At 38.3% G+C, this 72,089-nt stretch overlaps 5 protein-coding genes and 1 pseudogene across 8 annotated transcripts in view; all 6 read left to right on the plus strand.

The window, feature by feature from the left end:
• The window catches only part of ZNF699 (zinc finger protein 699), a 13,449-nt gene extending 11,978 nt beyond the window's left edge, over nucleotides 1-1,471 (plus strand). For all 4 annotated transcript variants that reach the window (XM_005611964.4, XM_070274156.1, XM_005611962.4 and 1 more), the window contains one exon: nucleotides 1-1,471. This exon is cut by the window's left edge. The gene's annotated coding sequence lies outside the window, so the exon portion shown is untranslated.
• Nucleotides 1,472-16,482: 15,011 nt separating this feature from the next.
• On the plus strand, nucleotides 16,483-17,412 carry OR7E220 (olfactory receptor family 7 subfamily E member 220). The gene has a single exon (NM_001391689.1). It carries the CDS (start codon nucleotides 16,483-16,485, stop codon nucleotides 17,410-17,412), a length of 930 nt encoding a protein of 309 aa, NP_001378618.1.
• A 7,218-nt stretch (nucleotides 17,413-24,630) lies between these two features.
• OR7E229 (olfactory receptor family 7 subfamily E member 229) lies at nucleotides 24,631-25,617 on the plus strand. The gene has a single exon (XM_023646243.2). The coding sequence runs from the start codon at nucleotides 24,730-24,732 to the stop codon at nucleotides 25,615-25,617; it is 888 nt and encodes a 295-aa protein (XP_023502011.2). The 5' UTR covers nucleotides 24,631-24,729.
• Nucleotides 25,618-35,623: 10,006 nt separating this feature from the next.
• OR7E225 (olfactory receptor family 7 subfamily E member 225) lies at nucleotides 35,624-37,769 on the plus strand (the record flags this gene model as incomplete). The annotated part of the gene is made up of 1 exon (XM_014741520.3): nucleotides 35,624-37,769. A coding segment is annotated over one exon (945 nt), but the record flags the coding sequence as incomplete, so codon positions are not given.
• On the plus strand, nucleotides 50,813-51,766 carry OR7E232P (olfactory receptor family 7 subfamily E member 232, pseudogene; annotated as a pseudogene).
• On the plus strand, nucleotides 63,272-64,201 carry OR7E224 (olfactory receptor family 7 subfamily E member 224). The gene has a single exon (NM_001391121.1). It carries the CDS (start codon nucleotides 63,272-63,274, stop codon nucleotides 64,199-64,201), a length of 930 nt encoding a protein of 309 aa, NP_001378050.1.
• The last annotated feature ends 7,888 nt before the right edge of the window (nucleotides 64,202-72,089 follow it).

A 72,089-nucleotide genomic window follows, 5' to 3' on the forward strand; every position in this document is an offset into this window, starting at 1 on the left:
ATGTGCTTATTGGCTGTTTGGATATCTTTAATGAGGGCACCTGTTAAGCATTTTACCCATTTTTGGTTCCTTTTTCATTTGAAGGATTTCCTTCTGGTTACTTGTCTTTTATTGTATGTATGTGTTTCTCTATATCTAATTACATACACATATGTATGTATAAACTCTGTGTTATATATTATATATACATAAATTATAATACGTATATTATATATACATATACTGCAGATAACTTTTCTCAATCTCTGGCTTATCTTTTCATTTTTGTAAGCTATAAAGGGAATTTGTTGGTTTGATTTCTGAAAACTTCTTAGGTATGACTAGTTTCAAGCATGTTTAGATCCTCTGGCTAAAAAGATGTTTTCTGGATGAGTTCTGTCTCCATGTCTTGGTTGTGCATGTTCTTGTATTAGTTATTCTTGGTGGCAGGCTAACTCTCTTTATAGTGGCCCCAGAAGATCCAGGCTGCTTTCTTTCCAGGTTGAGGTCTCAGGGAGAAGAGAGTGACTGCCTTTTTGAACAATTCCAATATGATTGTTAGAATTGAATTTGATTGGCTCACTTGCCAACCATTATCCAATCACTCTGGCCAGAAGAATGTAATCCGCTGACTTGTTTAGGACTGGCTCCCATGCTCATCTGGAAACCACAGTAGAGTCTGCACCAACTGAATCATAAGAGTTCTGACAGTTGTCATGTATATGGAGAGGTGGGGAGGAGGCAGCAGTGTGCAGAGGAGATCTAGAAATAGAAGTAGTAGTACTGTGAACTAGCACATTGTGCTTATGCTGGGCTTAGCATTGGGAGGGAACTGTGAAGTCTGGGAACTCAGCCAGGACTAAGTAGTTTTATAGGTCCTTTCAGAAAGGTTAGATGTCATCTGTTAACATGTCTTTGGATCGCTAAAGATGGCTTCTCAGTGTTTATGTTGCTGTCTAGTGTTTTTGGAAATCTGGTAACAAGAGCCTTCTGTTTCCTTCTTCAAAATTGTCTTGCCTTTTCCATTCCCCATTTGTTTCTATATTAATTTTAAAATCTCCGTATCAGTTTTCACAGATAAATCTTCTGGGACTATGCTTGGAATTTAATTAACTTCATAAAGTAATCTGAATAAAATTTAACATCTTTACAATATTGAGTCTTTCAATTGATGAACATAATGTAATATGTCCATTTACCTAGGTCATCTTTAATTTCTCTTAACAGTGTTTTGTAGTTTTAATTGTAGAGGTCTTGAATACCTTTGTTTAGTTTATTTCTAGATATGTGGTATATTTTGCTTTATAAATATTTACTTTTTCAATTTTTTGGGCTAGCACATAGAATTGCAATTGATTTTATGCATTGATCTTTTATCCAGTGATGTTTTTAAATCCAATTATTTATTCAAATAGTTTACAGATAATTTTGGATTTTCTGTGTATACAATCCTGTCAATACCAATAAAAGAAAGTCTTACTTGATTTCTAAACTTAATCTTTTATTTTTCTTGCCTCATTGCTTTACATTGATGAATAGAAATGATGAAAATGAACATTTTTGCCTTGTTCCTGTCTTACGGGAAAGTGTTCCATATTTCACCGTTAAGTATAATAATAGCTGTAAGTTTGTTATAGATAAGCTTTATCAAATGAAAGGAATTCCATTTTAGTCCCAGATTGCCAAGATTTTTTAAAATCCTGAATGGATACTGAATTTTATGCAGTGCCTTTTCTGCGTGTATCAGGTTCTTAAAAAAATCCTTTAGTCTGTTAATATGGTGAGTTACTATATTCCTTGATTTTTAAATGGTGAAACAATATCTATTCCTGGAATAAACCACACCTGACATAGTATGTATTAGCTTATTAGCTTTTTAATTTGGTAGATTCAATATGCTACTTTAGAAAGATTATTTCTGGGCCTGGCCCCATGGCCTAGTGGTTCAAGTTCCATGTGCTCTGCTTCAGTGGCCTGGGTTTGTGGCTTCAGCTCCCAGGTGCAGACCTACTCTGCTTGTCAGTGTTGTTATGGAGGCATCCCACATACAAAAAGTAGAGAAAGATTGGCCTGGATGTTAGCTCAGGCCTAATCTTCCTTAAGGAAAAAAAAGAGGATTGGCAACAGATATTAGCTTAGGAGGAATCTTACTAAAAAAATAAAAATAATAAAGTTATTTCTGTGTCTGTGTTAATGAGAGGTTTGTCTTGTAATTTCTTTTATTTTAATATGCTCGTCTAAGTCTTCTGTCAGGTTTATGCTGCCTCATAAAAGGAGTTGGAAATTGTTCTGAAAGACTATATAAAGTTTGAACTATCTATTCCTTATATGTTTGGAATAATTCACCAGTGCATCTGTCTTTGGGTTTTCTTCACACAATGCTTTTGCAACATAGTTTCACTGGTGAATTATACCAAACATATAAATAGATTTAAAAAAGTCTTCAAATTTTCTAGTTGTTCTTGTGTTAGTTTTGCTAAATTGTATCTGTCCATTCCATAATTTGGAATTTGTTGGCATAAAGTTGTTCATAATATCCTCTAATTTCTTATTAATGTCTGAAAGCTGTAATTATATCCACTTTTTCGTTCCTGATATTGGTAATTTATGTGTTCTCTTTTTCTTCATCATGGTAGGAATTTAGATACATTAATTTTTTTGAAGAACCAGCTTTCAATTTATTTTATTCTGCTTTCTCATTCTTTAATTTCTAGTCTTATCCCCTTTTATTATATTTAGGTTTAATGTCCTCTTCTTTTTCTGGCTATTTGAGATAGACACTTGTATCAGTGCCTGTCTTCTACTATGTCCAGTCTGCTTATGAACCCATCCAATCAGAACTTTCTACTTTTTTTTTTTTTTTTTACTTTTTTTCCTTTTTCTTCCCAAAGCCCCCGGTACATAGTTGTATATTTTAGTTGTGGGTCCTTCTAGTTGTGGCATGTGGGATGCCACCTCATCGTGGCTTGATGAGCAGTGCCATGTCCATGCCCAGGATTCGAACCAACGAAACACCGGGCTGCCTGCAGCGGAGCATGCGAACTTGACCACTTGGTCATGGGGCCGGCCCCAGAACTTTCTACTCTTAATTATAAGTAGCAATGCCTTTGAGATATGTGCAGAAAAACCCCTTTTACGTGCCTGTTATCTTCAGGTCATGTGGTTTCCTTGGTAGAATGGAAAGAAAACTGGATTGGGAATCGAGACCCGATTTCTAGTCTTCACTTTTCAACTCATTACCTCTGTGATCTTAGAAAAGTCATTTAGGGGCCAGCCTGGTGGCACAGCGGTTAAGTTCGCACATTCTGCTTCAGTGGCCCGGGGTTCACCGGTTCAGATCTTGGGTGTGGACATGGCACCGCTTGGCAAGCCGTGCTGTGGTAGGCATTCCACATATAAAGTAGAGGAAGATGGGCATGGATGTTAGCTCAGGGCCAGTCTTCCTCAGCAAAAAGAGGAAGATTGACAGCAGATGTTAGCTCAGGGCTAATCTTCCCCCTCCCCCCCCCCAAAAAAAAGTCATTTAAGCTTTCTGGTCCTTCATTTTGCCGGGGGAAGGCTGTGTTTAAACTCTTTATTATGAAATAATAGATTCAGTCTAGGCTGTGAAAAAATATGTACAAGAAAGTCCCATGTATCCACCCAGTTTCCCCCATTGGGAATCTACAGAGCTTATTCAGATTTCACCAATTTTAAATGTGTGTGTTTTTCTTTGCAGTTTTAGCACATGTAGATTAATGGAATCGCTACCACAATCAAGATACAGAACTGTTGCATCACCAGAAGAGAACTCTCTTAGGCTGCATCTTTGTATTCACCCTCAAACCTCTCCATCATTAGCCCTGAAAATCACTATCTGTTCTCCATCTCTGTAGTTTTATTTCAAGAATGTTATATAAGTAGAATCATACAGTATGTAACCTTCTGAGAGATTTTTTTTTTCACTCAGCATAATATCCTTAAGATCCATCCAAACTGTTGCATGTAGCTGTGTTCTTTTTTATTGCTAAGATGTGAGCAGTAGGTTCTTTGGAAATGCTCTTCATCAAATTAAGTTCCCCTCTTCCTAGTTTGCTGAGATTTATAAAAGTCATGACTAAGTTTGGGATTTTGTCAGATGCTTTTTCTGCATCAATTGATAGATCATAGCCTGTTCATGTGGAGGATTACATTGGTTTTCAAATAATGAACCAGCCTTGCATGTCTGGAATACATCTCCAGTTGTGTAATTCCTTTTATACATCACTGGATTCAATTTACTAATATTTTGTTGAGGATTTTTGTGTCTAAGTTCATGAGAGATACTGGTCTGTAATTTTCTTTTTTGTACTGTCTTTGGCTGGTTTTGAAATTAGGGTAATACTGCCTTTGCAAAGTGAGTTGGAAAGTGTTCCCTCCTGTTGTCTGGAAGAGATTATGTAAAACCGGTGCTAATTCTTTTTTATATATTTGGTAAAATTTTTCAGTGAAACCATCTAGGGCTGGAGATTTCCTTTGGGGAAGTTTTAAAATTACTAATTCAATGTCTTTAATGGTTACAGGACTATTCAGATTATCTGTTTCGTCATTGTTGAGTTTTGGTAGTTTGTGGTTTTTGAGTAATTGGTCCATTCTTTTTTTTTTTTTTCTGCTTTATCTCCCCACATCCCCCCTGGTATATAGTTGTATATCTTAGCCGCAGGCCTCTCTAGTTGTGGCATATGGGACGCCACCTCAACGTGGCCTGACGAGCGGTGCCATGTCTGTGCCCAGGATCCGAACCAGCGAAACCCTGGGCCGCCACAGTGGAGGGCTCGAACTTAACCACTTGGCCACGGGGCCGGCCCCGGTCCATTCTTTTTTTTAAGTAGTCAAATTTATGAGTGTAATGTTATTCCTGGTATTCTCTTATTAACCATTTAATGACTGCAAGATCTGTACTGATATCTACCACTTGTTTCATTCCTGATATTGGTATTTTCTGTCTTCTTATCTTTGTCAGTCTTGGTAGGGCTTTATTAATTGATTTATTGTTGAGTTTTTCAAAGAGCCAGGTTTCTCTTCCATTGAGTTTCTCTATTTTCCTATTTTCAATTTTATAGATTTCTGTTCTTATATTTGTTATTTCCTTCTTTCTGCTAGCTTTGGGATTTTTGCTTTTCCTTTTCTAGTTTTTTTAAGACAGGAACTTGGAATATTGATTTGAGATCTCCTTTTCTAATGAGAACATTTAGTGCTAGGTTGCATCCCACATATTTTGATATGTTACAATTTTATTTTCACTTAATTCGATGTATTTTAAAAATTTCCTTTCAGACTTCCTTGTTGACTCATGAATTATTTAGAATGTTTGGACATTGTCCTGTTTTTCTGTTATTGATTTCTACTTAGATTCCATTATGGACAGGCAGCATATTTGTGATTCCAACTCATTTTAAAAACAACAAAAAAATCTAGAGGCAAGAATAGGAGGATATAAACAGAATACATTAGGAACTTTGAAAATTAAAAATGGTTATTGAAATAAAAAAATGAAAGTTTTTTTTTCTTTTTAAACTCCAGAGTTATGAGATTGAAGAGGAAATTATTAATTTGAAGACAGATATACAAAGATATAAAGCATGATAGAGCAGTTATGAGACCTGTAGGATAGATCAAGAGGTGCAATAGAGCGTGTCTAATGGCTTCCCAGAAGAAATAAGGATGAGATGGCATAGAAACATTATTTCAAGAGTAATGTCCAAGAATTTTCTGTCATTGAAGAAAGACACCAATTCTTAGATAGAAATATGAGTGTCAAGCAGAAAGGAAAACACCAATGAAGTGCCTTCTACATCCAGGTGCTCTACTAAGTGCTGAGGATACAGGAGGGAACAAATCAAAGAAAAATCACTGCCCACGTGGAATTTACATTCTAGTGAAAGCAGTAGTCAATAGGTAAAACAAAAGCTTTAAGGAAAAGTATACTAGGGAGGGGAGTAGAGAAGACTTGAGAGGCTACAATTTTAAATTGAGTGATTCAGAAATTGAGAAATGGAGATTTGAACTAAATCCTGATGGATGTGAGAAAGGGAACCAGGTAGATATTGTGGAATACAGGTACAGGTAGAGCAAGCAGCAGGGGCAAACGGCTCGAGGCGGGATGTCCCTGGTGTGCTCCAAGAGTTGTGACATTGGAATATTTTGTGGAAATTATGCATACAAAACTTTAAGAACCAAAGGCCACCTGTGACACTGCCCAAACCTTCAGATAAATTATCTGTTCCTCAAAACTTTGGATGTATTAGATTGAGTAAAACTTGATAGCAGTGGTTCTGAGTCGCTAATACTTTGAGACTCTGATGAGGCATATGGACCAGAAGGTCCATAATGCATAACGCAGGCACACATAATTGTGACTATATTTTGTGAAGGTTCTCAAAGCTCCTGTAATTCCATACCTGGAATCCAATTTGAGAGACTGAATGCAGAGGTGAGAGGCTTGTGATACATGTAGGCTGCCTCTGGACAAGATAAAGGACTCTAATTTATTAGGCCAGTGTGCACAGCAGTGGTTTTCAACCAGGGGCAGTTTAACTCTCCAGGTGACATTTGGCAATGTCTGGAGACATTTTTGGATGTCACAACTGGTGGGGCTGGGGCTGCTGGCATCTAGTGGGTAGAGACTAGGAATGCTGCAATGCACAGGATAGCCCCCATAACCAAGAACTAACTGGCCCAAAATGTCGGTAGAGCTCAGGTTGAGAAAGCCTGGTGTACAGCTAATCTACCTTTCCATGGCAGCTTCCATCTCTACTGAGGTTCGCTATCTGAGTGTTTCCAAGGAAACGCTGAGCCATAATTTGATGGAATGTCTTAATTTTCATCACCCAGGGGACAGCAAGAGTACTAGGTGTCTAGTGATTAAAGGATCTATATGTTAGCCTCCAATTTTTGAATGCTCAAATGTGACCCCTCCGTTAATCCTTTCTCTTGCTCCTTTAGTGGTTTCCTCTCATGGTCTAAGTAACGTGGCTTTCACTACCACATTGTAGAAGATTAATGGCCCCATTTCTTCATTCTTTGTGTAGTCATGTCCTTTGTCATGTGACTTGTTTTGGCCAATGGAAAGTTAGCTAGCAAAATGTGACTAGAGGCTTAAAACACGCTGGTACAGCTGGGCTTGCTAGCTTTAGCACCTGTGGCATTACCACAGCATCTAAGAGCAGCCTAATAGCCCAGTTGAGCCCAGTGCAGATCAGCCAACCCATAGATTTGTGAGCTCAACAAAAACTTGATGTTTTGCCTCTGGGATTTTTGTAGTCATTTGTTGTGCAGCATATTGTAGTAATAGCTAATTTGTACACACATGTAGGCTATCGAGTCTCACATTTAAATCTCTGGTTCAGACCTCTCCTCTGAACTCCAAACATACATTTGGATGTCTAATAGGCATCTTAAAGATAACATGCCGTTGGGGTCAGCCCCGAGGCCGAGTGGTTAAGTTCGCACTCCACTTTGGAGGCCCAGGGTTTCTCGGGTTCGGATCCGGGTGCAGTCATGGCACTGCTCATTGAGGCAGGGTCCAACATAGCACAACCAGAGGCAAGAATAAGAAGAAGGAGAAGGGGGGGGAGGGGGAAGGGGGAGAGGGAGAGGATTGGTAACAGCTGTTAGCTCAGGTGTCTATCTTTAAAAAAAAATAACATAGAACTCTAATAAGATAGAACTCCTCTCTAGCAAGCTACTTTATCAAACCTCTTCCACCCTTATAAATGACACCCTGATCTTCTCAGTAACTAAAAGTCAAAGTTATGACTTGTTTTGGATTCCTTCCTTTTAAGTGACTGACACTTCATAATGAGTCAAACATTTGTTGAATGAATACATTTACCTGTACTTTCTGCTACTAGAATACATAGGGCACAATGTTGTGATCAGATCTGTTTTGCAATTCATCATATACACTAGTTAAGTCTTGTGAAATATGATAAAACTTCTAATGTCTGCACTTCCTCTGTGAAGCCAGATTATCCAGAGAGAAGCTTCTAAATTAGTTGCTTTCCTCTTACCTTCTTCAATTATAAAATATATTTTAAGGCTAATATATAAAAAATAGGTGTTAAAAATAGACAAGGAACAAGAAAGTTTTTGTTTTTAGTCCATGGCAGATATATTATCAACACTGGCCATAAATTAAGTCGAAGCCATTCAGTACTATGAGAGATGAGTATAGGAAGTGCTACTGGTGTGGCTGGGGAGGGACCACATCCCTTCTGTGGGATCAGAAACACTTCCTTCACTGTCCCACGTTTTTGGACTGTGGAAGTGTTTAGAAGGCCTAGATTTGTTTCAGAGAGGGCTTTGAAGAGAAGGGGCTCACTTGGTTTTATGAGGGGAGAAGAGGTAAAAGAAAATAATATTTAACATTTGTGAGTTTTACTCTGTCATTTACTATGTTAAGTATTAACTTCTATATAATAACTTATCACAAAAACCGTATGAGGCAGATACGATGAACATAACATGCATGGTGAAATGGAAGTATAAATGAGCTCAAACTGCTCAGGGTTACATAGTTAGTATATAGTGGGACTATGCCTGAATCCAGAACCCATGCTTTCTATGACTACACTATACTGCTTCCAGAGACCAAAGAATTCTGAGGAACCAGTTAGGGCAGGCAGGCTGGGGTGCGGTTGGACAGGGAACTACTAGGGTCAGCTGGGGGTGAGAACAGCATTCTGGTGTAAGCCTCACTTGGCATCTTTTAGGCAGGGACCAGATGTCTTTTAAACCATCCACATCGTATGGACTCCCTATATTATGGAAGGAGTGTGGTTACAATGGAATGCGAGAATGCAATCAATAAAGTATGAGAGACCAAGATTGCTGTATCTGAGTGAAAACTTATGGCACGTTGTTAGCATTGTGTAAATATTAATTGTGTGCTTCAATTGAAATAGCTAAAGTTTATTGAGCTATTAGTCTGTGTCAGGCACTATTTGAAGCACTTTATAGCTGTAATGCATTTACTCTTCACAAAAAAACTTTGAGATAGATGCTGTCATGATCCACATTTTATAGATGGGGAAAACGCGGCAGAGAAACTGGATCTTGCCCAAGGTCACACAGCTAATAAGTATCTAAATCTGCCCAGCTTCAGAATTCACACCAAAAACCACATGTAATTACGCAAAAGAGTAATTTGTAGAAATAGTATTTTATCTGTTGCACAGCAGCAAATGCTGAAATTCTTTGGCTACATTTTCTAACTCAGAGTACACTTGAATAGTAATTTGTAATAGTTAACATTTGTTAAACATTTACCATGTGCCACACACTCACAAATTGCCTATTTTCTTTATACAAAATTTATGCTTTAAAAATTAATTGCAAATTTTATTTTTATGGATTAATTGCTTCCAATTTCAAGATGAATATCTTCCTGCAGTAAACCTCTCATTTTTGTTGTCTTTCTACCCTTGTTAATTTTTTTTATTGTGGCAAAAAACCATTACATAACATAAAATTCACCCTCCTCGAAATTTCCAAGCATACAGGACACTAATGTCAATCATATGCACACTGTTGTGTGTGCCACAAATCCCCAGAACCCTCCCGTCCTGCATGACTGAAACTCTACACGCATGAACAGCTCCCATTTCCACCTCCCCTCAGCCTCTGGCAACCATCATTCTACTTTCTGTTTCTATGAGTTTGACTGCTTTAGATGCCTCATATAAGTGGAATCATGCAGCATTTGTCTTTTTGTGACTGGCTTATTTCACTCAGCATAATATCCTCAAGGTTTATCCATGTTGGTAGCATATGACAAAATTTCCTTCTTTTTTATGGTTGAATAATACTTGATTGCGTATATACGCCACATTTTCTTTATCCATTCCTCTGTTGATGGATATTTAGGTTGCTTCCACCTCTTGGCTTATGTGAAAATGCTGCAATGAACATGAGTGTGCAAATATCTCTTCTCTTTTCTGAGCCTCAGATTCCTAACAGAAAATTGGGGCTATTTGCACTTATCTTCAAAGTAGGGCTGCCAGATTTAGCAGGGGGAACAAAAAAGATGCCTAGTTAAATTGGAGTTTCGGACAAACAATGTGTATATTTGGGACACACTTATACTAAATAATTCTTCATTGTTTATCTGAAATTCAGTTTTAAATGGGCATCCTGTATTGTGTGTGTGTGTGTGTGTAAGGAAGATTGGCCCTGAGTTAACATCTGTTGCCAGTCTTCCTCTTTTTGCTTGAGGAAGATTGTTGCTGAGCTAACATCTGTGCCAATCCCCCTCTATTTTATTTGGGATGCTGCTACACTGTGGCTTGATGAGCGGTGCTGTCTGCTTCTGGGATCCGAACCTGCATACACCAGGCTGCCTAAGCAAAGTGTGCAGACTTAACCGCTATGCCACTAGCCGTCCCTAGGCATCCTGTATTTTATCTGGCAATTCATATTTCCAAGTTCCTTATGAACATTAGATATATGTGATAAATTCTATCAGTCATATAAGTGCACATCAAAAGTGGTAGCCATTTTCATAACTTCTATATATTTCCATTTAAAATAAGAATTCCAGGAATTCAAAACTAACTTGATATTGCTATCTTTATGATCCTGGACAAGTTCAAGCTGTGATCCTGAGCACTTCACCTAACTTCTGAGTTTATTCCAAACTGTGATCTGTGGACCAAATCCAGGTGCTACCTATTTTCATAAATAAAGTTTTATTGAAACACAGCCTCACTCATTCGTGTATATGTTGTCTATGGCTACTTTTGTGCTATAATGACAGAGTTGAGTAGTTATAACAAACACCATATGGCCTACAAAGCCTAACATATTTACTGTCTGACTCTTTACAGGAAAATTTTGCTGACCCTTTCTTGATATTATTGTGATAATAATTGTATTATTTAATTGTAAATATCTAATACTTTATGGGGTTACTGTGATGAGGAAACTAAGTAAATGTAAAGTGCTTGGGACAGTGTTCGGCACATATGAAAACATCTATAAGTGGAAGTTGTGGTTATCATCTTAATAGACCAAAGGAAAAAACATACAAATTTCTAGAGATGTTAATATGGCATTTGGGAAGTTATAACCTATTCCAGATTAGAAATCTTTAGAACAGGAATATAAAGAACACAATATGTATACTAACCAACAGCAAGTATCAGGTTTAATGGTAGAACCCTAGAATCATTTTCATCATAGTGAGCAATGACACAAGTCCATTCTATCACTATAATATTATATTTTGAGAAGAGATAGCCTGTGCATTTGGACAGAAACAAAACAAGGGAAAAAAATGCAATGATGAATGATTTCAGATAATATAATTCTACTGAAGAAAAACAACTAGAAACACTCAGAGTAAAGAAGAGTGCTAGATAATGGAAATATAGAATTTAATTGTTTTCTAATATGCCAATATAATTCAGTTAGCAATAAATGAAACCAATGAAGTCATTCAAATTAGCAACAAAAAGTTACTAAAGAATAAAGACAAGGAATGAGAAGGACTTGTATTGAGAAAAGTATGAAGCTTTCCTTGCAGACATAAAAGTGTTCAAATATGGAAATATTTTCAGGTTATATCATGGGAAATGTTAAGAGTAAAAATACCAATATTTCTGATATTGTGTCATCATTAATGCCATTTCAGTAAATGAAAATTGCAATTGAATTTTTAACTGGAAATAATAAATCTAATCTTTACAGGATGGAGGAGGCCAAGTGGACTTACCCCTAGGAGGGGGTAGCGTTCAGAAGTAATTAAGATGGACCAGGGACACTGGCTTTTCTCCTCCCATTGTTCCCCCAAGATTGGGAAATCTTCAGGGAATGGAGTTCATGGACCAATTTGGCTAATTATGAGCTCTGTGCATTAAGCTCTCAAAGCCACACAACTGTAAATAATCAGCCTGTGTCTCCAGCCCTTCAGGTTGCCAGCTCACGTGTAGTGGGCTTCACACCTGTGTCTCCTCCTCCTCGAGTAATAATCTCCAACAGGAAGCCACACCCTAAGTCTGTCTTTCTGCCGTTCCTCAGGACAGACCCTCAGCCATTATTGCTCACTAGATAGGAGAGGGGCAGCAGATTGACCCTGCTTGGTCATGCACCAGCTGAGTCGCAGCCCAGCCCAGTGAGTACCATGGGAGACAGTGGATGGAGGAGGGACTGTGGGAGCATTGTTTCCTCATTGCCAGGACAAGCAGAACAGCTGGGATAGACAGTTGGTGGGGCACGAATATGCAAAGTTTCAGCTCCGAGCTCTATGAAGTTTATGTTCTTGGTTCTGGTGGGCGTGGTCCAAGAACACTTATTCGGAATTCTGCTTTCCTCCCACACTGGTTCTAGCTGGCATAGGCATTACCCCGATGTTAGCAAGAAACAGTCCCTTAAGTGCTCCAAAATCATGGAGTGAGGATGAAGACAGTAAGCATGATATCATGAACCTTCCTCGACGGCTTCCTAAGTGCCAGGCTCTCAGCTAATTGTTCTAGGTAGCTTGTTTGATTTCATCTGCATAATGACTCCCCAAGAAAGAGGAATGCACATTATCATCATTTTACAGATGAATAATGGAACATAGCATTTAAATATAACTTGCATTAGGTCATGGGGTAAAATGGAAGTGAATTCCTGTTTGAATCCAGGCATTCAGACTCCAGACACAGGACACTTAGCCAGTATTCTCTCCTGCCCACCCAACCTGTCATTTCACTTACCTGGAGGTCACTTCACCTGGAGGTAACTCTAGGCAAAGACCCCATGTTCATTGCTGTCTTCCTTTGGGGTTTCCCAGTAGACCTCAGCAGACAGTAATGGGTGACTCTTGCTGCATCGACTATAGGAAGCCATAGCTGAGATCAAGGTGGAGATCATAGAAGGATCAGCAGGTTATAATTTAGGACAGATCTCTCTCTTGCCCACGTCCACTGCCTGTTTCACTCTTGTACTTTAGCGCTTCTCAATCTCTAAAGGAAATGTAAAGTCAGGGTGTTAGTTTCCATTCTTAGTTAGGAAACTGAAATCAGTTAAAAGATGATCTTAGCTGTACTTTTGGTTAAGACCTCTGGAGTTCTGTGTGAAGCTTTCTGAAGTGTAAGGAAACAGAGTGAAGAAGTTTATTGGATGGGCATCAGAGACTGACAATTTAATTTTGTCTGCTCTATTGCACAAAATGGGGCAGGTTCTTAGTATCTCTGAACCTCAGGGCTGCCATCTGGGTTAATCTCTAGTTGATACAACTGCATTTTTGCAAGGATTAAATGATATACTTGATACAGCTGCATTGTTGCAAGGATTAAACAGTATAGAATGTGATTACATATGTAAGGAATGTATATAGAAAAGGCAAAATAAATTTCAGAGATGATTATTATTAATATTAACAGCCTACTTTCTTACTATTTGACTATACTATCCTGTGATCTGAAGGTATGGTTTCTTGAATCGCTGACAGGATATTTTACTTTGTTCTTGTGCAGCTGGATAGTGAGTGTTTGGAGAGAAACAACTGAGTCTCATTCATTTCTGATTCCTCTGAGCCTATACTGTCTTTGGTACAGAATAGGCAACAAAACAAAAAATCTCTGTCAAATATTAAATATACTCTTAGTTCACATGAACATGGAGTAGGCAATCAGGCTCCCACCCACTGGTTGCTTTCCTGCCTGTTCTTTCATCCCTTCCAGCAATATCCCATAGTATGGAGATAAATACAAGTGGGCTGTGTATTTCTATGGCATGGACTTCCTACAACACTATGATTTCCCTTTTATAAGATATACATCATTCAATTGTCAAAAAATTGTGGCAATCTTAATGAAAATTTTAAAGGAGGAAGAAAGAGAAGGGGAGGATAAATCTTACTTTGTGGACTGAGACACTTTTAGAATTTTGCATTTAGGATGTTGAGTCATTCCATGCTCCAATTCCTTGGGACAAGAAAGTCTTTGACCTCTCTGCCATGGAATTAAATAGAAGTCATTAAATGTTTCTTGAGATTAAATTTATCCATTACCTGCTACTGCAATAGTAATTTAATTCTGATTAAAATACCCTAACTGAATATTAAATTTCTGAGGATATATTATTCTCACCATTTGTAGGGAAGAATTGCCATCACAAAGAGATTGAGATATTGATACACATTTCAAATTTAGTGTGTGAAAGATGTGGGATTTAGACTTTCATCTTCTGACTCCTGCCCTAGGACTCTGCTACTTCCGCTGGAGTGGAATGAACTTTTTTTTTTCTAGCCTGCTTTGTCCCAGGTGAGCAAACAGAGGCAGAAGCTTTCATTTCACCCCTTGGGAATCAGTGCGGACATCTGTGAAACGGGAATGGGCCAAGTGGTTCGTAGGAGTCTTTCTGGCATGAATATTGTGGTTCATAGTGTTTTCTGTGAATAGTAATGGTTTTTCCATCCCACTTCAGAAACCTGAAATATGCAAATATTATTTCCTCTACAAGTTGAGAATTTCATGTGTGTTATCACGGAATGACTATTACTAGACAGACTTGAGGGATATTCCTAATTCTGTATCTCAGAAGTAAGAGCAGATACTTGATTGTGTCTGATTTTTTTTTATCAGGAAGAAACATGGGCAACTAATAGTAAAATTCAATGTGTACTGATTTTTGCCATGAAAACATCTATGCTTCATATACATATATATATATATATGTATCTTTTAAATATTCTCACTTGTGTGATATGGATATGTAAAGGAATTTGCATAGGATTGTCGTAATAAGGAACTGAAGAATAAAATGAAGTCTCTCCCTCTAGCAGTACTATGCTTCAGGTAAAATGTTTGAATTAGATGTATGTCCTTCACAGAAAGACTTAAAACATAAAGTTTTAATGAGAATATTTCAGGGATAATGTGTATAGTATGATACTTTTCACCTAAGTTTTCAGGAAGACTATTTATGGATACAAAACCAAGGCTAACATCCTGGAAACACTGGCAGGAAAGTATACCAGCTAAATCATGACAGTGGTCGACTTTGTGGGACAGGTATGCAAGAGAAGATGAGAGGATAGCAAGAAAACAAAGTTTATTGGTAATATTTCAAATCTCTGTAAAATATAAGTTCTGAAGCAAATACTACTGAATGTTCACATTTTTAATATGGTGAATGGGTAATAATGATAGTAATAACACATAACAATGGAGCATTTACTGAGTGTCTGGGAATATTCTCAGGCGATTGTTCCCAACTCTGGCTGTGCATTAGAATCGTCAACGGACTCACGTGTAGAGATTCTGACTTAAGTGGTTTTAGGATGGAGCCAGGCCATCAGTATGTTTTAAAAGATCCACAGGTAATTATAATGGTTAATCAGAGGTGGGAACCACTGGTCTAAGCACTTTATATTTAATTTCTTACAACAATCCTATAATATAGGTTCTATTTTTATCTCCATTTTATAGATGAAAAAACAATTCAGGCTTTTGTTACATTCTTTTCTGTAGTTTCTTCTTTTGCATTTTTCTCAAATTAAATCAATTACCTACCAGGAGAAAGGAAGACCTGAGTTGCTGATGTAAGGAGAATTGGAATCCCTATTATCCAGAAGGACTGACGTGAAAAGTTCTTAACAAGGCTTAAGAAGACTGGGTTTCAGACGTAGCTTTGGGACTTCCCCTGGTTGTAAAACCTCAACTGTAAATAAGAGGATTGATTTGACAAGGAAACGATGCTTCACAGGTTTTGGAATTAGAAACGTGTTTGAACACTTTTATCAAGCTACTACAAGATGGAGAGAAGAAAAGCAAACAGCAGTCTCAAACACTAAGCCTGTCCCTGAGGTTGTGTAGCATTGATACAAATAACTTTGCATAAAAAGCCTGGTGTTAAGATTTGAAGACTTTTAAAAGACAACCCACATATTTGAGGGAACTCTTATTTCCATTGAGGATGGATATAAGAAAACCAAATAATTATGAAAATCTGGGAAGATAATTACATCAAAATTCTAACTGATTAAATACATTTGACTTTAATTTAGAATATAAATGTTATTGAGTGTTTATAAATATCCCAAGTTAAGGGAATTTCTTGCTCTGAATTTGGATAAATTAAACTATATTTGACTGCTTCCTAGTGTCTTTTATTTGGAGTGGTTTTTTTTTTTTTTTTTTTTTTTGAGGGAGAAAGATATTTTGTATTCCATATGTTTCCTTCAATGGAGGGGACTGATATTTTACTGTGTTCATCAATTTATTAACTATAAATTGGCTTGATCCTTGATCACACTTTGGCAGTGTGTTTCTAAAGTGGGTATATATAGAAAAAGGTAAATAACTGAGAAATCAATGAGGAAAGTGTTCTGAGAGGAAATGAGAAATATTGCTGAAGGTACTGGAGTATATGGCTCTCAAGTGTGACTGCTTTACTTTGATTTGCTTGATTCCAAAATAAGGATACAGCACTGGCTGTCTGTTTGCTTGTTTCATTTATCCTGAGCCTCTTTTCATTTCTAGGAGGTGTCTCAGTCACATGGGACCAAAGAATCTAACACGTGTCTCAGAATTCCTCCTCATGGGCCTCTCAGATGACCTGGAACTCCAGCCTCTCCTCTTCGGCCTGTTCCTGTCCATGTATCTGGTCACTGTGCTTGGGAACCTACTCATCATCCTGACCATCAGCTCTGACTCCCACCTCCACACCCCCATGTACTTCTTCCTCTCCAACCTGTCCGTGGCTGACATTGGTTTCACCTCCACCACAATCCCCAAGATGATGGTGGACATCCACACTCACAGCAGAGTCATCTCCTATGTGGGCTGCCTGACTCAGATGTCTTTTTTTACTCTTTTTGGATGTTTGGACAGTCTCCTCCTGAATGTGATGGCCTATGACCGATTTGTGGCCATCTGCCGCCCCTTGCACTACCTGGTCATCATGAACCCCTGCCTCTGTGGTCTGCTGGTTTTGGTATCTTTTTTCATCAGTCTTTTGTACTCTCATCTGCACAGTTTGATTGTGTCACAACTTACCTTCTTCATGGATGTGGAAATCCCACATTTCTTTTGTGACCCTTCTCAGCTATTCAACCTTGCCTGTTTTGAAATCCCCATCAGTAACATATTAATGTATTTTATTGCTGCTATTTTTGGTGGTGTTCCACTCACAGGGATCCTTTTCTCTTACTATAAAATTGTTTCCTCCATTCTGAGAGTCCCCTCAGCAGGTGGGAAGTACAAGGCCTTCTCCACCTGTGGCTCTCATCTGTCTGTTGTTTGCTTATTTTATGGAACAGGACTTGGTGTATACCTCAGTTCTGCTGTCTCACATTCCCCCAGGAAGGATTCTGTGGCCTCAGTGATATACACTGTGGTCACCCCCATGCTGAACCCCTTCATCTATAGCCTGAGGAACAGGGACATCAAGACAGCCATGCAGAGGCTCCTCAGAAGAACAGTGTAATCTCAGTACGTGCACCATCTTTTTCAGTGTGTGGGTTGGAAGAGCCAGTAAATCCAAACAGCTGGAATTCGTAATTATGCACATTTGGTTTCACGATTTTTCCAGCTTTTGTGCCTTTCACTCTTCTCAGTGTTTCATATCGTCATTTGGTACATCTTTAATGGCCTTAAGGGAGTATTGTTGGATACTGTCCTCATTATAACAACTGCCATGGAATTAAATTATCATATTACAGCTATACAGTCTTCATTATTTCTCATCTATAAACCAGGCATCCTGGAGAAATGCACAGTACTTTTTAAAATATTTAATAATCCTTGACACTTTCCAAAATTCATGTCTGTTTCCCACAGAACTTTTGTATCTTTCAGACCTGTCTCTGTGTGTTATGTGTAAGGATGCATGCAACTGGTCTTCAAATTTGGCTTCATATTGGAGTCATCTGGAGATCTTTAAAATAATGATAATTGCCTCTCACCACAGATTATAATTGAATTGGACTGAGGTGTAGCCTTAGTATGAGGATTTAAAAATCATCCAGTTGATTTTCACGTATAACCAAGGTTGGCAATGACTGATTGAATCACATGTTTCATTCAAAAATGACTAGTATGTTTGGATCTTTCACTGCTCCTGAGCGGACACTGAAGTTGTTAAGGTCATCCTAGCTCACAAGAGGAGTGGTATGAAAAAGTTTGCCTTTGCAACAGGCACTGTGATTTTTTCCAACATTCTTGATATTTCTTTACATACATTCAGCTTCCATACCATACAACTAGTCATCTGTGCTGGTTAATAAGATATTGTCACCTTTCTCCAAACCCACCCTTCTATACTTTACTTCAGCAAAGGGTGGCTCTTTCCTTTCACTAGTAACAGTATCTTTAGGACTTCGCTTTGAAACTATTCTTCCCTGTCTTTTGTTCTGATGAATCTTTCAGCTCTCATCTGTGTCTACGATATGGGTATCCATGTTTCTTTTAGAGATGTTGCAGAGTTTCTGAGGCAGTGACCTGGTGCTCTCTGAAAACCAGCCTTCTAACTAGTTTAATTTACTTGGCCTTTTGCCTTAAGCTCAATCATCTACCAACTTCACTGATCAGAAACTTTGATACTGGAGAAGGAAATGCTCTTTACGGAGGATGAAGCCATACCAGCCAGTGAGAAGAGATACTTCCCATTAAAAAAATGACTAAATTAGGGTTTTGATTCCCTGGTTTTCATGAGACAGTTTGGATCTGATCTACTCTGGAACAATGAATAAGCTTTGTCTCTATTTTTGAAAACCTAAGTAATGGGCAAAAGCCTATGGAATTTGCCAAGGTGATTGTGTTGGTTAATTTTATATGTCAATGTGGCTGTGCCATGGTGCCCAGACATTTGGTCAAACATTATTCTGGATGTTTCTGTGAAAGTGTTTTCTGGCTGAGATTAATGTTTAGATGGGTGAACTTTGAATAAAGCAGATGACTCTTTCTAATATGGGTGGGCCTTGTCTAATCAGATGAAGGCCTTAATAGAACAAAGACTGACCTCCTGGAAGAAGAAGAAATCCTGCCAGCAGACTGCATTTGGACTTGAACTGCAACTCTTCCCTGAATCTGGCCTACCCTGCAAAATTGTGTTTACCAAGCCTCCACAAACACCTGAGCCAATTTCTTAGAATAAATATCTCTGTATTTATATGTTTATTCATATCCAGTTGGTTCAGTTTCTCTGGAAATCCCTGACTAATACAGTAATGTTGCCTTTTGATATCTCATTTTATATTCTCCCCAGTGGTAATACTTTCTTTTTCCTCTTTAAACTTCAACATTTAGAATGAGTGCTGCTAATCGATTAGCACTGTGCATGAGGGGAAAGCCTGGTTGGAAATAAGGCCCACAGTAACTATATAGGAGTGAGGCTACTATCCTTGATATGAGAGAGGTATCACAGATAATAGAAAGGGTGTGGAATTTGAAAACACAGCTTCACATAGATCTTGGTGAAAATTTGAGACCTGTGTCAACTCAGTGCCCTTCAGATTCATGATCAGTAAAAAGGAAACCTACGAAATGGGAGAAAACATTTGCAAACCATATGTTTGATAATTTGATAAACTCCAAAATATATAAGGAGCTCCTACAACTCAATAGTAAAAAAACTAATAACCTAGATTATTAAAAAATGGGGAAGACTCAAATAAACATTTTTCTGAAGAAGACATACAGATGCCTAACAGGTATATGAAAAGGTTCTCAACATCGTTATTCATTGGGGAAATGCAAATCAGAACCACCTTGAGATCACATCACACTTGTCAGAGTCGCTATTATAAAAAAGAAAAAAAGTGTTGGCAAGGATGTGGAGAAACTAGAATGCTTGAACACTGTTGGTGTAAATAGAAAAAATCTTATCCACTATGGAAAACAGTATGGAGTTTCCTCAGGAAATTAAAAATAGAACTGATTTATCATCCAGCAATCCCATTTCTTGGTATTTGCCCAAAAGAATTGAAATCAAGACCTTAAAGTGATAGTAGCACTTCTACATACATTGCAGCACTATTCACAATGGCCAAGACCTGGGACGAACCTAAATGTCCATTGATAGATGAAGGAATAAAGGAAATATGATCGTATATATGTATGAAAAGATTATATATATAAGAGAATACTCTTGCGCTGAAAAGCAGAAAAAATCTTGCCATTTGCAACAACATGGATGAACCTTAATGGTATTATGCTAAGTGAAATAAGCAATCACGGAAAGACAAATATTACATGCTTCCACTTACAAGATGTGTGTGCCAGGGACTGACAGGAGAGAGAAGTGGAGAATTACTAATCAAAGGGCATAAAATTTCAGTCAAGCAAGTTGAGTAAGCTCTAGAGATCTGCTGTAGAACATTGTACCTATAGTCAACAATAATATGTGAACACTTCAAAATTTGTTGATAGGGTAGATCTCATGTTAAATGATCTTTCCACTATATATATAATATTATTATATTATTAGTTATGTATATAGTAGTTGTCCTTAGAGACACAAATATTAACTGAGAAAATGGAAATATTGTCATATTCTTGATATGGAAGACCTAATTCTCCATCAATTTCTTGGTCATTTGAGTACATTTGATGATAATAAACTCACATGTTGATGTATGTTAATTTAAAACACGCGTCTGAATTTTTTATTAAGATGCATGAAACTTGAAAGTCAGAAGGAAGAGTACAGGCGAGATTCCTCCTGAGACATAGAAGGTTCAGATCCTATAAGGGACCTTTACGTTTCCTATGATCCTGTTCTATTAATCTTAACAAGTCCTCAGAGATTGTGATGATGTGGACCAATTCGGCTAATTGCAAGCTCTGTGCGTCGGTCTCTCAAGCCCACACAACTGTAAATAATCCCCTGTGTCTGGAACCTTTCAGTGTACTGCTGGTCCCAGTACAGTTCGATCTGTATGTGTGTCTTCTCTTCCCAGAGTTATTGTGTGCATCCAGGAGTCCATCCCTGACTCTGTCGTCCTGCCCTTGCTGAGAACGGAGCCTGAGCCTTCATCACTCAACAGGTATGGGAAGAGCGATGGATCATCAATCCTTTGCCACGCCGCAGCATAGAGGCAGTGCAGTCCAGTGAGTGCCCTTGGAGATACTGCGTACAGCAGGGACTCGTGGAGCATTGTTTCTTTATCATCAGGATGGGTAGGACAGTTGTTGTAGCTAGATGGGAGGGCAGCAATATGCAGTTTCACCTCAGAGGCCCATGAAGTTTCTGTTCTTGGTTCTGGTGGGGATCTGGGGACTCTCATTCAGAGTTCTGCTTTCCTCCCACTCTGGTTCCAGACCCGATAGGCATGTCTCTCACTGGAGCAGGAAATGAGTCCCTATAAACTATCCCCTAAGCACCCCAAAATGATCATGAAGGTGATGTTGAAGAAGAGTGGGAGATGATGCCCCTGTACATGATATTGTGAACATTTATCAAAGATTCTCAAGTGCTAGGCTCTGAACTAAGTGCTCCACATGGCTTGTTTCATTTCATCTGCATAGTCACAACTAAGATATATGTACACGTTATTGTTCTTTTACAGATGAGGACAAGATTCTAGACTTTTAATGTAGCTTGATCTGAGATAGAATGGGATGAAGCCAGGTTTCAGTCAAACAGTCTGACTCCAGACAGAGGTTTCCTGGCCAGAATTCTCCCCCTGCCAACCCAAAAGCCATGTCCCTTCTATGTTCATTTCACACAGACACCCTCTGTTCCTTGTGCTCTTCTCCTTGGAGGTGGCACGTGCTGCCTGAACTATAGGAAGGATGGCTGAGATCACAGGCAGGCATCACAGAAAGAACTGGCTCATGACAATTTAGAGTAGGTCTCTCTCTTGTTTCTACTCCTGGATTTTGCCTTAGCTGTCCACTTCATTTTCCATTCTTGTGATTTTACACTTATCCATTTCAAAGGGAGATATAACATCAAGCATGCCAGATCTATCCATACTCAGGAAACAAGAAACTATTAAAAGATGTACAATATATGTGTCATTTTTTAAGTCCTGTGAATCACTGCTTTAAACGTTCTGAATTTTAAAAGATGAGGACATTAACTTCATGTGCCTCAGAGATCCATAATGTAATTTTGCTCTACTTTTTATCTAGTGACTTGGAGCAAGTTCTTAGTATCACTGAGCCTCAACATTGTCATCTGAGTTGATTCCTGGTTGATAGCACTCCATCGAGTAAGGACTAAATAGATAATAGTACTATCTATGTGATTAAATATGTGATGGATACATATAAGGGCAAAAAACTTAGATATTATTATTATTAATATTGATAACACTAAACTTCATTCATACCATTCAACCAAAATATTAGGTGATCTGATGGTTTGGTTTTCAAAGGATAGCTGACAGAACATTTTATTTTTGTCCCTATACAAATAGATATTGAGTACTTGGAAGGAAACAACTGAGTCACATTCACCTCTGATTCCCCAGATCTTACATCATCTTTGGCACAGAGTAGGCAACAACAACAAAAAACCCTAAAATATGTTAGATATTGAGTAGACTCTTTTTTGGTTCAAGAAACAGAGCATAGACATTACAACTCGTACAACTGAAGCATTCTTGCCTGTGCCTTCATCCATTTCAGAGATGTCCCAGAGGACAAGAGACAAGATAAAATAGCACTTGTTTGTGTGTATGTCATAGACATTCAATAAGATATATTACTTTCCATAGCATCTACAACATTCAGTTATTCAAAAACCATCACAATGATTTTCATAAATATGAAAAAGAAGTGGCAGAATGAGAACAGGAAGGTACATTTTGTTGTGTGAGCTGAGACACATTTTAGGATTTCTAGCGTCCTGAGACAAGAGAGCCTTCAGATTCTCTGCTGTATAAATGAAGTAGGCATAAGAAGGCTGGATTTCAGACCTGGTTTGGAGGTCTTCCATGTTCCTAAATTCGATTGTAAATAAGAAAGCTGGATTTGAGGAGGACACTATACTTCCAAATGTTTACGATAAAAAATAAATGTAAGCACTTTTACCAAGCCACTACAAAATGCAGACCAAAAAAAAAAAAAAAACCAAAAAAAGAGCAGTGTCAAACATCAGGCATTTCCCTAGGTTACATAGAGTTGATATATAATCCTGCATAAGATGAGAAATTGGAAGAAACTATTTTTTTAAAAAGTTAATTATTGTTGAATGATTGAGAACTGTACTGTACACTGATACTATCATTGGGGGTCAATGCTGCTGTATGATTTTGTGCATTTACCAAAATATTATTTATCAAAATTTGAAGTCTACCAGCCAAGGATAGAAGTTATATTTGAAAAGATTTTCCCCTAGTTTTATTGAGATATAATTGACATACAGTACTGTATAAGTAAGATGTGCATCATAATAATTTGACCTACATATATTGTGAAATGACTATCACAATAGGTTTAGTTAGCACCATCATCTCACATAGAGACAAAAAAAAAAAAGAAGAAAAATGTTTTTTTTTCCTTATGATGAGAACTTTTAGGATTTACGCCCCTAACAACTTTCAAATATACCATAAGGCAGTGTTGACTATAGCCATCATGTTGTACAGCCCATCCCCAACACTTATTTATCTTGTAACTGGAGGTTTGTATCTTTTGATCACTTTCATCCAATCCCCCCACCACCTAACCCCTACCTCTGGTAACCACAAATCTGATCTCTTTTTCTATAAGTTTGTTTTTTTTAGATTCCACATATAAGTGAGATCATACAATATTTGTCATTCTCTGTCTGACTTATTTCACTTAGCCTAATGCTCTTAAGGTCTGTCCATGTTGTTGCAAATGACAGGATTTCATCCTTCTTTATGGCTGAATAATATTCTGTTGTATATGTCACGTGTATATCACATTTTCTTCACCCACACATCTATCAATGGACACAGTTTGTTTCAATGTCTTGGATATCATAAATAATGCTTCTATGACCATGAGGGTGCAATATCTCTTCAACATAGGGATTTGCTTCCTTCGGATGTACTCCCAGAAGTGGAATTCCTGGATCATATGGTGGTGTTGACTTTTTTGTGTAACCTCCATACTGCTTTCCATAGCAGATATACCAATTTGCAATCCCACAAACAGTGCACCAGTGTTCCCTTGAAAAGCCTTTTAAAGACAACCGACATATCTGAGTGAGCACATATTTCCATGGAGGAGAGCAATCAGAAAACCAAAGAATGATGAAAAACCAGGAAGATAACTGGGACATAAAAAAGTCTTCCTGATTATGAATATTTGACTTTAATTTAGAATCCAGATAATGTAGTTCTGGCAGTTATAGAGTTTACCAATATTCCAAATAAAGGGAATTTCTCGCACTCTATCTGAATAAAATAAGACTTTAATTAGCATGATTTTTTTTTTACTTAAAGGGAGAAGGATATTTCTTATTCAATATGTTTCTTTAAAAGTGTAGGCTGTGTTTTATGGTGTTCTGGATTTGTCTCTAAATGTCCTTGATCTTATTACATTCCTCATCTGAGTTTCTCTGAAGTAAGTTTGTACAGAAAGAGATGAATAACACAGAAATCAGTGAGGAAGCAGTTCTATGAAACTTGGATTCGAAACACTTAGACATGTTGCTGAAGGTACTGGCGTGTATGACCTCACAAGTGAATTGCCTGAATCCAAAATATGGACACAGTGCTGGGTGCCCATTTACTGTTTCCTTTTTTCCGACTTTCTTCTCTTTTTCAAAAGGTGTCCAAGCCACACAGAACCAAAAAATCTAACACGTGTCTCAGAATTCTTCCTCATGGGACTCTCAGATGATCCAGAACTTCAGTCTGTGCTCTTTGGGTTGTTCCTGTCCATGTACTTGGTCACCATGCTTGGGAATCTCCTCATCATCCTGACCATCAGCTCTGACTCTCACCTCCACACTCCCATGTACTTCTTCCTCTCCAACCTGTCCTTGGCTGACATTGGTTTCACCTCTACCACAATCCCCAAGATGATGGTGGGCATCCAAACTCACAGCAGAGTCATCTCCTACGTGGGCTGCCTGACTCAGATGTCTTTTTTTATGCTTTTTGGATGTTTGGATAGTTTCCTCCTGACTGTGATGGCCTATGACCGGTTTGTGGCCATCTGCCACCCCCTGCGCTACTCAGTCATCATGAACCCACACCTCTGCAGCTTCTTGGTTTTGATGTCACTTTTCATCAGCCTTTTGGTCTCCCAGATGCACAATTCGATTGTGTTACAACTTACCTCCTTCAAAGATGTGGAAATTTCTCACTTCTTCTGTGACCCTTCTCAACTCCTCAACCTTGCCTGTTCTGACACCTCCACTAATAATGTAGTCATGTATTTGGTTGGTGCCATCTCTGGTTTTCTTCCTATCTCAGGGATCCTTTTCTCTTACTATAAAATTGTTTCCTCCGTTCTGAGAGTCCCCTCATCAGGTGGGAAGTACAAAGCCTTCTCCACCTGTGGCTCTCACCTGTCCGTTGTTTGCTTATTTTATGGAACAGGCCTTGGGGTTTACCTCAGTTCTGCTGTCTCACTTACTCCCAGGAAGGATGCGGTGGCCTCAGTGGTGTACACTGTGGTCACCCCCATGCTGAATCCCTTCATCTACAGTCTGAGGAACAGAGACATCAAAAGAGCCATGCGGAGGCTCCTCAGCAAAACAATCTAATATCAGCACCTGTGCCACCCATTTGGAGTGTAGGTTAGAAAATCCAGCAAAGCTAAACATCTAGACCTGTAAATCCTACCTCTCTCATAACATCGTTTTGTAGCTCTCATGGTTTTCACTTCTTCCCATTTGTAATATCCGAATATTGCTTCTTTTGGTATGTCTTTAGTGGGACTGGGGGAGTATTATGTGATCCTTTGTATGTCATAATCACTGCATGACTAAGTCCTGTTAGATCTATGGAGCCTTCTATAGTTTATCATTGATGACCCAGGCATCCCAGAAAGATGAAAACTCTCCTTTTGTATATTTAAAAGTTACATATTTCCCGCAGTTCTTGTGTACTTTCCGTACAAATTTCTCATTTATCAAATCTGTTTAAGTTGGTTATACGTGAGGACGCATGTCGCTGGTTCTCAACCTTGGCTTTTATTGAAATCATCTGGGAGGCTAAAAAATACTGATAACAGTCTCACCACCAGAGATTCTGATTTAATTAGACTGCAGTGTGGCCTGAGCATGAGGATTTTTAAGAGCCCCCAGGTGGTTCTCGTTAGCAGCCAACATTGAGAACTACTGATCTAATTCAGATCTTTCATACAAAGATCACCTGTATGTCTTGGGTCCTAACTGCTCATGGGCAAATGCTAAAGATCCTAAAGAGATCACAGCTCCAAAAGAGAAGATACGAAAAATCTACTGTTGCACTAGGCAATGTATTTTCCCATTATCCCTCATAATGTTTCTTCAGCTTTTTTCTCTCTGTACATCATACAGCTTGGTTATTGTATCTGCTCCAAGATTACACTTCTATACTTTGCTTTGTGGTGCTGGGGTGGGGCTCTTGAAATCACTGCTCTACTTTCCATCTTGTGCTCACTTACACACTTTCAATAGTGATCAGTAAAAGTCGCTCTGCCCTAAAAGCTCAAATTTCCCCTTTACACCCCTCAAACCCCTGGTGTGGTAGCTTCTTCCTTCACTTATGATTCTTATATTACCGCTCTTTTATGCCTTTCAGTCCTTCAATAACTGTTTAAGCCATTCCCTAATTAAATTATCTTCATTAAAATGACTAATTGGTTTCTCTTTTCTTGACTGAACCATTAGTGCTATTGTAACATGGGGTCTAAAAGTATGTTGTGAGGTGTCTGCAGTTGGAAGGTTGAGAAATGTGCTTAGGTAAGAAAGGTGGCTGTAAATGAACTGGAAATAGGTGGTGATATCATATTCCAAGTTGTTTGAGTTTATCTTCTTTTATGTTACTCTAGGATTGCAAAGGACCGTGTTGTCAGCAAAGTGGAGTTCTTTCCAGTAACAGCCTGGTTAGGACTTCACTTTGTTACCATGCTTTCTGTAATGATAACTCAGTTTTTGGGCTCCTTTTGAATTCAACAAGATTGGTGTCCATCTCTCCTTAGAGATGTCACACATAATTTTTATGGTAAGAATCTTGGCCCGAGGAAAAGCTGTCCATAACTAGCTTAATTTACTTTGCCTTTAAGGGAATCGCCTACCAATATACTGACGAGAAAATTTAATTTTAGAGAAGGGAATGCACTTTGTAGAGGATAAATTCAATTCGTACCAGTTAGTGGAAAGAGATTTCATCCAATAAAAATTACTAAAATATTAAATGTGCATATCCATGTATGCAAACCTAAATGATTGCCAGAGAACCTTGGAGTATGCCAAAGTAGTGTTGCTTTTTTTTGTATATGTGGTTTAATTTCCAGTTTATGTTCTGTTAACTTTACTACCTCCTATTTTCATATTACATCATCTTAAAATTCACAAAGACAAATGCATATAAGAAATTCTAAATCTGAAAATTTTCAAATAGAAAGTACACATGTGAGTACTAATCCTAGATCTTTTACAACATGAAAGCAATGCCTTTCCATAATGTTCCCAATAGGTAAAATGGGATTAAACACACTTGCATCACAAGATTGGGTTGAATTTATATGATAAAAACAATGCAAAAATTAGTTAATTTTAATGTTTCCAGATGATGAGAAAATGAGATGTTAGACTTAGATTTCAACTTGTCATACAGGACAGCCTTTTCTGACCAAACCTTTTATGCCCTGTTTTCTGGCTAGTATATCATTCCATTAGCACTTCTGAAACAGTGGTGAACACGACAACAGACATTATTCTGGAGGTAGATGCACCTTGTTTGCAAACAAAACCAGGGCATTGTATTTTCTTGGGCTTTCAGTTTTTTTTCTGGCATTATTGAAACAATTGACATATAACATTATGTAATTTTAAGGTGTACATTATGATGTTTTAATACACATGTATATTGCAAAATGTTCACCCAAAATAAGTTTAGTTAACACACGCTTTACCTCACATGGTTACCATTTTGTTATTTTTGTTGTTATGGTAAGAACATTAACTTTGCTCTCATAGCAACTTTAAAGTACAAAACACAGTTTTGTTAATTATAGTAGTTAACTATATATTATATATTAACTATACATGATGTACATCAGATCCCTGGACTTTATAACAGAAAGTTTTTACCCTTTGACCAATATCTCCCCATTTCTATCCCTCAACCCCTGGAAACTCCCAGTCTACTCTGTTTCTATGAGTTCAATGTTTTTAGATTTCACATATGAGAAAGATCATACAGTATTTGTTTTTCTCTGTCTGACTTATTTTACTTAGCATAATGCTTTCAATGTCCATCCATGTTGTAGCAAATGGCAGGATTTCCCCCCTTTTCATGGCTTAATAATATTCCACCGTATGTGTGTGTGTGTGTGTGTGTGTGTGTGTGTGTGTACATGACCTGAGGCTTGGAGCACAAAGTCCCTATAGAGTATGAAGCCTGTGTGGTGGCCAGTATCTGAGATGCTTCCAATGATCCCCAGCTCCTGGTTTTCATAAGGGGAACTCCTGCCTGTATGTATATCCCTCCCATTGAGTGTGAGATGGATATAGTGACTCACTTCCAACAAAGAGAATGTAGAAAAAATGTTGAGAAGTCACTTCTGGAAATAGAGTGAAAAAAAAACTGGCTTTCTTCTTGCTGCTTCTCTTTTGCTCTTTCAGTTGCTCATGTTGTTGGAACCCAACTGCCATGTTCTGAGTTGTCCCATCAAGATGCTCTTGTGTCAAGGAACTGAGGGAGTTCTCTGGCCAACAGCCTGCACACATGTGAATCCTACCATGAGTCCTATGAGTGAGTTTGAAAGTGGGCCTCTGCCAGTCAAACCTTGAGATGACTGCAACCCTGGCTGACACCATGACTGCAACTTTCTGTGAGGCCCTCTGAAGTATTTAAGTAAAGTATCAGTTACCAAATAAATATATAAAAATCAATAGTTTTGTAATATGCCAATGTAGTTCAATTAGATAAAAAATTTAGAACTGAAGACTCATTCAAATTAGGCAAAAAAAAAAAAAAATCCTTTAAATCTCCAACATATAAAGTGCTAACCCAAGCAAGGTCTAAGGAAATGAAAATTACAATTTATCTTTAGAGAAAAAAATTAACTGAGAAAATGGAAATACTATCACATACTTGGTATAGAAGACAATTCCGCATAGACTTCGTGATCATACAGTGGATTTACAGACACGAAAATCACACACTGAGTTGTTAAATTGAAAAGAAGTCTGAATTTTATGTTAAGGTCCTGCAACTTGGAAGTAAGAAGAAAGGAGTACAAGTGAACTTGCTCCTGAGGCGAGGAAGGACCCAGACCCTTCTAAGGACATTCACTTGTCTCCTTTTCCTCTTCCATTAATATTAGCAAGTCCTCAGAGATTGGGATAACATGGGCCAATTGGCTAATTATGAGCTTTGTGCATTGAGTCCCCAAGGTCATACAACTGTAAATAATTGGCCAGTGCCTTCTGCCCTTTACTTTGTCAATTTTAGTATCGTGCATCTGTCTACATCTCCTCCCTTCGTGGGCATCTGCATCAGAAGGTCCCAGCCTGAGTCTGTCTTCCTGCCAGTCCTGAGGAGGGACCTTGAGCCTTCATTACACACCAGGCAGGAGAGGGGCAGTGAATCCATACTCTAGGTCATGCTCCAGCAGAGATGCAGCTCAGCCCAGTAAGTGCTGTGGGAGACAGTGATTGGAGGAGGGACTGTTAGGAGAATTATTTCGTCCTCAAGAAGATAAATGTGACAGTTGCTATAGACAGATGGGAGGGCACCAGTATACAAAATTTCCGATCAGAGACCTATAGAATATATTTTCTTGCTTCTGATGGGGGTGTGAGAACTCTTATTCAGAGTTATGCCTCTACCCTTACTGGTTTTGGCTCTGGTGGCATCTCCCCCACCACAGCAAAAAATGGGTTTCTTTAAACTTTCCCCTAAGCACTTCAAAATGATCATGAAGGTGATAAGGAGGATGATGATGAGGGGGATGAAATTAGCCATGCCATCATGTTTATTGAGGGCTTCCTAAGTGCCGGGGTCTGAGGTATGTGTTTTATGTATCTAGTTTGACTTTATCTGCATAATGTTTCCCAAATTATAAGTGCACACATTGTTATTATTTTACATAAGAGGAAATGAGCACAGCATTTTCTGTAATTTGTACCAGATCATGAGTTAGGAAGAGTTGAAGCCGTGTTTGAATCGGGGCAATCTGACTTCAGACTCAGGACATCTGGCCATTCTTCTCTCCTGCCAACAAACAGTCATTTCGCTTCCCAGTCAGTCCTGGCAGGGACTCCCTGTTTACTATGCTCTTCTCTTTAGGTATTTCTCATAGAACACACTGGAGAGCAGTAGGTAGCACTTGCTGCATCAACTATAGGAAGGATGGCTGAGATCACAGGCAGTGTTCGTAGAAAGTTTGCAAACAGTGATTCAGGGGAAATCTCTCTCTTGCCTCTGGCCCTGGAATTCACTTCAACTGTCCACTTCTTCCTCCGTTTTTATGATCAACCTGCTCAATCACAGGATGAGACATACAGTCAGTGTCTTGGAGTCCATTCCTACTCAGGAAATTGAAAACAGTTAAAAAATATATCTCAGATATACCTGTGGTTAAGACCTCTGTTCCTCTGCTTAAAACTTTCAGAAAGTCTGGAAATAATGAAGTTCTGTGCAGAGGACTCAAAGACTAACAATTTAATTTTGAATCCTGCCTGCTCTACTTACTATTAGCTTATTTTTGGGAAAGTTCTTAGTATCTCTAAGACTTAAGATTGTCATATGAGTTGGTTCCTAGTTGATACAACTCCACTGAATAAGAATTAAACAAATAATGGATGCCCTCTCCGTGATAAATATTTGATGAATGCGTAAAGCAAGGGCAAAATAAATTTTAGATATTTTATTACTAATAATGATAAGAGTAATTCTCATGTCATTTGACTTAAATATCTGGTGATCTAAAGTTATGGTTTTTCTACATCCCTGACAGGACATTTTACTATTGTTTATACAAGTACATTCTTAGTATAGGAAGAGCAATGACTGAGTCTTATTTATTTCTGTTTTCCAGAGCCTCTAACTTCTTGGCACAGAGGAGGCATCAAAAACAAAAAAGTCTCAGTTAAATATTGACTACACCCTTCTATTGTTCATTGAAACAACATGTGTACAATACGGCTTCCACATATTTGTCTGTTCATGCCTTTTCTGGAATGTCCCACAGGACTAGAGACAAGATAAAATATTGCTTTGTTTGTGTCTGTGTCATGGACTTTCTATGGGATCAATTACTTTCCATTTAATAGTATCTATAACATTCAATCGCTGAAAAATTATTGCAGAGATTTTCACAAACATATAAAGAAAAGAGGCAGAAATGAAGAAAGTGGTAAATCTTGTTGCATGGGCTCAGACACATTCTAGGATTTCACGTCATTCCCTGCTCCAGTGTGCTGAGACAGGAGAAGCTTTGACTTCTCTGCCATGTAATCCATAAAACATCATTAAATTTTTGCAATTGTTTTTCATTGCTAAATATTCTATTCTAATAATGATTGAAATTTTTTATTAAAAAATTGACCAAATATTTATTGAGTTCCAAATTTCCCTTAGGTTTACACATATTCCAGAGATGGGTGTTAGACTCTCCATTTCCAAGAAAAAACGGAAGCACAGAGAGGTTGAGAGATTTACACACCCTCCTCATATAGCAGGTAAAAGATTCAGGACTCAAACATTGATCTCCTTGTCCCTGCACCCTTCTCTGTCGGCCCCACTGTAGCTACTGCATAATTCTTTCCAAACCTACTTTGGTCCCACATGAGCAAGTGGAGGTAAAAGAATTGATTCATCGTCTTTTCATTCAGTGAGTCCACCTGTGGATTATGGATGTGAGCCAGTGGTTTATAGGGTCAATAATGGCATTAATGTGGTGGATTATAGGGTTTTCTATGAATAGTCATGCACTTTACAGTCAGTTTTGATATCTCAGATTGAAAATATTTCCTATACGAGAGAAAAGTTTCATATGGATTTATCATGGAATAATTATCACAAGAGAGACTTCGAGGATATTTTCAGTGGTATGCGTACCTTAAGAGTAAGAGAATGTAAAAGAAAGTAAAAGAAAATGATTTTTGTAGTAGGACAACAAATATAGACAATTACTAGTAAAATTTCACATGCATCAATTGTTAGATGTTAAAAAACTAATCCCCACTCACCTATTGTACACAAATTCTCACTTGTGTGATATAGAGATGGGCACAAGAATATTCATAGGATTGTTGTAAGAAGAAAGTGATATAAATAATAATATAATATAAGTATAAAATATATAATGTAAAATAAATATTTATTTAACACGAATAAGATAAATTAGGGGCCGGCCCCGTGGCCGAGTGGTTAAGTTCGCGCACTCCACCTCGGCGGCCCGGGGTTTTGCCAGTTTGGATCCTGGGCGTGGACATGGCACTGCTCATCAAGCCATGCTGAGGTGGCATCCCATATTCCACAGCTAGAAGGACCCACTCTACTATATACAACTATGTACTGGGGAGATTTGGGGAGAAAAAGCAGAAAAAAAAAAGATTGGCAACAGTTGTTAGCTCAGGTGCCAATCTTTAAAAAAAATTATAAATATTAGATTATAAATATACATTTTAAATTTGCTAATTTTTAATTAAAATACATAAATATAAACTAATAAACTGAATAAAATGATGTCTTCCCTTATGTAATAATGTACATCAACAAAATGTTTGAAGTAGTTGTATGTACTTCACAAAGAGACTTAAACACCATGTTGTGGTAAACAAGTACATTTCAGAGGCAACGTGTAGTACACTGTTTAGGTAAGTTTTTAAGAAAACTGGCTATGGATATATAAATTAATATTGACATTATACAAACATGACAAGAAAATATACCCATCAAATTCACGACACTGGTTGCCTTTGCGGGACAGGTATGCAGAAGAATGAGAATGAGCTGAGGTACCAGAAAAAGTCAAATTTTATCAGTAATGGTTCAAATCTCTATAAAATATGAGATGAAGCAAATATTATTAAATGTTTATATTTTTGGTATCAGTTGTGGGTATTGATGATAGTAATAATAGGTAACATTAATGGAGCATTTTCTAAGTGTTGGGACATATTCTAAGACAGTGTTTATCAATCCCAGATGCATGTTAGGATGAGCAAGAACCTCATGTGTAGAGGTCTTGAATAAATCGGTTCTAGGCTAAGGCTATGATATCCGTATATTTTAAAATAATCACAGGTAAATATATCAATCAGCTGGAACTGAGAACCACTGATCTAAACAATTTAACTGTTTTCTTAAAACTTTCTTACAATATTTCTATAAGGTATGTTCAATTATCCCAATTTTACAGATAAGGAAACAGCTGAGAAGCATTTATATTATTCTACTTTTGCATGTTTTTCTCAATTAAATCATAGTGTGACCTGCCAAAATAATAACAATGAATTACCTTCAGGTAGTTGAAATAAGAAAATTGCAGTCCCTGTATCAGGAAGGATTAAATGAAAATCTGTTAACTAGACATAAGAAGGCTGGGTCTTAAACCTGTGGGACCTCCCCTGGTGCTGAACTCAACTGTAAATAAGAGGGCTTATGATCAGAAAAACAAGACCAACATGTGTCTGAAAAGTGCTCAACATCACTAACCATCAGGGATATGCAAATAAAAATCACAATGAGATTTCACCTCACGTCTGTTAGAATGGCTGTGATTAAAAAAAAAAAAAGACTAGTGTTGGTGAGGATGTGGAGAAAAGGGAACCCTAGTGCACTGTTGATGAGAATGAATATTGGCACAGCCATTATGGAAAACAGTATGGAGGTTCCTCAAAAAGTTAAAAACTACTACTAATTAAAATGGAACTACCATATGATATAGCAATCCCATTTTTGGGTACATACCCAAAGGAAGTGAAATCAGTATCTCGAAGAGATCGCTGCACTCCCATGTTCATTGCAGTATTATTTGCAATAGCCAAGATATAAAAATGACTGCTGTCTAGTTGACAGAGGGATGGTTAAAGAAAATGTGATATATATATATGCATATATATGTATGTGTATATATATATTCATATCCACATATGCACACACTAGAATGTTATTCAGCCATAAAAAGAAGGAAATCCTACCATTTATGACAACATAGATGGACCTAGAGGACATTATACTTATTGAATTATGCTAGAAATAGAAAGCCAAATACTGTATGATCTGACTTACATGTGGAATCTAAGAAAACCAAATTTATAGAACCAAGGAGTAGAATTGTGCTTGTCAGGGGCTGACGGGGGGAAATGGGGAGATGTTGATCAAAGGGTACAAACTTTCAGTTAGAAATGAATAAGTTCTTGGGATCTAATATACAGCATAGTGGCTATAGTTAATTATTATGTTTTGAATACTTGAAATTTGCTAAGAGTAAATCTTAACTGTTCTCACCATACACAAAAGATGGTAAGTGTGTGAAGTGATGGATGTGTTAATTAATTTGGTTGTGGTAATCATTTAATATGTGTATTAAATCATCACACTGTACACCTTAAAAAAACCTTTATATTGTACCTCCTAAATGTAGACAATTTTTATTTGTCAATCAAACCTCAATAAAGCTGGAAAAAAATAAACAAGGAAACAAGATTATCAGGCCACTACTCAGAGTAGAGACCAAAAAAACAAAGAGTGGTTTCATACACAGGACCTTTTACTGAGATTGTATGGGGTTGATACAAATGAAACTGTGTAAAATAAAAAATTTTGAGAGTGTTTCTCAAATTTCATTATTGTTTAGTAGTTCACAGTTGCTTTGTACGCTAACATCTTGATAGTCGTCAAACTATATAATTATGTGCACTTAACTGAACCATATTTACCAAATTTGAAGTCCACCAAAGCCAAACATAGGAATTATATACTAAATGACACCTAACAGACAACCCTCATATTTGAGCAATCACTATTTCCATGAAGGAATGAAGACAGAAAACCAAAAAGGATAAAACTCCTGAAGATAACTATGAAAAAATACTTTCTGAATATGAACATTCAACTTCAATTTAGAATCCAGAATACACAGTCCTGCCTTTTATGGAGTGTTTTAATAAATATTCCAAATGAAGGGAATATCTAGCATTGTATTTGAATAAAATAAGGTATATTTAACTACTTCTTAATTTCTTTAAGTTCAAATGATTTTTTTTTCTTAAAGGGTCAAGGGTATTTATTATTCTATGTTTTTTTTCTTGAAGTAGGCTGTATTTTACTGTGATCATGGATTTATCTCAAATGTTTTTGCTCATCTGATACTCTTCAGTCGAGTGTCTTCAAAGTAAGTTTGTATAGAAAGAGATGAATAACACAGAAACCAATGAGAAAACAGTTCTAGGAAAATTGGATTTGAGACACTGAGAAATATAGTTGAAGGTACTGGGGTGTATTACCTCACAAGTGAATTGCTTAAATATGTGTCCAAAATATGGACACACTGCTGGGTGTCCATTTGCTTGTTTCCTTTCTTCCAACTCTTTTTTCTTGTTCCAAAGGTATCCAAGATACACAGAACCACAGAATCTAACAACTGTCACAGAATTCTTTCTCGTGGGACTCTCAGATGATCTGGAATGGCAGCCTTTGCTCTTTGGGCTGTTCCTGTTCATGTACCTGGTCACCATCTTTGGGAACCTGCTCATCATCCTGCTAGTCACCTTTGACTCCCACCTCAATACCCCCATGTACTTCTTCCTCTCCAACCTGTCCTTGGTTGACATTGGTTTCATCTCTACCACAGTCCCCAAGATGATTGTGGACATCCACACTCACAGCAGAGTCATCCCCTATATGGGCTGCCTGACACAGATGTCTTTTTTGATCCTTTTTGGATGTATGGATGGCATACTTCTGACTGCAATGGCATATGACCGGTTTGTGGCCATTTGTCACCCTCTGCACTATTCAGTCATCATGAACCCATGCCTCTGTGGCTTCTTAGTTTTGGCATCTTTTTTAATTAGCCTTTTGGACTCCCAGCTGCACTATTTGATTGTGTTACAACTTACTTGCTTCAAGGATGTGGAAATTTCTAATTTTTTCTGTGACCCTTCTGGACTCCTCAAACTTGCCTGTTCTGACATTTTCACCAATAACATAGTCATGTATTTTGTTGGCACCATCTCTGGTTTTCTTCCTATCTCAGGGATCTTTTTCTCTTACTATAAAATTGTTTCCTCCATTCTGAGGGTGCCTTCATCAGGTGGGAAGTACAAAGCCTTCTCCACCTGTGGCTCTCACCTGTCAGTTGTTTGCTTATTTTATGGAACAGCTATTGGAGTTTACCTTGGATCAACATTGTCACCTTCCCCCAGGAAAGATGTTACAGCCTCGATCATGTACACCATAGTCACCCCCATGCTGAACCCCTTCATTTACAGCCTGAGGAACAGGGACATCAAGAGTGCCCTGTGGAGACTCTACAGCAGACTAATCTAATCTCAGTATGTGCGCAATCCTTTCTGGAGTGTGGGTTGGAAAAATCAGCAAAACCAAACATGCAGACCAGTGAATACTGCTTCCTTGATCGCATTATTTTTTCATTCTCATGGTTTTCATTCCTCTCCATGTTTCATATATGAATATTACTTCTTTTGATTCATCTTTAATTGGATTGAGGGAGTGTTCTGGGACCCTGTGTGCATCATAATGAATGCATGAGAGGTTCTCTTCATTGCCTCTGGTATCCAGGTGAAATGCACGACTCTTTTGTCATATGCTTAAAATTTTCATCCTTTTCCATGGTTTCTGTGACTGTTCCATCAGAATTTTGCATCTGTCAAATCTATTTATTCAGGTAACACCTGACGATGCAGTTCACTGGTCTTCAATCATGGATTTTACTGGAATCCCCTGGTGGAGTTTTATAAATACTGATGACTGGGTCTCATCACCAGAGATTCTGATATAGTTGGACTGGTTCGTGTCTAGGTATGAGGGTTTCTTTTAAATCATCTGAGATGGTTCAGTTGTGATTTCTGAAAGAGATCAAGCTCATAAAGTTTAATATATGAAATAGCTTATTGTAGCTCCTGGCAATGTGGTTTTTCCAAATGTTTTCTTAAAATACGTTGTCCTTCAATGCCATAAAATTTTCATTTGTGCTGATTATTAAGCTATTGTATCTCTGCTCAAAACTCACCCTTCTATACTTGTTTTGGTGGTCCCAGACTGGGTCTCTTGAAATCACTGCTCTGGCTTTCTTGTTACGTACTTTTAATAATGCCCAGTAAATTTCACTAGACTCTAAAGTTAAGTTCACTACTTCCTTTACACCCCTAAGCCCTTGGGCTTTATTGGCTTCCATCTGGAACCACAATGTTCCATTTTTGCCTTTGTCTTGCAGTAGCTATTTAACCAACTCCTTGAACTCACTTCTCTTCATTGAAATAGTTTGCTTGATTTCTTTTTTCTTCACTGAACCCTGAAAGATAAATCATAACATGGAGAGAAAATATATTATGAGTTCTGTGTGGCTGGAGTATTGAAAAATGAGCTAATAAAGTAAAAGTGGTTTTAAATATATATCTTTGTTAAGAGTGTACAACTGAAATTTAAGTACTGGTAACATATTTCCAGTTGATGTGTGGCTCTAATAGTGTCTGAGGATCATTAAATCACAAATTTCATCATAAATAAATTGAATTTTGTCTTTCTTTTCTTTACCCTATGCAGGAAAGGTCCACGTTGTAAGCAAAGGTGAACTCTTTCCTTTTCCTAGTAGCGGTCTGGTTAGGACTTCACCTTATTACCATGCTTCCTTGACTTCTGTTATGGTAACTCACTCTTTGGGGTCCGTTTTTCTTCTTGAAAATGAATATCCATGTTTCCCTGGAGATGTCACACATAGTTTTTGGGTAGTGATATTGGTTCTTTGAAAACCTGTCCAACAACTAGTTTAATTTATTCTGCTGTTTTATTTCTAAAGTAAATCACCTATGAACTTCATTGATAAGGAACTTTGATGTTGGAGAAAGAAATGAACTTGAGAGATGATGAAGCCAGAGCAGTTAGTGGGAAAATATCACCCAATAAAAATTGCTGCAATTCTACATTTGCATATCCATTTTTGCAAGTCTGTGTGATAGCTAAAGGACCTTGGTAAGTGGGAAAGTATGTTGTCTTTTGATATCAAATGGTGATTCTCCCCAGTGTAACACTCTGGATTTTTTAAAAGATTTAGAGTTAGATTAGAAGAGTGCTGTTGATGGGTTAACACTAAGTTTGGTGTGACGATGCTTGATTAGAATAGGAAACACAGATAATAGAATGTGGGATATGAAGACACTCCACTGCCCAGATATTGACCCCCAAATTTAAAGCTTTTGGCAACTCAAAGTTCCTTTCTGAGCCTCCAAATCCTCAGCAGCAAATTAAATGCAATAGTGCTTACCTTCGAAGGCCATGCAATAATTACATATAGTTGCATCATGGACCAGTGAAATAGCAGTTTCCCAGTCAAATGCTAAATCCTATAGTAACATTAAGGAAGTTAATTTAACAAGCATTCCAGTAATTCATAAGTAACCTGATGTCACAAACTGTGTAACTTTAAGTATCATAATAACATTTCTATTTAAATTCCTCATCTGTAGAGTTATGGTAACAAGAGCACTTAATCGAGGCTGGCTGAAAAGATATTACCAAATGAACTGAATAAACTATTGTTTGGTATATAGTAGTGGATAATAAGAGCAAACTATCATAATCAATAATTAATAGGCTAGTGCATAGTTTCAACATATGGACTTTGGAGGCTAAAATTTGATTTGCAACATCTGCTCCTCTAACTTATTACCTGAGTACATTGAGATATATTTTTATAACTCTCATAGCTTCTAATGCTTCATTTTTAATAATATTTGGCTGAAAGCACCCTAGAATTAAACAGACAATATGCACATGGTAAGAACTAAGTAAATGTAGATGTCGTTATCATCATTATCTCCTCTAAGGCTGACGTATTTCTTTTTTCAACTTTACTGAGATACAACTGATATATAACATTGTGTAAGTTCAAGTGCAATGTGTTGACTTGATATGCTTGTACGTTGCAAAGTGACTACCACCATAAAGTTAGCTAACACTTCCATCACATCACATAATTACCATTTCTTTTTTATTGTGAGAACATTTAAGATATATTCTCTTAGCAACTTTCAAGTATATAACATATTATTGTTAGCTGTAGTCGCCATACTCTACATTAGATCCCCAGAAATTATTCATCTTATAATTGGAAGTTTCTACCCTTTGACCAACATCTCCCCATTTCCCCCACCCACCATCCCCTGGCAACCACCATTCTACTCTTTGTTTCTAAGGATTTGGCTCTTTTAGGTTCCACATATAAGAGATATCATGCAGTGTTTATCTTTCTCTATCTGACTTATTTCACTTATCATAATCCCCTTGAGTGTGTCCTGTGCCTAGTGACTTGCTTCCAACCAATGCAACATGACAGAACTGATGAGATATCACTTTTGAGATCTGAGTACAAAAAGACTCTGGCTTTCATCTTTCCGGCCGTTGTTTCTCTGTTACCTGTCTGCTTGTTTTGATGGAAGCCAACTGCCACGTGTGAACTTCCCCATGAGAGACCCATGTGGCAGAGAACTGAGGAAGGCCTCTGGCCAATACTCCACAAAGAACTGTATCCTTCCAAAAGCCATGTGAGAGGGCATGGGACAGGTCCTCTCTGAGTCAAACTTTGAGGTGACTGCACACCTAGCTTACATCTTGATTGCAGTCTTGTTAGACACCGTGGTTTATTTAAGAGAAGTCGTAACTTATAATAAGAACATAAAAGTCAATAGTTTTCTTTTTTTTATTGTTATTGATAGGTTACAATCTTGTGAAATTTCAGTTGTACATTAATGTTTGTCAGTCATGTTGTAGGTGCACCAATTCACCCTTTGTGCCCACCCCCCACCCCACCTTTCCCCTGGTATCCACTAAACTGTTCTTATTCCATAATTTTAAATTCCTCATATGAGTGGAGTCATACACAGATTATCCTTCTCTCGCTGGCTTATTTCACTTAACATAATTCTCTCAGGGTCCATCCATGTTATTGCAAATGGAATGATTTTGTTCTGTTTTACAGCTGAGTAGTATTTTATTGTATATATGTACCACATCTTCTTTATCCATTCGTCTGTTGCTGGACACTTAGGTTGCTTCCACGTCTTGGCTATTGTAAACAGTTCTGCAATAAACATTGGGGTGCATAGGACTTTTGGGATTGCTGACTTCAAGCTCTTTGGATAAATACCCAGTAGTGGGATGGCTGGATCGTATGGTAGTTCTATTTTTAGTTTTTTGAGGAATCTCCATACTGTTTTCCATAGTGGCTGCACCAGTTTGCATTCCCACCAGCAGTGTATGAGGGTTCCTTTTTCTCCGCAACCTCTCCAACATTTGTTGCTATTAGTTTTAGATATTTTTGTCATTCTAACGGGTGTAAGGTGATATCTTAGTGTAGTTTTGATTTACATTTCCCTGATGATCAGCGATGATGAGCATCTTTTCATGTGCCTATTGGCCATCAGTATATCTTCTTTGGAGAAATGTCTGTTCATGTCTCCAGCCCATTTTTTGATTGGGTTGTTTGATGTTTTGTTGTTGAGTTGCGAGAGTTCTTTATATATTATGGATATTAAGCCTTTGTCAGATATATGACTTGCAAATATTTTTTCCCAGTTAGTGGGTTTTTTTGGTTTCAATCCTGTTTTCATTTGCCTTGAAGAAGCTCTTTAATCTGATGAAGTCCCATTTGTTTATTCTTTCTATTGTTTCCCTTCTCTGAGAAGTCATGGTGTCCGAAAAGATCCTTTTAATACTGATGTCAAAGAGTGTACTGCCTACATTTTCTTCCAGAAGCCTTATGGTTTCAGGTCTCACCTTTAGGTCTTTGATCCATTTTGAGTTTATTTTGGTGAATGGTGAAAAAGAATGGTCAATTTTCATTCTTTTACATGTGGCTTTCCAGTTTTCCCAGCACCATTTGTTGAAAAGACTTTCTTTTCTCCATTGTATGCCCTCAGCTCCTTTGTCAAAGATAAGCTGTCCATAGATGTGTGGTTTTATTTCTGGGCTTTCAATTCTGTTCCATTGATCTGTGCACCTGTTTTTGTACCAGTACCATGCTGTTTTGATTACTGTAGCTTTGTAGTATGTTTTGAAGTCAGGGATTGTGATGCCTCCCGTTTTGTTCTTTTTTCTCAGGATTGCTTTAGCAATTCGGGGTCTTTTGTTGCCCCATATGAATTTTAGGATTCTTTGTTCTAATTCTGTAAAGAATGTCATTGGGATTCTGATTGGGATGGCGTTGAATCTGTAGATTGCTTTAGGTATAATGGACATTTTAACTATGTTTATTCTTCCAATCCATGTGCATGGAATGTCTTTCCATCTCCTTATGTCGTCATCCAATTCTCTCAGAAAGGCCTTCTAATTTTCATTATATAGGTCCTTCACTTCCTCAGTTAAATTTACCACAAGGTATTTTATTCTTTTTGTTGCGATTGTGAATGGTATTGTATTCTTGAGTTCTTTTTCTGTTGGTTCATTACTGGAGTATAGAAATGCTGCTGATTTATGCAAATTGATTTTATACCCTACAACTTTGCTGTAGTTGTTGATTACTTCTAACAGTTTTCCAATGGATTCTTTGGGGTTTTCTATATATAAGATCATGTCATCTGCAAACAGCAAGAGTTTCACTTCTTCCCTCCCTATTTGGATTCCTTTTATTCCTTTTTCTTGCCTGATTGCTCTGACCAGGACCTCCAGTACTATGTTAAATAAGAGTGGTGATAGAGGGCATCCTTGTCTCGTTCCTGTTTTCAGGGGGATGGCGTTCAGTTTTTGCCCATTGAGTATGATGTTGGCTATGGGTTTGTCATATATGGCCTTTATTATGTTGAGGTAGTTTCCTTCTATGCCCATTTTGTTCAGAGTTTTTATCATAAATGGCTGTTGGATCTTGTCAAATGCCTTCTCTGCATCTATTGAGATGATCATGTGGTTTTTATTCCTCAGTTTGTTGATGTGGTGTATCACGTTGATTGATTTGTGGATGTTGAATCATCCCTGTGTCCCTGGTATGAATCCCACCTGATCATGATGTATGATTCTTTTGATGAATTGCTGAATTCTGGTTGCCAAAATTTTGTTTAGAATTTTTGCATGTATGTTCATCAGTGATATTGGCCTGTAGTTCTCTTTTTTCGTGGTGTCCTTGTCAGGTTTTGGTATCAGCGTGATGTTGGCCTCATAGAATGTGTTAGGAAGTGTTCCATCTTCCCTAATTTTTGGAATAGCTTGAAAAGGATAGGTATTAAATCCTCTCTGAAAGTTTGGTAGAATTACCCAGGAAAGCCATCTGGTCCTGTGGTTTTTATTCTTTGGGATGTTTTTGATTGCTGTTTCAATCTCTTTCCTTGTGATTGGTCTGTTCAAATTGTCTGCCTCTTCTTGAGTGAGCTTTGGGAGATTGTAGGAGTCCAAGAATTTATCCATTTCCTCTAGGTTATCCATTCTGTTGGCATATAGTTTTTTGTAGTATTCTCTTATAATCTCTTGTATTTCTGCAGAGTCTGTTGTTATTTCTCCTTGCTCATTTCTGATTTTGTTTATTTGAGCTTTCTCCCTTTTTTTCTTTATAAGTCTGGCTAGTGGTTTGTCAATTTTATTTATCTTCTCAAAAAACCAGCTCTTTGTCTCATTGATCCTTTCTACTGCCTTTTTGGTTTCAATAGTATTTACTTCTGCTCTGATTTTTATTATTTCTGTCCTTCTGCTGACTTTGGGCTTCATTTGTTCTTTTTTCTCTAGTTCAGTTAGGTGTGCTTTAAGGTTGCTTATTTGGGATTTTTCTTGTTTGTTAAGATGTGCCTGTATTGCGATGAATTTTCCTCTTAATACAGCTCTTGCTGTATCCCACATGAGTTGGTATGGCATGCCATCATTTTCATTTGTTTGCAGGTATTTTTTTATTTCTTCTTTAATTTCTTCAATGATCCATTGCTTGTTCAGTAGTGTGTTGTTTAGTCTCCACATCTTTGTGCCTTTCTCAGCTTTTTTCTTGTAATTAATTTCTAGCCTTATAGCACTATGATCTGAGAAGATGCTTGTTATTATTTCAATTTTTTTAAATTTGTAGAGGCTTGCCTTGATTCCAAACATATGGTCTATCCTAGAGAATGTTCCATGTGCACTTGAGAAGAATGTGTATTCAGCTCTTTCAGGGTGAAGTGATCTATATATGTCTATTAAGTCCAATTGTTTTAGTTTTTAGCTCCACTATTTCTTTGTTGATTTTCTGTCTGGATGATCTGTCCATTGATGTGAGTTGGGTGTTGAGGTCCCCTACTATTATTGTGTTGTTTTTAACATCTTCCTTTAGGTCTGTTAATAGTTGCTTTATGAATCTTGGTGCTGCTGTGTTGGGTACATAGATATTTATAAGCGTTATTTCTTCTTGATGAAGTGTCCCTTTGGTCATTATATATTGTCCCTCTGTGTCTCTCTTTACCTGTCTTATTTTGAAATCCACTTGGTCTGATATGAGAATTGCAACACCTGCCTTTTTTTCCTTGCTATTTGCTTGAAGTATTGTCCTCCACCCCTTCACCCTGAGTCTGTGTTTGTCCTTGGGGCTGAGGTGTGTTTCCTGGAGGCAACAAATTGTTGGATCGTGTTCTTTAATCCATTTTGCCACTGTGTGTCTTTTTATTGGAGAGTTCAATCCATTCACATTGAGAATGATTATTGATGCATGTGGACTTAGTGCTGTTAATCTGTCGCTCATTATCATGTTTTCCTGCATTTCTCTTCCTGTTTGCTTTAGACTACCCATTTAATACTGCAATTTCTTATGCTGGGTTTCTTAGATTTTTCCTTATTTATGACTTGTGACTCTGTTCTGTACTTTATTTTAGTGTCTACCTTGAAGTTTGTATTTAGAATCTCGTGTATAATATAGTCTATTCTCTGGTGGTCGCTTACCTACTTGACCAATACTGATTTAGACCCTTTGCTCTTCCCCTCCTAAATAATTATTTTAATTTTTTATTCCAACTCATCTTATTAATTGGTAGTTAGAGTGCTAAGATCGTCCCTGTTTTGGTAGTTTCCTTACCTTTACCCTAATGCTATAATTGAATATTTGCTATCCTGTTCTGGTTCTATCCATCGGTCTCCCTAGTCTGTGGATTGTGACCCCTTTCTCCCTTTTTTCTTTTTTCAGGTATGAGAGCCTTCTTGAGGATTTCTTGTAATGGAGGGCTTTTAGTTACAAATTCCCTTAACTTTTGTTTGTCTGGAAAAGATTTAATTTCTCCCTCATATCTGAAGGAAATTCTTGCTGGATAGAGTATTCTTGGCTGAAGATTTTTATCCTTTAAAGCTTTGAATATGTCACTCCATTCTCTCCTAGCTTGTAAGGTTTCTGTAGAGAAATCCGCTTACAGTCTGATAGGGGCTCCTTTATAGGTTATTCTCTTTTATTTTCTTACTTCCCTGAGTATTCTTTCCTTATCTTTCCTTTTTGCCAACTTTACTACTATGTGCCGTGGGGTAGCTCTTTTTACATTGACAAATCTAGGAGATCTAAAACTCTCCTCTACACACATTTCTCTGTCGATCCCTAGATTTGGGAAGTTCTCTTCAATAATTTCGTTAAGCACACTTTCTGCTCCATTTTCCTTTTCCATATTCTCGGGAATTCCTATTATCCTTATGTTCTTACTCCTCATTGAATCCATTATCTCTCAGAGATTTTCCTCATTTTTTTTAATTCTTAGTTCTCTTTCTTCCTCTGTCTGGCGCCATTCAGCCTGTCTATCTTCGATTATGCTAATTTTCTCCTCTATGTTGTCTACACGGGCATTCAGGGAATCCCTATTCTGTTTTATCTGGTCCATTGTGTTTTTCATCTCAAGTAATTCTGTTTGATTCTTCTTTATAATTTCAATCTCTTTTGTGAAGTAACTCCAGAACTCGGCTTGTTTCTCTATTTTTCTCTCTACCTCATTGAGTTTTTTGATTATAGCTGCTCTGAACTCATTATCACTTAGTATACCTAATTCCAAATCCTCAGGACTTAATTCTATGTTTTTATTGTTTTCCTTCTGGTCTGGGGCTTGTATAAATTGCTGGATGGTAGAGGAGCGGTTTTTTCGCATGGTGGTAGAATTCAGTTGCAGTTACAGCCTGTCGCCACTATATGGGGGTCAAGAGCCGTGTGTTATGAGCTCTCCGCCTTGGGGCAAGATGGCTGCACCCACTGGCTTTGCGGGGGTGGGGGGGGCGGGGGGACGGGGGAAGGGGCTGTTACTCACATGCCCCGGTCTGAACCCAGGCTTCATGCCTGTGACTCCTCTTCCCAGAGTCATTGTCTCCACTGGAGGATTCATACCTGAGTCTATCTTCCTGTCAGTCCTGAGAACAGAGGCTCACCCCTCATCATTCACCAGGCCGGAGAGGGCAGTGGATCCAATCTGCTAAGTCATGACCCGGAAGAGATACAGCACAGACCAGTGAGTGCCCAGGGAGATGGTGGATGGAAGAAGGATTATAGAAGATCTTGTTTCCTCATTATCAGAAGAAGCAAGACAATTGAGATAGCCAGATGGGAGGGCATCAATATGCAAGTTTCAGCTCAGAGGCCAATGAAGTTTATGTTATTTTTTCTGTTGGGGATTTCGTAATTGTCTTTCAAAATGCTTCTTTCCTCCACCACCATGTCTAGCTTCCATAGGCATCACTCACACCACAGCAGGAAATGGATTTCTCCAAACCATCCCCTAAGTGCTCCAAAATGATCATGAATCTGATGATTATGATCACGATGGTGATGAGGAGAATAAGCATGATATTATGAAGCTTTATTGAGGGTTTCCTATGATGGCCTTCAAGCTATGTGCTCTGTAGCTTTTAAATTTTCATCTCCGTAATCATCCCCAAGATATAGATGCACACATTATCATAATTATACACTTGAGGAAAGGATTACAGTATTTTTATTTAATTTGAACCATGTCCTGAGGTAAAAATGGGTTGAGTCAGGTTTGGATTTGAGCAGCAAGACTCTATTCACAGGGCACAGGACAATGTCTTTCCTTAAAATTTAGTTTTATGTCATCATTGAACCCTTGAGATGTGGCTAGTCCAAACTGAGATACGCTCAGTATGGAATACTAGATTTTGAAGACATACCAAAACATGTAAAATATCTCAATTTTGTATATTGGTAAAACTACATTAGTTTTTCTATATTGGGTTAAATAAAATGTTAAAAAAAAACAAACCAAACAATGTACTCAAACTTTTCTTTCTCTGTCCAGGTCACTCCAGGCAGAATGCTTGCAGGGAAATGACTGAGTCTTATTCATTTCTGATATCCCAACACCTACACTGTGGTTGGCACAGCATAGGCAACCAAAACAAAATATTTATGTATGTAAAAATCTCTTTTAAATATTGATTACCATTTGTTGTTTCACAGGAACACAGCATAATCAATGTGGCTTCCACACACTGGAGGCTTTCCTGCCTGGGCTTTTATCCCTTCTGGGGATGTCCTGTATGACTAAGGAAATGAGTAAGATTGGTCCTCTCCCTCCAAGCACTCTTCCCAGAGTGAGAAATTAGTCAAACCTGAGGAGGAGGGTCATGGGAACCTCCAATTTGTATCCAAGTTGAACAGAAGTTGTGGGTAACTTGAGGACCTACTACTTATCTTGTTTTATTTTTTTTGAGTATGATTAGCCCTGAGCTAACATCTGCCACCAATCCTCCTCCTTTTGCTGAGGAAGACTGGCCCTGAGCTACCATCCGTGCCCATCTTCCTCTGCTTTATATGTGGGACGCCTACCACAGCATGGCTTGCCAAGCAGTGCCATGTCTGCACCTGGGATCCAAACCAGCGAACCCCAGGCCACCAAAGTGGAATGTGTGCACTTAACTGCTGCACCACCGGGCTGGCCCCAAGGGACCTATTACTCTTGATTGACATCTGAATTGGAAGCAGTATTGGGGACTGAGCCCTTAACCTGTGGGATCTGACACTCTAGGCAGATTGTGTCAGAAGTAAAATAAATTGTAAGACATACAGGGACTGTGAGGAAATTCCCCCACATTTGGTGACCAAAAGTGTCAGAAGTGAAGGGTTATGTGTGAGAGTAAAGGAGACAGAACAGGATGTGAAAAACTGCTTAGGTGTTTCCTATACAGTGCCAAAGACTTAATTTAATTTTAATTTAGTCAGAATGTCTATGCCCATTCTAGGATTTTTGAGGGCAATGGGTGCTGTTGAAATAGGGAATTCAGGCAAGAAAATAATACCAATGGCAAAGATGAGGCATAATTTTTGTCCTCTAATTTTATGTTCAAGAACCTCCCTAAGATTATAGGGAGTACTTTATTCAAATTTAGTGGGATCCCCAGCAGTAATTTGAGTGCCGGTATTCATTGAGGACACAAAGCTTTGCCCATTGATGCTTTTCAGCAGATATTAAAACTAATTCAGAACCTGCATTGAAGAGATGCCAGAGCTAATCAGTGCCATTTCATTTTTCGTTCTATAAATTCTTTTAATAAATGTTGGACTTCCAATGGGGTCAAATTGTACACTTCTGTTTCAGTTTTCTGTTTCCTCCTTCATGTCCAGATTTCTTTCTGTCTCTTCTTTTTCTCTCTTTATGTATTTATTTTCTATCACTAGATATACTACAAAGGAGGTCTTCTCTATCCTGCTCATATTTATAAATTTCTTTCTCCAGAGATCCTCCAATCAGTGTCTTCAGGGTTAGGGACCTCCTCCATGATAATGGTTGTTTTATGGGGTTTATATACCCTGTGTTTAAATCAGGTATGAATTAACTCCTTTCCTGGGCTACAGGGATGCCATGGGTGTTTCTCCCCATAACCCTGAGGAACTGAATTTTTGTTGTGACAAAGGCATGTGGTAACAGTTGCAGCAGGGCTGTTTATAGATCCTGATCTGTTTTTAGAAGCGCAGGCCTCAGCATGACACACAATAGCTGCTTTCTTTCTTCTTCTCCTCCGTCTCCTTCTTCTCCTTCTTCTCTTCTTTCCTCTTCCTATTCCTTCTCCTCTTCCTCCTCTTTCTCCTTCTCCTTCTCCTTCTTGTTCTCCCTCTCCCTCCCCGTCTCCCTTTCCCTCTCTCTCTCTTCTTCTCCCTCCCTCTCTCTCTCTCTTGCTCACTCTCTCCTAATTCCCTAAAGACCACTCTTTCATGAGAAACCACTCAGTGGACCTGTATCTTGCTCAGGGTGTACTCTTTCCACCCACAAGGGCCAATGCCTGGCTGAAACACACAAACCAATCAGGGTAAGAGTCTTTCCCTTGACCCTAGTGTCAATAACAGCTTCATTCCAAGACATACAGATAGATCTGAGCTGAGACACAAGACGTAGGGCTACATTAAGGAAGGACCCAATCCCATACCCTTGTCTCTAAGAGACAAGTAACTATCAAAACATCTACATTAGGTAAGTTATATCTATAAGAGAAGATTGTGTTACCAAACACAAACACAGGTTCATTACCCAATACACAGGAAAGTCAAATGACCAAAATATCAAGCTTGTGGGAAGGAAATAGATTTATTATCAAAAGGCAGCCAGATGAGGAGACGGGAGCTAAAACTCAAATCCACCTCCTTGAAGGGAAAAGGTAGGGGTTTTTATGTGGGCTTTTAGGTATGGAAGGGGGAGCATGTGGCTTTGCTGGTTGGCACCTTCCCACCAGCCTGTATTTGGCAAAGAAGATGGAATGTCTTTTTCCTTGAGTGTCTGGACTTTTATGATGACTTCTCATTCTCAGCCTGCATTTGGCCTTGTTAGGCTGAATATCTGTTCTTCTTGAGGTTTGGACTTTGACTTCCTGGGAAAAATAGCTCATTCATATACTAAGGAGGGACAGAAGGACCTGGGTAGATTTAAAAAACAGTTGATTATGCTGAGTATGCCCAGGTGCAGTTAGCAAAGCTTATCTCAAATTTTTTTTCCTCTCTTTTTCTATCCCGGGGAAGATTTAACCCCTTCATTCTTGGTTTCAATTGGAAGGATTCAACAAATGCAGCAGAATGCAGAACAGTCCAAAAGGTAAGCTTCTAGGAGGCAGTAGCTCAAAGTACATGTTTATCATCAGGGAGCAGAGCCAGGGAGCAAGCCAGAGCAAGAGAAGAAAAACCTCTGAGGGTGGCAGTCATTGTCTCAGTGCCCCATGTGCTACATCAAGTGTAGTGGACACTCTGCAGAAATACGATGGACCTCCACTTCCATGGACATCAAAATTTGGCAGATGTTGAGGCTGATAACGCCAACACACAAGGGGGTTTAAAAAGTTTATTCAACATATAAAGATCTCCCTGTCGGGGGGCGGCCCAGTGGACAAGTGGCTAAGTTCTGGCATTCTGCTTGGGGTCTGGGTTTCACCAGTTCCCAGGCGCAGATATGGCACCCCTCATCAGGCCATGTTGAGGTGGCGTCCCACATTGCACAACAAGAGGCATTCACAACTAGAATATACAACTATATACTGGGGGGCTTTGGGGAGAACAAAAAGAAGAAGAAAAAAAAGAAGATTGGCAACAGTTGTTACCTCAGGTGCCAATCTTTAAAAAAAAGAAAAGATCTCCCTGTCTCGGGGAAGCATAGCAGGCCTTCTAAGCTGGTCTGAAATGATACAAGAGTTCAAAGAAAGTGGCTGGCTTGGGTTTTTTTAATTGTAGTTTTGGTGTGGGTTCCCAGTGAGAGTTCCTGTACATGTGCATGGGCTTATGAGGTTTGAATCTCTCTCTGTTGCTGAAAGAGGACAGACCCAGGCTTTCTTCTTTTTTTTAAATTAAGGCGTAATTAACATACAATATTATATTAGTTTCAAGTATACAACTGATTCAGTATTTGTGTATATTGTGAATTGATCACCCCAATGAGTCTAGTTAACATCCATCACCATACATAGTTACCAATTTTTTTTTCCTGTGCTGACAACTTTAAGATCTACTCTGTTAGCAACTTTCAAACATGCAATACAGTATTGTTACTATAGTCACCATGGTGTACATTACATCCCCAGGACTCATTTATTACAACTGGAGGACATGGTCTTTTTTATCAGCTAGCCTAGATAGTGAGCAGAAACAGAAGAGGCATGATTTAAAAACTGTTAGCAGCCAAACGTCACACTCAAAAAATGGAGTCAGGCATTTTATTACATAGTTCTTATAGGGTTTTTATATGTAGTCCAAATCAAGAGAATTAATTGCCCTGCATATGAATAAAATAAAGTACATTTGAATGCTTATTAATGTCCTTTAATTATAACAATCTTTTCTCTAAAGGAGTTGATATTTCTCATTCCTTTTGTTTCCATCAAAGAAGGGAACTACTATGTTAGTATGTCCATGGATTTTTAAAATCTCTAAGTATCCTGTGCCTCTGAATTTTCAGCCCTGTCTTTCTAAAGTGGGTGCACATAGAGACAGGTGAATGGAGCAAAAGCCAATGAGAACAGAGTTCTAGGAAGAATATGTTTGCCACAGCTGAGAAATATGGCTAAGGGGTATGGTCCTCAAGTATGAATACTTAATCTATGAATTGCTTGAATGCAAAATATAGACACTCTTATGGGTACCCGTATACTTCTTTACTTTATATCGACTCTCTTTTATTTTCCAAAAGGTGTCTCTGCTATGTGGAATCCCAGAATCTAACAGGAGTCTTGGATTTCCTATTTCTTGGGCTCTCAGATGATCCAGAACTGCAACCTCTAATCTTTGGCCTGTTCCTGTGAATGTACTTGGTCACTGTGCTGGGGACTCTGCTGATCATCCTGGCTGTCAGCTCTGACTCCCACCTCCACACCCCCATGTACTTCTTCCTCTGCATCCTATCCATGGCTGACCTTAGTTTTATTGCTACTGCGATCCCAAAGATTATTTCAGACTTTCTAACTCATAGCAGAGTCATCTCCTATGTGGGCTGCCTGATTCAGTTGTCTTTTTAAAATCTTTTTGGATGTTTGGACAGTTTACTCTTAACTCCGATGGCCTATCATCGATTCATAGCTATGTTTTCTTATCCCCTGCACTACCTGATCATGATGAACCCACACCTCTATAGCTTGCTGTTTCTGGTGTCTTGTTGATCAGCCGTTTGGACTCCCAGCTGCACTGCTTAATGACATCACAACTTACCTTTTGCACGAATGTGGAAATTCCTCATTTCTTCTGTGATCCTCCTCAACTCTTCAAGCTTGCCTGTGACAATACCTCCACCAATAAAATATTAACCTATTTTATTGGTGCCATCTTTGGTGGTATTCCAGTCTCAGGGATCCTTTTCTCTTACACTTGAATTATTTCTTCCATTCTGGGAGTGCCAACAACAGGTGGGAAGTACAAAGCCTCCTCCATCTGTGGCCTCTCATCTCTCAGTTGTTTGCCTATTTTATGGAACAGGCCTTGGGATGTACCTCAGTTCTCCTGTTTCACATTCCCCCAGGAAGGATATGGTGGCCTCAGTGATGTACACTGCAGTCACTCCCATGCTGAACCCCTTCATCTTCAGCCTGAGGAACAGGGACATCAAGAAGGCCATGTAGAGGCATCTCAACAGAACAGCCTAGACTCAATATTGGGCCACTTTTTGTTTTGTGGATTAGAAATGACAGAAAAACTAAATGTCTAGAATTGGCAGGCATGCCTGTTTGGTCACATAATTTTTGTAGCTCGTGGTTTTCATTCATCTTGATTTATCATATCTGAAATTTTTTTTTTTTTGGCACATCTTTGGTGGGATGAAGGGAGTATTCTGGGATCCCACATGTGTCAAAATCACTGCACAATCTTTGGAATCTTCTGTGTTTGTCACCTATGACCCAGGCATCCTGTAGAAATTCAGAACTCTCTTTTTAAATATATATACAGTTCTCAACGATTTTCACTTTCCGTGTCTATTTTCCATAAAAATTTGACTTCAATCAAACCTATTGATGCAGGTTGTGTGAGAGAATGTGTGTCACTGGTTCCCAAGCTTGGCCTCATACTGGAATCATCTGATGAGCCTTAAAAATCCTCATGCCAGAGTCCCACAACCATAGTTTAAGACTTAATTGGACTTCAGAGTGAAAAGAGTGTGAACGGTTTTAACAGCTCTCCAGGTGAGTCCAATGTGCAGCCAAGGTGGAGACCTATTGAATTTTTTCAGACCTTTCATTCAAGATAAATTGTATGTCTTGTGTCCTTTACTGTTCATGACCAGATCCTGAAGATTTTAAAGTGATCAGAGTTCACAAAGGAGAAGATATGAAAGAGTTTGCCTTAGTAACAGGCAATGTGATTTTTTGGGCATATTCCTGTGAATATGTTTTCAAATATCTTCTCCCTCCACACACTGGAGCTGGTCCTATATGCTGGATATTAAGCTATTGTTTTTCTGCTCCAAATGTACCCTTCTGTAATCTAATTTGTGATACTGTGTGTGTGTGGGGGGTGGGAAACTATAAACCAATGCTCGAATGTTCCATCTGGCTTCCCTTTAGATTCTTCCAATTACAGTCAGTAAAGTCACACGCACCAATGCCCAACCTTTTCCCTATACCCCTTAGCCTATCATGTCACTACATCCTACAGCTATGACTCTCTGTTACCATATTTTTTCTTTTACGCTTTTCATCTTTTAAAAACTGTTTAGCCATACTTATATTAAATTATCTTCATTAAAGTAACTAATGTGGTTTCTCTTTTCTTGACTGAACCCCGGCTGATAAATCGTAAAGCTAGGTTGTGAGATGCAATTGGAAGATTGCAAAGTGAGCTCATGATAAAAAAGTGATTGTAATGATTATGTATTGGTCAAGGGGATCCAACTGATACTTAGTAGTGGTCTGATATTTCTAGTGGCTGTGTGGTTCTAATCTTGCCTGTAGATCATTGTCACCCAAGTGATTATTAATAAATTTAACTTTATCTTTGTTTTCGTTGCTCAAGGATAGCAAAGGACCATGTCCTCAGCAAAGGGGAGATCTTTCCTTTCACTAGGAACAGGCTGTTTAGGACTCCACTTTGTAAATGTGTTTCCCTGTCTTCTGTCATGATCAATGTGTCATGGGCTCCTTCTGTCTTCTGCTACATAGCCAGGTACCTGAGTACATATCAATCTTTCCTTTAGAGATGCTATACACAGTTTCTGAGGTAGCAATGTGGGCTTTCTGAAAAGCTATCCAGTAACTGGTTTAATCTACTCTGCCTTTTACCACTAAGCTAAATTGCCTACCACCTTCACAGACGATGATTCTAGTAATTGATTGGCTCTTCCAATTATGAAATTACTTCAGTTTTATTTTGGATTTTTCTTCCCATCCAAACATATAACATGTCTCAACACTCACTTTTCCTTCTCTAATCCTTCTCTGTACTCCTGCCATTTGGTCATTTGGGCTCCCTAAAATTTTACCCTGCCACTGATGCTCACACACATGATTAGTATACTTTCTCCCATATCCAACTTAACTGAGTAAATACTCAAGCTTTCTTCCTATCAGTTAATGAGCAATCAATCTCTGAGTTCCTCATACAAAGAAATCTGAGCCAATAGGACTTCAAAGATAAGATATAGAGGTTGCCGCAAATCATGATTCCCATACATTCCACTTTATCTCACTATGCAAGCCAAAATCACATTTTTAAAAAGACTTCAAGAGTTCAAATACAAAGATTCTAAAGAAAATATATTTGAAGAGAGATGAGCCCTTACTAGTTGAGCAGAAATCAGAAGCTTTTAGACTTGCTTATTATATTGGTACTGAACTGGCTGTGGCTTCTCCTGGCAAAGATGAAAGTACTCTGTTGGTATAAGAGAAAGCAGGGAAACTTCTTATGACATGGCCAGGAGCGGCATGGGGGAGGGCGGTGGGGGGTTGGCAGAAATACCTAAAACCGAGCAAGTTTTTCCATGTGCCTGTCCTTCTCCAGTAAAGGTTTGTTGAGAAGATGGTGATGTAAAGAGTTGGGGACTATGCTGGAAACCAGAGAGACATCTATAGAATCTTGTTGTGCTTATGGCTCAAAGTTCTGATAGAGGATAAGGCTTTTGTGCTGGGAAGTTTCTAAGATGCTCCCAATATCCCCTGCCTCCTGTTATTTGTGCCCTTGTATATACCTGTCTCTAATTGAGCTGGACCTTGTGACTTGCATCCAGTGAACAAACTATCAACAAATATTGTTATATCAACTCTATATTAATGTGTAAATAGACTCAGGTTTTCAACTCACCAGCCTTCTTCTACTCTCCCACCAGCTCATGCTGATGGATGATAGCTGCCATGTTGTTAGTTGCCCAATGGAGAAGCCCATATGGCAAGAAACTGAGAGATGCCTTTGGCCAGCAGCACACAAAGAATTTAATCCTGCCATTGCCACATGAGTGACCTTGGAATCAGATCCTCTTCTGGTCAAGCCCTGAGATCGCCGCAGCCCTATACGCAAAATGCAGACATCTGAGAAACCTCCTGTAGTATTTAAGCAAATTGTCAATTTAATAAGTGTGTCAAAATAGTTATTTAATGTTCCATACATAATGAAACATACATAAATTCTACAGAAAAATTAAAACTTAGGCTGTCATTCAAAATAGCAAAAGCATACATCTCTAAACATAAAGTCCCAAACCCCAAAGCAGGAATATAGAAAAACACATGGGAAATTCTCCTTAAAGATGTAAATTAATGGAAATTGCATTAGGTTCTTGGTAAAGAAGACATAATTCTCCAAACATAGCATGATGAACTCAATGAATTTGCTGACATACAAGTCACGTGTTGCTTTTTTTAATTGAAAAAAATCATCTGAATTTATAAAATCCCTGCAACTTGGAAGTCAGAAGTGAGGAGTATGGGTAAGCTTCCTCCTGAAAAGAGGACCCTTTCAAATAATTCACTTTTCCCTTTTCCTCTTCCATTAATAATAGCAAGTCCTCAGAGAATGGGATAACAGGGACGAGTTTTGCTAATTATGAGCTCTGTGTGTTGAGCTCTCAAGGCCATAGAAAAGTAAATACTCAGCCTGTGCCTCCAGCCCTTTAGGATCCTGGTCTCACTCCAGCAGGGTTCACATCTGTGTCTTCCCCAAGAATCACCATCTGCATCAAGAGGCCCATGACTAACTCTGTCTTTCTCCCAGTCCTGAGGACAGAGCATGAACTTTCATTGCTTGCTAGGCAGAAGACCAGCAGCAGATTCTCATTCCTTGGCCATACTCCAGCAGAGACACCAAGCAGCCAGGTGAGTACCATAGAGATGGTGGATAGAGAAGCCACTGTCAGGAACATTGTTTTTTCATCAGTAGGACAAATAGGAGAGTTGGGACAAACAGATGGGAGGGCAATGATATGCAAAGTTTCAGCTCAGAGCTCCATGTAGTTTATATTTGTGATTCTTGTGGGGATCCCAAAACTCTCATTCAAAGTTCCGCTTTTCTCCCACAGTGGTTCTGCCATTGTAGGTATCTCCCCCATGACAGCAGGAATGAGTCCTAGTGAATTGTTCACAAAGCAGTGAACACGGACCAAGAAGGTGATGAGGATGATACTGATGAAAATGATGACAGTAGCACAATATTACAGACCTTTAGTTAGGGATTCTATGTACCAGGATCTGAGCTAAGTTCTTTATTTAGACTGTTACCACTTATCTGCATTACTATCCCCAAAACAGGGAAACAAGCATTATCATCACTCTACAGTTGATAAGAGCACAGCATTTTATGTAATTTTTACATAAATAATATACATAAAAATGTCTTGCAGTCAAAAGGATCAAAGTCAGGTTTCAATGCAGACAGTGAGACTCCATTCACAGGGCACCTAGACAATATTCCCTCCTGCCAACTCATCCTGGCATTTCTCTTCCTTTCTTTACAGGCAGAGCCCCTCACCCACTGTGCTCTTCTCTTTGTGTTTCTGGTAGACTACAACGGAAAACAGTGGGTTGCCCTGGCTCATGAGCTATATAGTAAGTATGACTGAGACTACATGCAGGAATCACAGAAATTGTTGACACACGATAATTCTGGGAAGAGCTCTTTCTTGTCCCTGCTTCCAGATTTGCTTCAATTGTTCCACTTCCTCCTTCATTCTTGTAATTTATTCCCTCTTGATCTAAGGGAGACATAAATTCAAAATGTTGAGTTCCATTCTTACTCATGAAACAGTTACAAGGTATACTCTAGGAAGTTTGGAATAGCTTTCTGGATATCTGCTCAAACCATCATTGTTAAACAGTGAACAGTTTCAGATCCTGGTCCTCAGAGATACCCCATTTAATTTTAAATCCTAGCTCTTGCATTTATTATCTGTGTGACACTGGGAAAGTTGTTAGTATCTCTGAGGCTTAACGTTTTCATCTGAGTTGATCTCCAGTTGGTACAACTGCATTGAGTAAGATTTAAATATAAAGGGTATTGAACATGTGCCTAAATATGTGATGGATGTCTACAGTAAGGACAAAGTAAATTTTAGCCATTTTTATTAGTATCAAGGCTAATCACCAGAGACCCAACTAAATTATCTTGTGATCTACAAGTTTGACTTTCTCTGGATCCTGAGAGAACATTTAATTCTCATCTTTATGCAAGTAGACTCTGATGCCTGAAGGGAAACAACTTAATCTCATTCATTTCTGATTCCTCACAGCCTATCATTGCTTGGCATAAAATAGGCTACAAGAACAGCAGCAACCTCTGGTGTATATTGAAAATACACTTTCTTAGTTCTCAGAAACAGAGCATAGGCAATATGACTTCCATACACTGGGTACTTTCCTGTCTATACTTTCATTACTTCCAGCGATGTTACATAGGGCGAGACAAAAGATAAAACAGTGGTTGCATCTATGTCACAAATTTTCTGAGAGACCTTTCATTTCCATTTAATAGAATCTATAATACTCAATTACAAAACATGTGGATATATTCTTAAAAATGAAAGCAAAAAAAAAAAAAAAAAAAGAGAGAGAGAGAGAGAAAGAGAAAGGGAAGTAAATCTTATTGTGTGAACTGAGACATCTGCTCGGAATTCCACTCATTCCATGAACAAATTACCTGGGACATGATAGGCTTCTGTCTCTTTGCTATATAGTAGAATAAAAGATCATTAAATATTTCTTGGGATTATGTTTTATCAATAAACCCCCTATTCTAATAATGATTCTAATTCTGATTTAAAACCATGGGTGGATATTTATGAAGTGCAAACCTCTGTTAGGTGTTACACCTGTCCCAAAGATGGATATTATTCTCCCCATTTCTAGCTAAAGGATACAAGCACAGAGAAGTGGGGAGATTGACACGCACTCCACATTTAGGGGGTGAAAGATGTGGGACTCAGACAAAGGTCTCCTGACTGCCATCCCTGGGCTCTGTGCTCTTGAACAGAGTGGAATGATTGTTTTCTTTTGAAACCCGCTTTAGTTCCAGATGAGCAAACAGAAACAAAGCCTAGATTCTTTCTTTTGTGATTTGGTGAGTTCATCTGTGAATAAGGGGAATGGGCCAAGTGGTTTACAGGAGCCTTTAATTTGTGAATAGTGTAGAACATAGAATTCTCTATGAATAGTAATGCATTTTGTAGTCCATTTTGGAAATCTGAGATTTGGAAATATTATTCCCTATACAAGATGGGAATTTTCACATGGACCTATCATGGAAAGGCCATTGCAAGACAGACTGAGGGATCCTTCTGATTCTATACCTTGACCATAAGAGTATTCAGTTGACTTTGTTTACATTTTCTATTGGAAAAATACATGTAGATAATTGAGTAAATTTGCACATGTATTCATTTTTATATGAATTAACATGAACTTACATAATTAACTTTGATGCATATATCTTATGGAAATTCTCACTTGAGTGATATGCAGATGGGCACTAGAATATTAGGTATATTCTAATACGAAATTAGAAGATAAAATGATGTTCATCTCTCAGGTAATACTATGAATCAATTAAGTTGTTTGAAATAAATGTGTGTACTTCACAGAGACTTAAAATACAATATTTTGGTATTTGAGAACTTCTCAGGAAACATGTATATTATGATAGTATTTAGGTAATTTTTCAAGAAAACTGTTTATGAATACATAAACCAATACTGATATTGTGGAAACATTGACAGGAAAATACATCCACCAAATTCTTGACAGTGTTTGCCTTTGGGCAACTGAAGTGAAAAATAAAGGAATCATGCAGGGATAGCAAAAACCCTTAAATTTATCAATAATAAATGAGTTCTGAAGCAAGTGTGATTAAATATTTATATGTTTAATATGAGTAGTAGTTAATAATGGTAGTAATGATAAATGTTAACATTAATGGAACATTTACTACATTCCTGGCAATGGTTCTTTCTATCCTAGCTATGTGTTAGTATGACCAAAGGATTTATATGTAGACATTCTGCTTTAATTGGTTCTAGGTTGTAACCAGCACATCAGTAAGTTTTTAAAGACCAACAGGTAATTATAATGACCAACTAGCATTGAGAACCACTGTCTAAGCACTTTATCATTATTATTTAATTTGATTTCTTATAGCAACCCATTAAGGTAGGTTTAGTTAATATAACCATGTTACAGATGAGTGAACTACCCAGGTATTTGTAATAGTATTCCCTGTTATTTTTACACTTGCGTTTTTCCCAAATTACCTCATTTTTCCAGTAATTTTATCAAGAGAATGTTGGTTTACAATGTTATCTAATTTTGGGTGTACATTGATATTTATCAGTTTCTGAAGTCTTCATCATGCTCACTGCCAATAGTCTAATTTTTGTCTGTCACCATGCATATATGCCCATTTACCCCTTTCGCCTGCCCCCAAACCCCCTTCCCCTCTGGTAACTGCTAATCTTTTCTCTTTATCCATGTATTTGTTATCTTCCACATATGAGTGAAATCATGCAATGTTTGTCTTTCTCTGTCTGGCTTATTTTGCTTAACATCATACACGCAAGATCCATCCATGTTGTTGCAAATGTGATGATTTTGTCTTTTTTATTGCTGAATAGTATTCCATGTATATGTACCACATCTTTTTTATCCGTTCATATGTAGAAGGGCACTTGGGTTGCTTCTATGTCTTGGCTATTGTGGATAATGCTGCAATGAACATAGGGGTGCATAAATCTCTTTGGATCATTGATTTCAAGTTCTTTGGATAAATACCCAGTAGTGGGATAGCTGGATTCCATGGTATTTCTGTTTTCAGTTTTTTGAAAAATCTCCATACCATTTCCCATGGTGGCTGCCCCAGTTTGCATTTCCACTAGCAGTGTATGAGGGTTCCGTTTTCTCCACAACCTCTCCAACATTTGTTGTTTTTTGTCTTGGTAATTACAGTCATTGTGAGAGGTGTAAGGTGATATTTCTTTGTAGTTTTGATTTGTATTTCCCTAATAATTAGTGATGCTGAACATCCTTTCATGTGCATATTGGCCATCTGTATACCTTCTTTGGAAAAATGTCTGTTCATATCCTCTGCCCATTCTTTGATTGAGTTGTTTTCTTGTTGTTGAGTTGTATGAGTTCTTCATATATTTTGGAGATCAGCCCCTTGTCAGATAAATGATTTGCAAATATTTTCTCTCAGTTACTGGGTTGTCTTTTCATTTTGTTCATGGTTTCCTTTGATTTGTAGAAACTTTTTAGTGTGATGTAGTCCCATTTGTTAACTTTCTCTTTTTTTTTCCCTTGCCAAAGTAGACATGGTGTTTGAAAAGATGCTACTGAGACCTATGTCAAATAGTGTACTGCCTATATGTTCTTCTAGGAGTTTTGTGGTTTCAGGTCTTACATTCAAGTCTTTACTTTATTTTGAGGTAATTTTTGTGTATGGTGCAAGATAATGGTCTACATTCATTCTTTTTCATGTAGCTGTCTAGTTTTCCCAAAACCATTTATTCAAGAGACTTCCCTTTCTCCATTGTATGTTCTCGGCTCCTTTCTAGAAGATGAACTGTCCATAGATGTGTGATTTTCTTTCTGGTCTTTCAATTCTGTTCCATTGATCTATGTGTCTGTTTTTGTGCCAGTACCGTGCTGTTTTGACTATTATAGCTTTGAGGTATATTTTGAAGTCAGGGATTATGATGCCTCCGGCTTTGTTCTTTTTCCTCAGGATTGCTTTGGCCATTTGGGGTCTTTTGTTGTTTCATATACATTTTAGGATTCTTTGTTCTATTTATATGAAGAGCGTCATTGGGATTCTGACTGGGATTGCGTTGAATCTGTAGATTGCTTTAGGTAGTATGGACATTTTAACTTTGTATTCTTTGGACCCATGAACATGGAATATCTTTCCATTTTTTTTAAGGCTTCTTCAATTTCTTTCAATAATGTCTTATAGTTTTCAGTGTACAGGTCTTTCACCTCTTTGGTTAAGTTTATGCCTAGATATTTTATCCTTTTTGTTGCAATTGTAACTGGGATTGTATTCTTGATTTCTCTTTCTGCTAGTTGATTGTTAGTGTATAGAAATGCAGCTGAATTTTAAAAGTTGATTGTGTATCCTGTAACTTTGCTGTAGTTGTTTATCATTTCTAATAGTTTTCTGATGGATTCTTTAGGGTTTTCTAAATATAGAATCATGTCTTCGGCAAATAGTGAGAGTTTCTCTTCTTTGTTTCCATTTTGGATTCCTTTTATTTCTTTTTCTTGTCTAGTGGCTCTGGCCAAAACCTCCAGTACTATGTTGAATAGGGGCAAGGGTGGGCATCCGTGTCTTGTTCCTGTTCTCAGAGGGATGGCTTTCTGTTTTTCACCCTTAAGTATGATGTGGGCTGTGGGTTTGTCACACATGGCCTTTATTATGTTGAGGTAATTTCCTTCTATATCCATTTTATTGAGAGTTTTTATCACAAATGGATGTTGGATCTTGTCAAATGCTGTCTCTGCATCTACTGAGATGATCACGTGATTCTTATTCCTCATTTTGTTAATGTGGTGTATCACGTTGATTGATTTTCAGATGTTGGACCATCCCTGCATCCCTGGAATAAATCCCACTTGATCGTGGTGTATGATCCTTTTAAGGTATTGCTGTATTCAGTTTGTCAATATTTTGCTGAGGATTTTTGCATCTATGTTCATCAGTGACATTGACCTGTAGTTTTCCTTCTTTGTGTTGTTCTTGTCTGGTTTTGACATCAGGGTAATGTTGGCCTCATAGCATGAGTTAGGAAGCATTCCATCTTCTTCATCTTTTTGCAACAGCTTGAGAAGGATGTGTATTAAATCTTCTTTGAGTATTTGGTAGAATTCTCCAGAGAAGCCATCTGGTCCTGACCTTTTGTTTTTGGGGAGGTTTTTGATGACTGTTTCAATCTGTTTATTTGTGATTGGTTATTCAGATTCTTTTTTTTCTTCTTGATTCAGTTTTTGGAGGCTGTATGAATCTAAGAATTTATCAGTTTCTTCTAGATGGTCCAATTTGTTGGCATATAATTTTTCATAATATTCTCTTACAATCCTTTGTATTTCTGCAGTATCCTTTGTAATTTCTCCTCTTTCATTTCTAATTTTTTTATTTGAGCCTTCTCTCTCTTTTTATTAATGAGTCTGGGAAAGGTTTGTCAATTTTGTCTATCTTCTCAAAGAACCAGGTTTTAGTTTCATTAATCCTTTCTACTGCTTTTTTTTTTTAAGTCTCTATTTCATTTATTTCTCCTCTTATTTTTACTATTTCCTATCTTCTGCTGACTTTGGGCTTTGTTTGTTCTTCCTTTTCTAATTCTATTAGGTGCAGTTTAAGATTCATTATTTGAGATTTTTCTTGTTTGTTGAGGTGGGCCCATATTGCTATGAATTTCCCTCTTATGACAGCTTTTGCTTCATCCCCTAAGAGTTGGTATATTGTATTTTCATTTTCGTTTTTCTCCAGGTATTTTTTAGTTTCCAAGTTAAGTCATTTTTCACCTGATAAGAGAAATGAAGACCCAATTGCGTTCAGGGAGCTGAATTTAGGAGAAATGCAATACCTCTTTGTAGGAAGGATTGACTTAAAAAGCTCTTAAACTGGGACAGGCAGGCCATATTAAGGATTCAGGCCTGGACTTTCTTCTGAATTTCTCAACTATTCATAAGAGGTTGGATTGGAGGGAAAAACAACGCTTCACAAATGTTTAGGATTAGAAACATATGTAAGAATTTTCACCAAGCCACTACAAAAACAGCAAAAAATGATATTAACCTCGGATGTTTCCCTGAGATTGTGTAGCAATGATAAAAAAATAACCTGGCAAAAAATGAAAGATAGATGCAGATTGTTCATCAAAATGTAATTATTGCTTAATCATTGGTGCATTGTAAATTAATGCCACCTTTTGGATCAGTGATGCTATATGACTCTGTGCATTTACCAAAAACTTATTTATCAAATGTGAAGTTCATCAAGGCCAAATATTTATACATTTGAATTATTTTGAAAAGACTTTGAGCAGACACTCACACATTTGAGTGGGCGCTTATACCCATGGAAGATGGATGTCATACAATCAAATAAAAAGGAATCCAGGAGGATCATTGGCATATAAAATGCTACATGATTGTGAGCATTCTATTTTAATTTAGAATCTAGCTAGTGGTGTTTTAGCTCATCTAGGGCTATATTCCAAATTAATGACATTTCTTGCACTGCATTTGGATAAGATAAAGTACACATGACTGCTTCTTAGTGTCCTTTAATTTGTATACTTTTTTTTCTTAAGAGAATGACATTTCTTATTTTTAATTTTTCCTTCGAAAGTAGGGTGCAGATATTTTACTGTGTTCATGGATTTGTTATCTCAAATGTCCTTCCTTATCTAATAATCTTGGCTCAGTGGTTCTAAAGTGAGTGTATGTAGAAACAGGTGAATAGTCCTGACATCAGTAAGGAATGAGTTCTAAAGACAGTTCATAACTGAGAAATATCTCTGAAGGTAATGGGGTGTAAGGTTTCAAGTGTGAATAGTTTTGAATTGCTTGAATGCAAAATATTAACCTTTGGCTGGGTGCCTCTTCACTGTGTTTTGTTTATTCAACACTCTCTGCTTTTTTAAAAGGTGTCATATCTAGATGGGACCACAGAATCTAACAAGTGTCTTAGAATTCCACCTCCTCGGTTTCTCAGATGATCTGGAATTGCAACCCCTACTCTTTGGGCTTTTTCTAACCATGTACCTGGTCACCGTGTTTGGGAACCTGCTCATAATCCTGACTGTCAGCTTTGACTTCCACCTCCACACCCCCATGTACTTCTTCCTTTCAAACCTGTCTTTGGCTGACATCAGTTTCAGCACCACTACAGTCCCCAAAATGCTGGTTAACCTCAAGACACACAGCAAATCCATCACCTATGCAGGCTGCTTAACTCAGGTGTCCTCATTTTCTCTTTTTGTATGTTTAGACAGTCTACTCCTGACCGTGATGGCCTATGACCGGTTTGTGGCTATTTGTCATCCTTTGCACTATCCAGCCATCATGAACTTCCACCTCTGTGGCTTGTTGGTCCTGGTGTCATTTTTCGTCAGTCTGTTGGACTCCCAGCTGCACTACTTGATGATGTCACAGCTTACCTTCTGTGCAGATGTGGAAATCCCTCATTTCTTCTGTGACCCTCCTCAACTCCTCAAACTTGCCTGTTCTGACACTTCCACCAATAACATATTAATCTATTTTATTGGTACCATCTTTGGTGGTGTTCCACTCACAGGGATCCTTTACTCTTATACTCGAATTATTTCCTCCATACTGAGGATCTCATCATCAGGTCTGAGGTACAAGGCTTTCTCTACCTGTGGCTCTCACCTGTTAGCTGTTTGCTTATTTTATGGAATAGGCCTTGGGGTGTACCTCGGTTCCAGTGTCTCATCTTCCCTGAGGAAGGAAGCAGTGGCCTCGGTGATGTACACTGTGGTCACTCCTATGCTGAACCCCTTCATCTATAGCCTGAGGAATAGTCACATCAAGAATGTGTTGTGGAGGATTGTCAGCAGAATAGCCTAATCTCAATACTTGTGCTATCTTTTGGTTCATATGCCTGGAAAATGCAGCAAAACCAAACAGTATAACAAGAAATTCTGAGTCTGCAGTCATATAGTGTATATGTACCTATACAGCTCTCTGCTTTCAATTTACACAATTTTCCCTCTTACTGTAGCTGTAATAAAGCTTGGAGATTATTTTGGACTCCCTACTTAAGTCATAGCCCCCCTAGGATTATACGGCACACATCTGTATACCCTTTCACTTTCCTGACACATTACCCAAGACTCTTGGTCACGAGCAGTCTTATTTCTGTCATTGAAAAATAATCACAGCTCTCTCTTTCTTGTTATTTTTTGTTTCTATCCTTTTCCCAAGATTTTTTTCTATATGTTAGGAGGATCTAAACCCTACCTTAAGGACGAAGATATCTACTATATTTTTGCTCCTTAATGATCTTCGTCAGATTCTTGAGAAAGCAGAGTGATAATTAAATTTCCTGTCCAAACCAGGGTAGTATTTTTAAATTTAAATTTGGCACTATTAATACTGAGTTTGAATAAACAATTATCAATTGAGACTTTCCTGGGAAAACTAGAATGTATGATTCCCAAGGAGAAAATGGGAGAGGACAACAGGAGCAAAGGAAATTCTCAATTTCCCTGATAATTCTCCCTCCCATTTCATCTAATATCTCGCTAATCACATAACATAGCCAGACACAAAGGGACAAGTGCTGTATGACTCCAGTTATAGGAGGTCTCTAGGTGCCTCAAATTCGTAGAGACAGACAGTAGGATGGTTGTTGCCAAGGACTGGGGGTGGAAAATGGGGAGTTAGTGTCTAAAGGGGACAGAGTTTCAGATTCAGAAAATGGGAATGTTCTGGAAATGGATGGTGGTGATGGTTGCACAAAAATGTGAATGTACTTAATGCCACAGAACCGTACGCTTACAAATCGTTAAGATGGTAAATTTTATGTTATTTTACCACAATAATAATAAAATGATCTCCTGTCAGAAACGAGGAACATGTTACTCCACATGGTGGGTATGTTACTCAGCCCTCAGCAATCAAGCCCTATAGGGATCTGTCTCAGTTGCAGGAAGTCACCTTAAATAAGGTCATGCCTACTTCCTTAGGCAGGCCATTCCTGATGACTCTTCAATGCAGGTGTAAACATTTAGCCCTTTGGCCCTAATTCCAGCTGACTCCAAGGGATTATCCTAGCTCCAGAGCTCCCTGGTGGTTTTTGGAGGCCTTTGAAAGGCTTCAACTTGGCTTGACTTTTTCCACTGTTCTTGCTTGCTACAAAGAGTTTGCCAAACTGTAAAGTCTGAGGGAACAGTCCCACTGGACTGCCCTCACTTCAGACCAGTTGGCTACATTTTCAGGGACTCCCTCACATTCAATATTTTGCTAGAATGATTCAAACTGTGGGGACTCCCACAGATTTGATAATGGACTGGATTGGCTCACAGAACTCAGGAAACCATTGGACTTATGATGACAGTTTTGTTATAGCAAAATGATACAAATTAGAATTATCCAAAGGAAGATACACATAGGGCACATATGTACGGAGGGCCTCCATATGTAAAGCTTCTTGTCCTTTCCCCATGGAGTCCAGACACCAGAACTATTACCTCTTCCTGTCTACAATGTGTGACAATACTTAAAGAATATTGCCAACCAGGTATCTCACCTGAGCTTCAATGTCCAGAATTTTTATTGAGGCTTCATTATATAGACATGATTAGTTGAATTATTGTCCATATAGTTGAACTTGATTTCCAGACTCCCTCCCCAGAGGCTGGGCTGATATCAATTTGCCGAAAGCTGCAATGCTTTAATCACATGATTGGAATTTTCTGCATGACCAGTTTCTATCCTGAGTCATTTCATTAGCATAAAATATCACGTATGATCCACAGGATGGGAGCCCACCATGAATAACCAATCACTCCTAACACTAGGGAAATTTCAAGGGTTTAAATGTTAGCTCCCTGGAACTGGGACAAAGGCCATTACTCTTTTTAGGTGAGGATGAATTACTTACTACACATCTACCTTTCCACAGGTGTGGAATTCAGGAGGTCTGCCTCTTAAACATCCTCATGTTAATCACTGTCTCAGAGTTGGCTTCACAAAGAACTCAACTTGGGACAACTTGTTTACTAACAAAATTAATTTGAGAAGATTTTAAAGACAAATAACAAATAAACAAATAACTATTCCAAGATAATTATTTGAATAGTCAATGATGGTCTGTGAATCACAAACCCAATGCTGGTCTCCATCATGGGAAAATTCAAAGACAGGAGATGGACAATAAAAATTGAGGGGCATCAGGGAGATCCCCATAGAAAATCTTAATGAATCTGGAAACCCAAATTCAGAGATGTTTTATAGAAAGGGGGTCCAGGGTTTGAAATAATATCTGCATGTATATTATACTTCAAAAAAGTTTATTTAAAAATATTAACACCCTAGGGTGTAAATAAAGTATGATTTAAGACTAGTAATTAATTTGGCCTCTGCCATCCTCCTGAAAAATCTCCTCCTCAAGTTGCTAGAGACAGTTGTCCAATCACAAGCACTCTCCACCCCAATTATGTCACTAGTTTGGTCAGAGCCCCTAGATTCTTCTGTTCATTAGATTTTGAAGGCACTGAGTGTGGGGATAACCTCATGGTTTAACACTGAGGATATTCTGCCCTTCCAGGAAGAGAAGGTTTCTGAAGAACTGAGGAACATTCCAAGGCTTGTCCATTAGAATAAAGAGATGACACAAACTAGTGGAAGGTGCTTTAACTTCATCTTGGCAGACACACTACTTAATTCTCATTCTTTCCACTGTCAAAATCCACCGACATATAGCTGTTCAGATTTTCCAGTGAGAGACCTACTCCCTTCTAGGTTGCTCAGGTCCCCCCAATTTTGTCATTTTATTATTAGTTTTTAAAACTTCTTCTTTGAGGTCATATTGGCTTATAATATTGTGTAAATTTCAGGTATACATTATTGTAGTTCAGTTTCTGAATAGACTGCGTCATGTTCACCACCAATAGTCTAGTTTTACCCACCACCATACATATGTGCCTCTCTACCCCTTTTGCATTCCCCCAACCCCCTTCCCCTCTGGTAACCACAAATCTGTTTTTATCCATAAATTTGTCTTCCACATGTGAGTGAAATCATACAATATTAACCTTTCTCTGTCAAGCTTATTTCGCTTAGCATAATTCCCTCAAGGTCCATCCATATTTTTGCATATGGCACAACTTTGTCTTTTTTATGACTGAGTAGGATTCTGTTGTATATATACAGCACATCTTCTTTATCTATTCATTCACTGATGGGCCCTTGTGTTGCTTCAATGTCTTGGCTATTGTGAATAATGTTGTGATGAACATGGGGATGCATAAATCTCTTTGAAGAGTGGATTTCATATTCTTTGGATAAATTTCCAGTAGCGGGATAGCTAGATGATATTTATATTTTTAAGTTTTTGATAAATCTCTATAGTCTTTTCCATAGTGATTACACCAGGTTGCCTTCCCATCAGCAGTGCATGAGGGTTCCATTTTCTCCACATCCTCTCCAACATTTGTTATTTCTTGCCTTATTAATTATAGCCATTCTGACAGGTGTAAGGTGATATCTCATTGTAGTTCTTTTTGTTTTATTTTGTTTTTGAGGAAGATTAGCCCTGAGCTAACATCTGCTGCCAATCCTCCTCCCTTTGCTGAGGAAGACTGGTGCTGAGCTAACATCCATGCCCGTTTTCCTCTGCTTTATATGTGGGATGCCTGCCACAGCATGGCTTGCCAAGTGGTGCCATGTCTGCACCCGGGATTCTAACTGGTGAACCCTAGGCTGTGGAAGTGGAACGTGTGAACTTAATCACTGCGCCACCTGGCTGGCCCCTGATTGTAGTTTTTGATTTGCATTTCTCTAATAATTAGTGATGTTGAGCATCTTTTCATGAGTCTGCTGGCCATCTGTGTATATCTTCTTTGGAAAAATGTCTGGTCATATCCTCTGCCAATTTTTTTTAAAAGTAATTTCATTGAGATCATAATGGTTTATAACATTGTGTAATTTCGGATGTACATTATTGTTTATCAATTTCTGAATGGACTTCTTTTGTTTCTCTTGTCTGAGTAGACATGGTATTCGAAGAGACTAATAAAACCAATGTCAAAGAGTATAATGCCTATATTTTCCTCTAAGATTTTTATGGTTTCAGGTCTTACATTCAAGACTTTAATCTATTTTGAGTTGATTTTTGTGCTAACAGGCCAAGGGAAGAACCTCAATGGCGCCCACCAAGGTCTGTGTCAGTACGCCTGGACCAGGTCAGAATAATGGCGCCCACCAATGTCTCAGTCTCCGGAGAGTTCCCTCCTCTCACCAAGATGCCTCCAGAGCCCACCAGGTGAGTTTCGTTTCACCAAAGGACTGTCAGCCTTCTCTCTGGTGATTTTAGGTTGCTGCAGTGAGTGAGTTTGTGCGTGGGCCCTTTAAGACCCGGGTCTTTTAGACTTTTGGCCGATAGCTTTTCTGGGGGTATCCTCACTGCAGTTAATAGCCAGAAAAGCCGGACAGTAAGGCCCTCGTCTGGGTTGGGCTGAGTCTGCAGGGTGCTTATAGCTGTATCGGCCCCTGCTCCAGACCTCACTCCTCCAGGGAGGGCTGTGTACCTTAGGGTGGCTCCCGCCTGGCCAGCTGAGAAGCTCTGCAGCTCCCAAAGGTGGCTTTTTTTCTCTCCAGTGGGAATTTCTGCCTCGTCTGCCTTAGTCAGGACTGTCCCTTGTTGTGGGGGCTCTTTTTATCCAGTTTTCAGTTTTCTCTCCAGGGTAATTTTTCCAAAAATAGTTGCAACCTGGTTGTGTTCATGGGAGAAGACAAGTTCAGAATCTGCTTACACTGCCATCTTGACGAGATCTCTCTAGACCAAATTCTCCAAAACTTTGGAGCAATACCCAAAGGGGAGAATGAATCTAGGAGTGAGTGTCATTTTCACTGAATGAATTGGGAATGTGGATCATTCCCATGACATTGGAAATTTTAACATTGCATGCAGATATTGGAATATACAGGATAAAGAAAGGATAAGTGATAAGTGATGGTGTAAATCCCACAGGTTCGTTTCCTGGGTGCAGACCTGCACCACTCGTCTGTCAGTGGCCATGCAGTGGTGGCAGCTCACATACAAAAAGGGGAAGATTGGCAGCAGATGTTAGCACAGGGCAAGTCTTCCTCAGCAAGAAAAAAGAGACAAGTGTTGGCAATGATGTGGAGAAACTGGAACGTTTGCATACTGTTGATGTAAATAGGAAATGTCTTAGCCACTAAGGAACACGGTTTGGAGGTTCCCCAGGAAATGAAAAACAGAACTGATCTCTCATCCAGCAATCCCACTTCTGGGTAATTGCCCAAAAAAATTGAAATCAAGAACTTAAAGAGATAGTAGCACTCCTATGTACATTGCAGCACTATTCACAATATCCAACATATGGGAAAACCTAAATGTCCACTGAGAGATGGAATGGCTAAAGAAACTTTGATTATATACATATGTATGAAAAGACTATATATATAATGGAATACTATTCACCCTGAAAAAAAGAAAAAAAGTCTTGCCATTTGCAACAACATAGAGGAACCTTAAGGATGATATGCTAAGTGACATAAGCCAATCACAGAAAGACAAGTATTACATGATTCCACTTACATAATGTATATGCCAGGGGCTGGCAGTAGGGGGAAATAGAGAATTATTAATGAAAGAACATAAAGTTTCCATCAAGCAAGATGAATAAGCTCTAGAAATATGCTGTACAGCATTGTACCTATAGTCAACAATCATATGTGAACACTCCAAAATTTAAGAGGGTAGATCTCATGTTAAGTGATCTGTCTACAATGTAAAAAGTTAGTCTTCCTTAGGGCATAAGTATTAACTGAGAGAATGGGAATATTGTCAGATTCTTGATATACAAGACCTAATTTTCCTTCAATTACTTGGCCATTTGAGTTCATTTGATGATGATAAACTCACACATTGATGTATGTTAATTTAAAATGTAAGTCTGAATTTTTTATTAAGATTACAAAACTTCGAAATCAGAAGGAAGAGTACACGTGAGATTCCTCCTGAGAAGTGGAAGGCCTCAGTTCCTACAAGGGACATTTACGTTTCCTCTGATTCTGTTCCATTAATCTCAACAAATCCTCAGAGATTGGGATAACATGGACCAATCTGGCTAATTATGAGCTCTGTGCATTGAGCTCTCCAGCCCACACAGCTCTAAATAATCAGCCTGTGTCCTGCAACCTTTCAGGTTGCTGGTCCAAGTATAGTTGGAACTGTGTGTGTGTCTTGTCTTCCCAGAGTTATTGTATGCATCCAGGGGTCTATGCCTGACTCTGTCTTCCTGCCGGCCCTGAGAATAGGGCCTGAGCCTTCACCACTCATAAGGCATGGGAAGAGCGACAGATCATCATTCCTTTGTCATGACCATGGATAGAAGCAGCACAGTCCAGTGAGTGCCCTTGGAGCTATTGGATACAGGACAGACTGTAAGAGCATTGTTTCTTTAATATTAGGATGAGTACGACAGTAGTAGATCAGAGGGCACCAATATGAAGTTTCAGCTCGGAGGCCTGTGAAGGTAATGTTCTTGGTTCTGGTGGGAATCTGAGAACACTCATTCAGAGTTTGCTTTCCTCCCACACTGGTTCCAGCTCCCACAGGCATCTCTCCTACTGGAGCAGGAAGTGAGCCCCTCTAATCTGTCCCCTAAGCTCTCAAAAACTATTCATGAAGGTGATGATGAAGATGAGTGGGGGATGATGCAAGATGACCTTGTACATGATATTGTGAACCTTTATTAAAGATTCTCAAGTGCTATGCTCTGAACTAAGTGCTCCATATGGCTTGTTTCATTTCATGTGCGTAGTCACCCCTAAGATATATGTGCACATGTTATTGTTCCTCTGCAGATGAGGAAAGGATTCTAGACCTTTAATGTAACTCGATCTGGGATAGAATGGGATGAAGCCAGGTTTCAATCAAACTGTCTGACTCTAGACCCAGGGACCCTGGCCAGAATTCTCCCTCTACAAACCCTACCAGCCATATCCTTTCTTTGGTAGTTGCATGCAGACACCCTCTGCTCACTGTGCTCTTCTCCTTGGAGGTTACTTGTAGACCACAGTGCAGAGCAGTGGCTGGCACTTGCTGGGTGAACTGTAGGAAGGATGGCTAATCACAGGCAGGGATCACAGAAAGAGCTGGATCCTGACAATTTAGAGCAGATCTCTCTCTTAACTCTGCTCATGGATTTTGGCTCAGCTGTCCACTTCCTCCTCCATTCTTGTAATTTAACCCTTCTCTATTTCAAAGGGAGATGTAGTATCAAGTCTTTCAGATCCATCCATACTCAGGAAACAGGAGCTATTGAAAGATGTATAATAGGTGTGTCATTGATTAAGACCTCTGGATCTCTGCCTTAAATGTTCTGAATTTTAACAGAGTGAAGACATTAACTGCATGTGCTACAGAGATCCATAATGTAATTTTAAGTCCTATCTGCTCTACTTTTTATCTAGTGACCTGGAGCAAGCTCTTAATATGTCTGAGCCTTAACATTGTCATCAGAGTTGATTCCTGGTTGATAGCACTCCATTGAGAAAGGACAAAGTAGACAATGCACCGTCTATGCAATTAAAATATGATAGATACACATAGGCAAAAAATTTATGCATTATTATTATTAATATTGATAACACTAAGCTTCATTCATGCCATTTGACCAAAATATTTGATGATCTGATGGTTTGGTTTTCAAAGGCTATCCAACAGACCACTGTATTTTTCTCCCTATACAAATAGATATTG

The sequence above is a fragment of the Equus caballus genome, chromosome 7 (genome assembly GCF_041296265.1).
Source record: "Equus caballus isolate H_3958 breed thoroughbred chromosome 7, TB-T2T, whole genome shotgun sequence".
Classification (NCBI taxonomy): domain Eukaryota; kingdom Metazoa; phylum Chordata; class Mammalia; order Perissodactyla; family Equidae; genus Equus; species Equus caballus.

What these genes read in the sequence shown, in the direction of transcription:
- OR7E229 (XM_023646243.2), top strand. Translation starts at nt 24,730, where the DNA reads ATGGGACTCTCAGATGATCCAGAACTTCAGTCTGTGCTCTTTGGGTTG.
- OR7E224 (NM_001391121.1), top strand. Translation starts at nt 63,272, where the DNA reads ATGGGACCACAGAATCTAACAAGTGTCTTAGAATTCCACCTCCTCGGT.
- OR7E220 (NM_001391689.1), top strand. Translation starts at nt 16,483, where the DNA reads ATGGGACCAAAGAATCTAACACGTGTCTCAGAATTCCTCCTCATGGGC.